The sequence below is a fragment of the Electrophorus electricus genome, chromosome 4 (assembly GCF_041902795.1).
Source record: "Electrophorus electricus isolate QZ-2024a chromosome 4, ASM4190279v1, whole genome shotgun sequence".
In the NCBI taxonomy this organism is placed as follows: Eukaryota; Metazoa; Chordata; class Actinopteri; order Gymnotiformes; family Gymnotidae; genus Electrophorus; species Electrophorus electricus.
The window spans coordinates 32,442,598-32,514,040 of NC_137500.1; the positions used below are offsets into that span (position 1 = coordinate 32,442,598).

Genomic DNA, 71,443 nt, shown 5'->3' on the forward strand with positions numbered 1-71,443 from the left:
CCTTAATCCCTTTCTCCAAATATGTAGGTGTTCAGTACAACATACAGGTAAGCCTAAGCAACAGGAAATGATGATGAACCCTTTGGTATCTTGCCAGTATTTTCCTTTGTCTTCTGCACAATTAGAAACCATCAGTCTGTGCATTTATCACTCTGGCCTAACTGTTAATTGCACAATTCAAACAGTTCAGTGTCATCAAATCCCGGGAATGACTGCATATGGTTGGTTGGTGAATGGGTTACCAAGCGGAGGGCTCTTAGTATTAGTTAGTAAAGGATCCTGGACAATAACAGACAGTTAGTTAGTTAGTAAAGGATCCCGGACAAAACCAGACTGTTAGTTAGTTAGTAAAGGTTCCCGGACAAAACCAGACTGTTAGTTAGTTAGTCCAGAATCCTGGACAATACCAGACTGCTAGTTAGATAGTCCAGGATCCTGGACAATACTAGGTTGTTAGTTAGTTAGTCCAGAGTTACCAGATTGCTGTGGTGTCCTTGTGTCAGGCACCTAGCTTGGTCAGCAAACTGACCAATTTCCATTGAAAAATAGTCAGATAAAATGCATCTTAGCCATTGCCAACCACCCAGATTAATCCCTGACACAACGTGACACACACAGCCATGTTTCAGTGTTCTCCTGGGACCAAACGTAATCAAAGTCCGGGTGGTGGAGGGGGATGGACTCCAGCTTACACACCTGGGTCTGGAAAATCTGTAAGATTTCTAAGATTGGTAGACATCCATCTTAATTTAATGCCTTAAAAACAGCATACGGAAGTTAGCGTAGCTACCTGAACTCCAGTCTGAACACTCCAGAAGCTCAGCAGTTATCGCTCTGGACTGCTGTAAACTGTCCTCCTTATTGAGAATGTCCCAAAACACGGTTACGCTCCACGACTGAAGATGCTATCCACATGCTACCTGCTGAAATATGCATGAGGCCCCATTGTTGTGATTGGTGTTCAACGCATTTAAACATGAAGTTGTTTTCATCGGTGTGGGTCTGCCCTGCTTGCTGTCAAGTGAAATGGAACTCGGGTCTTTTCTGAGCTGCCCCACCACCTCACACATAAGAGGAAGGAGAAGAGAAGGCCCCGGAGGCTCCGGACACTCAGACTGACAGGACGACAACATCTCTGTGTGACACACCGTGGCATTTTACCTACACACTCAGCCCCAGGGGGTAACAGCATGAGGTCCCCAGTTCAGCCAAACTGACTTCTGGGATTTCCCCAAGCCTCATGCAGTTCTTGCTGTGGCTCAGATGTGTGGAGTCGCCGGAGAGGGGGGACAGTTTCTTGCTGCACATCCCTGACATACCTGTAAAAGTAACATTGGCTTGTTTTCTGTCCTGACTCCATCACAACAATCCTTCCTTCTACCGGAAGTTCAAAACGTAATCTTAACTCTGAGCAGGCCATTGCGATTAGGCACTTCAACTGGGTCAAGGACATGGGCTGAAGTTACACAGTCATAATTACACTGTGTGTGGAGAATTGCCCCGCTGTGAGCAGAGAGCGAGAGCTGAATGATACCATCCTAGACTAAGGATTTGGAAACCCATTGTGTCGCATTCATCGTGAGTGAATCATTTTGCTGCTGTTCTGGAGCCCTTGAGAAGCAGAGTCTGTAATTAAGCCCCGGCTCTTATCCGTAACACACTCTTGTAGGGACGGGTCAGCCTGGCTGCCCTGTTGATGGATCTTTCAGACACATACACACTGATATCTTACAGAAAAACACAACAGACTTGCATTTCATTCGAGTGGGTAAAGTTCTGTAGACAGAAAAAATGGCAAGCTTAATTATTTGATGCAAATCATAATGATGGCATCATTCAAAAAACCAAACCAAACAAAAAAAAAACAAGAACCTATAATTGGGCTAGCCTACAGTTAATTACATACATTCAGCAAGGCGCCTTCCCCAAGGAAAGTTCTTGTCTTTATCAAATTACATTTGTAATGCTGAAATAAAATATATGAACTATACTGGCTAAAAAACGCCTTACGATCTACACAAATAAGAGTACAGGATAGGCGTGAAAGGTACTGCGGTTAATCAGCATGCGTTTGAGATTAGCGCTAGAGGAGCGAGGCAGTAAACGACCTCGCGCTGAGTGCGCGCGCACTGCGCCGAGACGCTTGCGCCTCGAGCTCTTTGAGTAGTGAACGCGAGGGTCACCCTCTCCGGCTTTACACGTTCACTCCGGCTGGGCTGTAGCGCGCCGCCATTTCACAGGCTGTTAAAGCATGCCCACCAATGCGGGGACAACGAGCGTGCGGCATGTGGGATGAAAAACCATGACATTTCTGAATTCCATATTTTGAAAATACCCCAGGCGTCCCGCGCAGGTTTACGACCCGCAGATTAGCGGATTTTTTCCGGCAGGATGTACAGCCGTCGGCTGTTTCTAGAGGAAAACGATTTTCATACTGATGCGCGATGTCGAGTCCTCTCCAGTCCGCATATTGGCTCATGCATCACCTGGCGTGCGGAGCTGACAAGCCTCGCTGATAGCAGGAAGCCGGGCTGGCTCCTCCGTTAATAAATAAACAAGTTAATCGCCAGCGTAGCATTTATCCAAGATCGAGACTCCTCGATGAACTGCGACACGTTTCATTATTACCATTAAGACAGCGGAACCCAGGCCGCAATCACCTTCATCACGGCCCCTACACAGCATAACTGTACCTCTAATACCGTAATTAAAATGAAATAGTTCCACGGCGTAATGTTTTATCATTACTCAGGAAAAACAATCAGCTATTCTAATGACCAGCAGCTTCTGAAATATGGCGTGTGTTTTAATTTCCCCATTTATTCTCAGCCTACCATTCAGACCAGATTAATGTTGACACAAACTAATTTGGTGCCATGCTTTGACCTCTTTTGTATGTATGTATGTGTGTGTGTGTGTGTGTGTGTGTGCGCGCGCGTTCAAAAACATACATCTAAACACCTTGTACAAGACTGAATAAGGCTGGATATGCATGTCAGGGTAACAACAGAACAATTAATTTTAGTGCCGATGATCTGTGTGACTGTGGAATAAATGTAAATGTTTGTAGCTTTATTCAAAAGCTTTAGCCAGTGGCAACATTAGCTACACCTGTCTGGCCCATTGGAATGAGTGTCTGTAGAGCTCCTGGTTAGTAGAGACAGAACAGCACTGAGACGGCATGAACAACCTGGCGTGTGAAAACTCTTCACTGAGCTGATGTGGGAGAGACGCAGATTACACGCACTTCACACTGCCATCACACACAGATGGGGAAAGAGAGAGGGAGAGGGGGACAAAGAGTGAGAGAGTAAGAGACAGAGGGAGAGGGAGTGAGAGCGAGAGAGAGAGGGAGAGAGATGAAGGGATCAAGAGAGGGAGTGAGAGTGAGAAAGAGAGGGAGTAAGAGGGTAAGAGACAAAGGGAGAGGGAGTGAGAGAGGGAGAGGGAGAGAGATGAAGGGCTCAAGAGAGGGAGTGAGAGTGAGAAAGAGAGAGAGAGAGGGAGTAAGAGGGTAAGAGACAGAGGGAGTGAGCGTGAGAGAGAGAGAGTGAGAGACAGAGGGGTGAGAGAGAGAGTTGTGCTGCAGTTGTGCTGCACAGCCTTGCTGCACAGTTGTGTTGTCTATGAGCTATGACCTGTGGAGAGAGAAAGCTCGTCGAAATTGTGTTTTATTGAACCAGAGCTTGTCAGCATTTTTGGGGAACTCGTCCAGCGAAATTGTGTCATCCTTTATAAAGCAACGTGAGGCTGACAGCAGGCAGGCACAAAGGCCTCATTACTCAGGGGTCTTATTGCGCTGTGGTTTTGTGATGAATAACATCTCTCTCAGGAGGAGCTAAGGTAAAACAAACAGCAGCATCTGGCTTTGCTGCACCTGCATGGATCATCTCAAACTGGATCAATTTTGCTGGGGTATTAGGTTTGGCCCCTCCAGCAGCCTGCAGCAGACACTCATCAAGACTAAAGTGGACTTGAATGGTCATGTGTGATGAACCAAACGCAGGAGGCTACAAGCCACTGTGTAACACAGAGCAGAGATACTGACCAGTGAAAAAACAGCTAAAATAATAGGGATTGGTTTGAGCAGCAATGACCAGTTGTCTGGACATCGGAAATTCCACATTGATTGACTGATCGGTTGATTGATTGACTAGAAAATAAATAAACAATCATGGCACCATGTAATCAGTGACCTGTATATATGCTAATCATCCCTATATATTTGGTCCTCCCTGTATATATGCTAATCATCCCTGTATATTTGATCCTCCCTGTATATATGCTAATCATCCCTATATATTTGGTCCTCCCTGTATATATGCTAATCATCCCTGTATATTTGATCCTCCCTGTATATATGCTAATCATCCCTGTATATGCCACTCACCATGTATATTTGCTCTTTCCTGTATATATGCTAATCATCCCTGTATATTTGATCCTCCCAGTATATATGCTAATCATCCCTGTATATTTGTTGCTCCCTGTATATATGCTAATCATCCCTGTATATATGCACCTCCCTATATATATGTTAATCATCCCTGTATATATGCTAATCATCCCTGTATATCTGCTCCTCCCTGTATATATGGTAATCATCCCTGTATATATGCTCCTCCCTGTATATATGCTAATCATCCCTGTATATGATACTCATCCATGTATATTTGCTCCTCCCTGTATATATGCTAATCATCCCTGTATATATGCGCCTCCCTATTATGTTAATCATCCCTGTATATATGCTAATCATCCCTGTATATTTGCTCCTCCCTGTATATATGCTAATCATCCCTGTATATATGCTAATCATCCCTGTATATTTGCTCCTCCCTGTATATATGCTAATCATCCCTGTATATATGCTAATCATCCCTGTATATTTGCTCCTCCCTGTATATATGCTAATCATCCCTGTATATATTTATATCCCTGTATATAACTGAAAATAGATGCTCTTTTCACACATGCTTGGTTGGTTCAGGAATATATAGCCACACCTCTTAACCTGACAGTGCTAATGCATTCTACAGTGTCTTCTACAGTAACTAGTCTATTTTCCTGGTTAAGGTATCATTCTGACACAAGTCTGTGATCACATTTGTGATAAAATTTCACTAATAACATCCACCTTTAATGGAAGACACAGGTCTATGCATATTGGTTTGCCTTAAGACTAATTAGACAGATAATTTAACTCTCAAGCTTTCTGTTCAGCATACACTAAATTAAATCTGCAACCAGTAAGACTTTATGAGGCACACGTTAACCTCGGGAGACTCTCCCCTTCAAACAGCACCTAATGCATTAAGTTTGAAACCTAATTTCTTATGCACAATTGTGATTCACGAGGGAGAATAGATTTAAGATTCACAGAACGGTTCATTGCTAGGAATTACTTTTTAATACAGTTAAAACAGCTTGATTAATACAGCGAAACGCCTCTCCATCCGTTCTGGGAGAAAGGAGAGCTTGATTATATGAAGATCTCTTTGAAACTGATACAGCCCACTGCAGAATAGAGTCAGGTTTTGATGAACCGATGACGTCCGCAACCTCTTGCCGTAGAATACGATTAAGCGCGGGCTATTGAAAAATATAATGACATAAGTTCGGTTGCAGCTGACAGTGAAAAGCTCGACGCTGAATATCTGTATAACAATGGCCCGACATTTCTGTAATGTGTGATGGGACAGCAGGGAACATGTGAATTGGTGCGGAAACAAAGCTTTTTTTAGTGCGCAGGAGTAATGGAGTGCAGAGTTAGGGCACCCTTTAGTGCCCTGTTGACTAACACAGCATCTGACACTGGGTCTTAATTAAGACAATGCATACCAGTTTGCCTTAAGAATCTGGCTCAAAGCCCTATGTTAATTAACTTCACCATCCCCGTGTCACGTAGCACTCAGGTGCACGAAAGTTCCTCCAGAGAGAGTCTTACCACACAGTCACATAGAACAAAAACACTCAGGAGCTCCAGAAATTATAAAAGAACATTGAATTTCATGATATCTATCAAGAGATGGATTTGGTCCATTAATATTATTTCTGCAATGATTCCATTTAAACTGGCACACTAAATGTGTCCCATGTAGTTTAATAAGAACACTGAGGCGTGAAATATCATTAACAAATCATAGATCACTGCTATCTATAGTTATCTCTCCATTCAACCCCACTCCCCTAAAAAGGAATGTTTCTCAATGACTTGTCTCTAGATTAATGAGTAAATCGAAGGTAATCTAGATTATGGCACCGCCAACCCCTTAATTCCATCCTCTTGTCTTCTGTTCTGCAGTTAGGGAGAATTGATTCCAGCTTGCCAAACACCTGCAGAATTTCAAAGTGTCTTCTCCACGAATCCAATGACTGAAACAACTCTGGAGAACTGCTCAGATCTCACCAGGGCCTGATTTAACCGACATCCGGCCACAGACAGCAGAAGAGCCCAGTGGCTCTGAGGGATCAGAGGCCTGCGGCTCTATGCACTCCTGGTGCAGTGACCCTGTGGCCACTAAACAGAACTGATTCCACCTGAAAGAAATGCACCTCGGTGCCAGCGGTCCTGCAGTGGCCATATTTCAAGGTCATGCATTGGGTTTTGCACATTAAATGCTTTGTGATGCATCGAGAGGGGCAGTGCACATCCTGCCCAAGACGTTCAGACATGACGGGTGATGTAGGGGCTGATGGATAAGGACAGAGACTGAAGAAAGATGAGCTGTGGTGAGGAGAGACTTCAGACTAAAAGATGTTTAGAGGGTGTGAAGTGTATGAATTATGGACTGAGAGGCTGACATGGTTAGAACAGCCTCGATAATCAGCTTGGGGTGGAAAGGGATTGACCCATATTTTGTTAAGATTTGGGACATTTTTTTAAGACCAGAAACTTAGTTTGTGTCCCACACATATGTATGACTGTTATCTAGGTTTCCTCTAAAACACACTCTTCTTATTTGGCCTTTATATAATTTTTCTTTTATGTTATTTTTAACCCTTTTCTTTAAATATTTAACATTTTCTTTAATTTTTAAAAATGTCTTTAGAATTTTAGAACTCCAACTAAAAACACTAAATTCCTGAATGTTCTCTAAAACATCTTATATAATAAAATGCTTATTAACAGTATTGTCCCAATATTATATAAATCAAAGTTAATATGCACAGATGAAGAAAATATTATTATTATTACTACATTTTAATTGGTTTGCTTAATTCAGTGATAAATTAGTCTATACAAATAATTTCCTTCACCTGTACATGTTGCTGCTTGTACATGTTGCTGCTTGTCACACACACACACACACACACACACACACACACACACACACACACACACACACAGGTAAAATGCTAAATTAAGCCTGCTTCAACTGAAAAAAAACAAAACGTGGACTTCTACTGTTTTGCATATATAATAAGCATGTAATGTATAATAAGCATGTAATTAGTTGAGGCAAATTGTGAAAGTGACACAACACAGCTTCTGCTTTCTAACCTCTGTGAAAAAAGTGCAGCCTCTGGCAGGTTACAGCGGCTCAGTCCGGTTTGGTTTCAGCTTCTGACAGGAAAGCTTCTCTTTGCCGCTTGTCCTGTCAACTGCTTCCAACCCCCCCCCCCCCCCACACTATTTACGTCTATTTAGTTACATAATTTCGCTTAATCTAAAACTGTTTTACCGTGTAGTATCAGGAAATCAATCAGACACCACCAAGTTTATATGATATAGGACTTGATAGGATATAATTAAATGCAGGACATTTACTTTATGTAAAGATGAAACCTATTGCTAAATTTCTAAGAATTTTCAGTAGGTGGTGTCCACTATGTTTTTTGGTACAAGATGAATCTCCTACCAACAGACTGATCCGGTGTGTGTTCTTCTACCAACAGACTAAACACTCTTTCTTTATGACAGGCATGCCGGAAAACGACCTGTTATCTTATATCGCCATCTACTGGTTGTGTTTGTGATTACAGCTTAAACTGAAAACCAATGATGAGGCAGTGTAAATTGGGGCAACTGTATGCATCCAGATTTAAGAACTCAAGGCGTCTAAACGGTTAACACCTCTTAACAAATCTGTATTGTTACAGCTGCTGTACTCACAGTAAGGCTATTATGTAATCACGTGGGACAGCTCAGTCACCTTTGAATATCTTTATTTAACCCAGTATTGCAGGCTGTTTCATCACTTTGTATTACATGTTTGAAAAGGATACTAACTGTAATTTTCTGTGGCATAATACTGTGCCTTTTTTGTAGTTTAAAAGTCACTAAATGATGAAATTAAAGGAAATGGGAGAAGTAATCTCTCTGGAGAGTACACAAACCAATGCTTTGTGTGAACCATTCTATTACTAACCTGGCCAGTTTCTACTCCAACCCACAGAGGACAGCGTCTCTGGCCGTTAGCCTGCTCATTCGCTCTTCTGCAGTCCGAGCCAGTGCCGCAGAGCTGTACAAATCGAGGCTTCTGCACTAATCCACTAGTCATGGTCACGTGGTCTGTGCACGATCAAAGACCTGCCTCTCTCTTAGAATGCCACACTGTTCCTGCTGAGTCATTCACACAAAAAAGAGGCTTTTAAACCAGTGTAGTAACACATTAATTATTTACTTATTTACATATGTACTGAATGCAGCGTGTCAGACAGAGGGCTGTGAGTAACACATTTATACTGCACCTACACCACCTGCATGAAGTACAAATGTTTTGACTTCCTTGTTGCACTGAACGCTTCTATTCTGTGCATGTGAAGTGTCTAAGGCTTCTTCTGCCAGTGCTGTGAAAGGATTCAGAGCAGCATTCACTGATTAGTCAGGTCTGTTTAAAACTCCTCCTGGTCTGATGTCATAATGGTAACACCTCCAGCTGTTGCTCTGTAACACCAGACTGCTGATCATTTCAGTGGAGTGTTACCAATATTACAGGATCTGCAAGAAGGAACATGGACTAACTGGACACTGGCTTTACATATTTGATCAGTTAGTGTACCACATAAAATAGTTACACAAAGCATTTAAATATTGATTTTCATAGAAATGTCATTTTAATGAATATTTAATATTCATGTTTCAGAAATTTTATTCAGCTGAACAGAAGGGAACAGCCAGTAGATGGAGACATGGTTTAAGGTATAAGAAAAAGCCCATCTCTCTCTCTCTCTCTCTCTCTCTCTCTCTCACACACACACACACACACAAACCCCTGCGCTGCTCTCACACACACACAAACCAACAATGTGGATCATTTGAACTAATTCAATATTATTTTATTTGTATCAAATTTGACAATTTGCTGTATTGATATGTATGTGACCACACTCTAGTGTGTGAGGATACTGTACCAACTCTATTCCCAAGTCCTCTACCTGTACATGGACTACCTTATAAGAGATTACAGGTGAGATATGTTAATACTCAGGCTGAGTCTGTGTGGTTGAGACGTATGTGAAAGACCAAGATGTGTCTGTCATGCAGTGGCTCCCTGGGTGTGTGAGAGATCTTGGGCATTGGAGCTGCGAGTGTTGTTTGGGCCTTTGGGAACTATGCCAGTTATGGACCAAGCAGTAGGGCTTCGAGGTTATTGCTAATTTTGATTCTGCCGTCCACCTCCTGGCTGCAGTCTGGGCCTCTGAGCAGATCCAGCACTCCTGCCCTCAGTTCTGGGGAGGCGTTCTTACTGAAGTTCTGCACTTCAGTCAGGTTATCCAACAACAACTCTCCTTTCTTGTCGCCAGGCGTGAAACAGTTGGTGATGTCTATGTAGGAGGGCAGGCAGAACGTCTGGTAGGGGATCCCTCTGGAGTCCAGGAAGGTCTTGATGTCTTTGGCTGTAAGATACTGGTTCATGCCATTTTTGCAAAACTGGTCCCCGTATGTATCCCACAGCTTTGTCCAAACACCTTCACCTGCAGGGGGTGCAGTAAGGTAGCAAGGTTCTTACCACATCAGCTGGTGACATCTACTCTTGCTACCTCTACTTTCTTTCCTAAAGCACATACTTTCCCAGATGCAGTCCTGTGGACACACTGCCAGGGACTCGGGATTTCTCTGCTCTGATTAATAACCAAGCAGTATTAATGAGGCTGATGTGTTCCCAGGACTGCAGGTGAGATGGACGCTACTCTACCCATTAACCCTGTCTGGGAGTAGTGCCCCTCCCAGTGCAAGCAAGGATCAGACAAACTCATATCATGGCAATGGCATCTTAGCAACATGGTGGCACATGACCAAAAACAGCAAGTGATGAAACGAATACAGATATTGAACATAGAGTAAAAATCTTTCAGCACCAACAAGCAAATGTAAGGAAATTGTATTCAGTTCTTCTTTAATAGTGAAAAAGCAAAATTTTTTGATTTGAATAATAATCCTATAAGAATGCAGTGGCATTGAGTCAATCATTTCCTGGTGGAGCTGCTTTAAACACGGCTGACTGCGTACCCGAGAGCACGATGAGGAGGAGTTTGCCGTTCTTCCTCAATAAACTTCTGAAGAACAAAAGTGTGGCCTCTGGATCCTCCACGTAGTACAACATCTGTGGGACACAGCAGATTAAGGGCTGTGATCTCATTGTAAACCAAATAATCTCAGTGGATTAAGAGAGTTAAGGTGACTGAAACATTAATGAACAGTGGCCATATTAAAACCACAGGGGGCATTACTCCACAGCTGATGTAAGAACCTGTATCATGTGGATGAAATCCATCTTCTTCTCAGGGTTCCTCTCTTTCCAGTCCTTCTCAAACTCAGACGTTTTCATGTTATTCCACGTAAAGGTAACGTGATCAAGGTCTGGAGTCTTCGCCACTAAATCTAAAATAGAATATAATAATTATTATTCTATTGAGATGTTGTAAGTCAGTACATTCCTAGTATCTTATGTGTCTGCTATATTCCAGTATAGTCCACTGATGTACTGTAGGAATAATCTTGCTGCCAATCTGGTTTTGAGTGTTCCATGTTACTCTCATTGTGCTTTTGATTAACTGATGTACACAATGCGCTTCACAGTAGTTTGTTGTAGGATGGATTTCATATTAATAATTGTTCAATTTTGTCTTCATTTTCACATTAATGCAAACAGAGAAGCTTTTTTTGTTACTGTAAACTTGTGAACATGATTATACAATATAATAAAAAATGCTTATTTGGTGAACTGAATGTCACATTAATTTGGTGGGAGCAAGAACAGAGTGAAGATGATCAAAAATGCTGCAGTGTGAGTCAGTACCCTTATATTTCTGAAGCATATCACTGCTGGGTTCCACCACCTCATTATCCACTTTTGCTCCTGGGTGCTGTAACTGGAGCTGGCGAAGGATCTCCAAGTCGAGCTCACCTGGAAATGATATGAGGTGTGTTACGTACCATCAGAATGTGCATAACACAGGTATAAGGGCTGTTATAATGCAGGTATGAAGAGTTGTACCTGAACCACTTCCCACTCCCATCACGTTGAGGGCAGTTTTCCCTTCTCTGATACTGCAGTAAGGGGGAGGGGGGGCAATAAAGAATTCACAAGCAAAATTATCAAAGGACTGTTAAATCCAGTAAGATAATAGTTTGCATTATGTGATTTTATAACAGAAATACCTGGACAGTACGTTTTGGAGAGGTGCCTGAATGAAAGCCGTCATACACTGGTGTTCAAAGGAGCTGTCCAGATACTGCTGAAATGACTTCATATACTCAGGATACTTGTCGGCCAAGCTGGGAAGTGAAGTTGCCATCTTTCTAAAACACAAGAACACACGAAGGTCTTGTGCATATGTATCTTTAATGCTCTCCTGCCAAATACACAGAGCGGGAAGCTTTTTGCAAGCAAGCTGGTAAAAAAAAGTAATTAATTAAAAAAAAAAAAAAAAAAGCCAGCATGCGCTTGCTCCTCAGATTTTTGAAGATCCGTTTTTCTTTTTAAAACCAGTTTGAGTCTGATAATTCAGTTGTGTAAGAACCATAATTGGGTAGATGATCTCCTTTATAGTCATGGGAACTCAGCAGGTGTTCCTTCCGTGTGCCAGTATCCGTACAAACCCAGGCGCCGTGCATTCTCGTTAAAGGCATTATAGTGGTCGCAATGCAACATTTCTGTCCCTCCCAGCCTCCATGGTCCGTGTTTTCCCTGTCTTGCGTATTGTAGTTCCATGCCGTAGTTTCGTTTTCTCCGCCCCTCGTTTGATTGCTCACACCTGTCCCTCGTTTCTACCTTGTTAAGTTCATATATTTAAACCGTGTCTGATGCCCAGTTTTTGCTGTTCACTGTGTTTGAATGTATTAGAAAGCCCGCCTGTTTTTCGAAGCGTGTTTGTTAGTGGTGTGTTATTTCCTAGTTTCTGTTGTAGCCTGCTTCCCGTTTGCCTTCGTGTACTTGTGTTTTTGGTTCATCATGTATCCCGTTATCTCCGTGTTGGTAAAGTGACACTGGACTACTCTAACGACTACGACTCTGGATTTGCCCCTAATATATCTCGCTCTTCTCGGCACCCACGTCCGCCTCCTTACCGCTCACCGTTAGTTAGTAACCCGAACCGGTATTACAAAAGTAAAGTTGTTAACCAGAAATCTTTAGCATGCGCTGAATTTCAACACTTTAATTTTTTTTTTAACCATTTTTTCTTACTCATTTAAAATTTCTATTTTTTTTAGTTTTATTTATCTGTGTAACAACTCTTACATGATTCACTTTGAATTACCACTGTTTGAAAAGCGCTATATCATTGCCTTTCCTTGCAATAGATAACATATTAAGCATATAAAAAAGACAAACATTATGCAATAATTTATTGCAGCACAACCCATGACCACTTGCATTCAGCTGACACTTTTATCCAAAGCAACTTACAATTCTGACTGACCACAACTTGAGTACTTGAGGGTGAAGGGTCTTCCTCAGGGCCCAACAGGGGTAAGCTGGCAGTGGCAGGACTTGAACTCGCAACATTCTGATTACTAGTCTGGTACCTTAACCACTGAGACACCACTGCTCATACTCACAATGATCCACGTTTTTATGTAATGACACCACTGTGTGAACACAGCGAGACTAGTGCAAGTACTAGATATTTACAGTGTGGCTATCGTGATTCAAAGTGATTTTCTAGGTGATGAGAGAGATAAAGTAGTAATAAAGTTATCAGAGTAATAAAGGTATCTGTGTGGAATAGAAAAACGCAAAAAGGGGTGTTTTTCATTCAGGAAAGAGTGCTCTGATTGCGTTCCCGGCTTATCCCTCAGCGGAGTCCCGAGTCCTGGCCAGCCTACCATTCCTTCCACAATGGTGCTTCTGGTTCCATCTTGTTAACTATTGTATAAAGTGTCCCCTTTCCCCTTTGTCAGTCATACCTTGTTGACCCAGTGTTCACTTGTGAGCGCGATCCTTCTCGTCTAGATGGATGTTGTTATTTTTCTGTTTATATTGTTTGTCTTACATTAGTTTTGATTAAGCATCTTTTGGTTTTCAAACTCGACTCGTCACAATCCCCCCCTCCCCTGCATCTGTTTGGTAGGTCACTCTCTTCTCTTTCTCGAGTGACATAGTCGGTTGCGTTGGCCTTTAATATGCCACCTTTGTGCGCCACATTCTGTGGGTAGAATCGATCGTTTTAGAAGAGAGCTGGGTTTCTCAAGCACCTTAACACAAATATCATCTTTAATTGGTGGGGCAAGTATCACACTGAACACACACACACACATTCTCATTCAAGATTATCTTAAATCTACTGTTTTTTTTGTTTTTTTTTAGAACTGCTCTGACTGAATGCAAAATGCCTCTTAAAATTTTAACAGCCTAACATAACTAGTAAAAACTTACCCTTGTCTCTTGTGTGGGATGAGTGGTTGCAGATTTAGAAACACCTGTCTTTATATCTTTGTCATATAGCGAAGGTTACTGCTGCAGGCCCCAGCAGGCTACGTGTCACAGGTCTATGCAAATCTTCAATGCTGGAATGTAGCTGCTTTTAAACATCTGAGCAGTGTACAGCTGGAGACTTCCTTACACACGCCCATAGTTAAAGAATTCCAACCACAAGGCAAATCTCTAAATGAAAGTGACTAGAGAACAATGCAACTGTGTCTAGCATGAACAAGTCCAGATCACCAGCAACCAAAGCTTGATTGATTAATGGGTTCAGAGTGCTGACAGTTATGTTATGGAATACAGACTCCACCACAACCCAGTCCTCAGGGCGTCTCAGGAGTTCACACTAAGAATGCGTCTCAGCTCTCAGCACACCTGAACCATTAAGAACACTGAATACCTGCTTCAGGTATGCTTTATGCTAGGACAGAGCACACATGCTGGAGGGCTCTGAAAAACTTACTTGAGTGCTGGTCAAAATAAAAGTAGAGGCAAAAGCACTCAATGATGGCTGGATGTGCTAAAACTGATCATCTACACGGTCACAAGCAGTGCATTTAACTCTGTACAGGAGTCAAAGGGTTAAGTACATATGCTTCAAACTAGTCTTTCACGGTTAGGTTTTATATGGCTTTATTCCATGTACAATTTACTAAGTCAATTTACTACATACACTGACAACTATATCAGATCCATTTAGCACAGAAGTACATCAGATCCACTTACCATATAGATAAATTATATCAGATCCACTTACAATTAATGCATTATTGCATCAGATGCACTTACCCTACATATCACCCCCCCCTCCCCCCCACCCCACCCGCCGGTTCATTCATTATTCATCTGATGTTGACCAGATCTTTTTTGGTGAACTATTCTGAAAATTCTAAAACTAAAAAAAGTTTAAAACGGTGTTTGATACACTCATTCCAGCACCACACCCAGTACTGATATGCCAGTGCTGAGAGTGGTCCACCAGCCAAATAATATCTTAACAGCACTCATGTAGAGGTGATCAAATTATGCAGAGAAACAGACACACTACAATCTGCTGGATGTGAGTGCATCAGTAGACGATTTTGAAACATTTCTTCCTTTAGAACATACATTAGCAACTTAAACTATCAGCTATTTAACCTTTTTTGTTGTCATGCATTGTTTCATTGTTTTACAGTCCATATCAGGAAAAAACAAAATTGCCACAGAAGTGTGCAGATGAATGCAAAACTTCCAAGAAAAAGATCTTAGGATTGTGATGTTTGTCTGTCTATCTGTTATCTTGATTCCTTGTTAGTCTGTTTATTATTTAAATGACACATGACAGTGTCACAATATCTCATTTATTTTGTGGTATTTATGGATTGAACACTTTATTTAAACAAACGTAGTAAAAATACAATTATAGTAAAAGTACAATAAGAATCAAATAGGAATTCTAATGGAAATATCAAAATTGACATCTATAAATCAAATAGAATTCTTAGAGTTTAAATAATTTTCGTATTGTATTGCCAAAATAATTCTTTTAATTCTTATAGGATATCAATAGGATTCATATAAGATGTCAAGTGAGATTCCTATAAGATATCCAACAGGAAGCCTATAAATTTGATTCCAATAAGATTCATTTAGACCTTCAAGTCAGTTTCAAGCGAAATTCAGTTCAAACAGACTGATATGAGAGTCCAAGGCTTCTCCTGCCAGTGCTGTGAAAGGATTCACTGATTAGTCAGGTCTGTTTAAAACTCCTCCTGGTCTGATGTCATAATGGTAACACCTCCAGCTGTTGCTCTGTAACACCAGACTGCTGACCATTTCAGTGGAGTGTTACCAATATTACAGGATCTGCAAGAAGGAACATGGACTAACTGGACACTGACTTTACATATTTGATCAGTTAGTGTAGCACATAAAATAGTTAAACAAAGCATTTAAATATTGATTTTCATAGACATGTCATTTGAATGAATATTTAATATTCATGTCTCAAGAATTTTATTCAGCTGAACAGAAGGGAACAGCCAGTAGATGGAGACATGGCATGAAGGTGAAGGAAGCGCTCTGTCTGTCTGTCTGTGTCTGTCTGTCTGTCTATATATATTTGTTTTCTTTTGTGATTTTTAAAAATTCTGCTTTATATGACATTTGTACTTCTATAATTTTCTGAATGTTTTTGTAACTCTTTGGTGCCATGGTGTCATCAAGGCCTCATCCACCCCTCTCCCCATCTATCCTCCTCCCTCCCTCACTGTTCAGCAAACACACCACAAATGCTAAAATCAGAAGCTGGCGGATCTCTGCCTTGTTTAGTCTTTGGTTAGATCAATGGTTTTCAATCAATAGATAACATCTATCCACTTATCATCTTGTTATATGTGTTTGCTCACCCTGCCCGACTGTTTGACTGTATGCTGGTTTGAGGTTCCTGTTTCTGTTGGCTAGATATTTGAGATGTTGTAGTTTGGTGAACCTTCGTTGGTGCCAGGATGTTTTCTTGGCATGATGTCTGTATGACTCATGCTAGTACTAGCACAGTCGCTTACAGTTTATGTCTATATTGTCTCATTTGAACAGCCAACAGGAAAACTCCCTGATTTGTGCAGAACACACTGCTCTGAGTACAGGCGATGGTACAGAACACACTGCTCTGAGTACAGGCGATGGTGCAGAACACACTGTTCTGACTACAGGCGATGGTGCAGAACACACCGCTCTGACTACAGGCGATGGTACAGAACACACCGCTCTGAGTACAGGCGATGGTACAGAACACACCGCTCTGAGTACAGGCGATGGTACAGAACACACCGCTCTGAGTACAGGTGATGGTGCAGAACACACTGCTCTGAGCATGGAAACCCTGGGCTGAGACAAAAGCATATAATTCAGTTTATTTAAACTGTTTTGTGCCAACACCACTGCTTCGGTGTACTAGCCCTTACTGCTCTATAGCTGTTTATAATTTTGTTCTTTGGACTTAACTACATTTAACCTGGAAACTAGCAACTTTCATTAGAGATTGAAAACTAATTTATCATCCTAAACTACATCCAAAGAACTACCAAAAATATAAGTAACATTTTGCTTTTCCATCATGGTTTCTGTTTTCCTTCAGTGCACTGAGTGCAACATGTTTGGTTATTCTTCCTCTGTTGCTAGCGATAGTTTTGTTTGTGAAAAGTGTCAATTAATTACTAGACTGACGGAGAAGATTTTAGCACTAGAAGTGCGCATCCAGACCTTACAAAGTGTTAGACCTATCGAGGAACTAGAAGTCCAAGCTCTGGATGCATTAGGGGAAGTTAGCAAGCCCTCAACTCCAGCACTACAGCCCTTGCAGTGAGGCGAATGGGCCACGTTACGGAAAACTAGACAAGCTTTGCCTCGCCCATGGGAGCACTACACATCCCCAATTCGTGTGTCAAACAGGTTTGTCCCACTCAGCGAGGTACCCTTTGAGAAGCCCACTGAAAGAGCTCTGGTTATAGGGGAGTCTATTTTGGGACACATGAAATTAGCTAGGCATTTAGGGATGCCAGCAGCAGTCGTTAGCTGTATACCAGGGGCCAGGGTGCCGGAAATTGCAGGTAATCTTAAGGTTTTAGGCAAGCATAGGTTCTCTAAAATAGTTATTCACATAGGAGCTAATGATATATGCCTTCGTCAGTCAGAGATTATTAAAAATAATATAAATGGGGTGTGTCAATTGAGGGCAAGCCTGGCCTTTTAGGGTGGGATGGTATCCATACTACTAGCGTAAAGGACGTCAGATGCTGGATGTTAAGGAACTTTCTCTCACAGAGGTGCTTCTATTAGACCCAGAGACAGCTAGGTCCTCACTCTCTAATTACTGAATGAACCCCAGTGGTATCACAGTCAAATCTTCCCCAACAGTTAAAGATCTTGGAGTTATTATGGATCCCAGTCTCTCGTTCGAAGCTCATGTAAATAATATTTCTAGGATCGCCTTTCTCTAGCTTAGGAACATTTCAAAGACCAGGTACATGCTCTCCTCACATGATGCAGAAATCTAGTCCATGCATTTATTACTTCAAGATTGGACTATTGTAATGCCTTACTATCAGCCTGTACTAATAAGTGCCTAAACAAGCTCTAGCTAGTCCAAAATTCAGCAGCCAGAGTGCTTACTAGAACAAGAAAATTTGATCATATCATTCCTATCTTAGCTACTTTACATTGGCTCCCAGTAAAATTTCATATTGATTATAAAATACTTATAATAACCCTCAAAGTACTGAAGGTTCTTGACCCAAAGTACCTTAGAGGACTCTTAGAACATTACGATCCACCTCAGATCTGCTTAGATCAAATAGTGCAGCTCTTTACTAGTACCAAGAATAAGAAAATCTAACGCAGGGGGCAGAACCTTTTCCTATAAAGCTCCCACACTATGGAATAACCTTCCTGTAAATGTTCGAGATTCAGACACAAAATATTTAAGGCTAGGCTGAAACCTATCTATAGTCAGGCATTTTATTAACTACTTCCCATCTTAGGTAAAGGTGTTGATCCGGGGGTACATGGGCATTGAGAGTTATGGTAAACTGGGATGTTATGATGCTGTCACTTCACCTCTCTTTTGTCACTCAAGTTTGTTGACTGAGAGTGGTGAAGTGCTGATGTGCCAGGTACCCCTCATGCCTGTCATAGTACCACAACCTGCACCCTTACCTGTGATGCACATAAGTAAAACACATAAACCTGTTCAACCAGTCAACATACCTGGCCCAACAAACATCCCAGCTGGAGTACCAATTCAAGTTTATGTACATACATGTAGAGGTTGATCGGGGGAGGGGGCAATATATAGCAGAGGAGGACCAGGACCAGGACTTCAGTGCTGGGGAAGTATGGCCATAAACAGGCAGACTGCCAAAGGCAAAGCTATAGACTTACCCAGCCATCACAACAGTCCTATGAACAGCAGCCAGCCCAACAACAACAATCCTACCCTCCACCCCAACAATGGCAAATGCCACTATGGAAAGGTATGCCTAGAAAATGTCACTAATTCACTACCAGCTGACATAAATACCTGCCAACAGCCAACTGTTACATGGGCATCAGTTGAACAAGAACCTACCATCTTGGTTGGGTTAGGACCTCATACCCTACATTTCATGGTAAACATAGGTGCTTAGTCTTAGTCTTGCACAAACAAGCTTACACCAACTGTGGCATTATCATCCAAATTCATACGAACCACCACCCCACCTGAAGACATCTTCAAACAGTTGCACTGAACCACAAGTACTGGTAGTAGAAGATCAAACAGTGATGGCACCTTTCTTGTATGCACCCCAGGGTATGGGCTATACCACATCTCTCCACTAACATTTTTCTGCATGTACCCTTTTTGCATAGCCCCTTGAAATGATGTCCTGCATGAAGACCTTGTAGTCATCTTGGAACTCCAGATTCTTAATAACTTTCCTTTCAAGGTTAATGGCTCTCTGTTCTGCTGGACTGCAAGAAGGCAGAACTGAACTGTTGTGTTATCAACTCCTTTATGCTTACCATAGATATCCTGTTTGCAGTGAAACTGCAATCCTTCCTCGGTGTACTCAAGTTCATCTTCTCTTATGATGGGATCATTAACAAGCCATCCAATCGCAGTTCTGATCATGTACAGTCCATCACCTTTGCTATTGACGATTTTCCATATGATCAATATCCTTATGAGCTTTGGCACCAATCAGCAGGCCAGTACCAGTCTAGATACAAGGAAGATGTAGCTGGTCTAGTTATGTCTTAATTCTGCAGAGCTCTCTGATGAGGAATATTTTCCTCCTTGACAGCAATTTGTGGCTGTGAAAATACTGAAGGGTGATCAATATAGTTTTCCCCTTTAAGTCCACTGACCTCCACATCTGCTAGGATGTGACTATGCACTGGCCTTTCCTGCCCTTAAGGTTCAGCATTCCCAGCACTTTCTCAGTAGAAAATAGCTCAGTAGCTACCAGGGTCAATGTAGACATATGTTTCCACTATGCGTGTACTTTTTGTCTTGTGGAAATCTGCTATTACGTTATGATTTAGATGACTTTATGTAGGGCTTAGAACAAGTGCCAACTGAACTGTGGGTCACTGGTTTAATTCTAGTTTTGTTTTTTACACAGATGGTATCTGAGTCTCATAAACCTAGAGCTTTTGGCTTTTTTAGCTACTTTGTAGCTTACGTTGTGCTAGATTTAGAAAATGCCAAACACAACTAACCTGTTTTGACATAAAGTTAGTAACAGGTGCAGTGTCAGAAACACGTATGCAGATATGTTTGGTATAAAGCTTGTTTTGTGCTAAGTCGTAACAGTCCCAGTTCTTTAGCATACTTATTGCTAACACTGTATGCTAGTGTTAGCAATAAGTATGCTATAGTCACGAAACGTGACTATAGATAACTTGGACTCAAAAGACGACTCACAAAATTGTTATCAAGATTGCTAAGATAAAAATATTTCAAACATCAGTTTTAAAAAGTTGAATAATAATCAAATCTTCAAAAATCGGATCCACGCGCGTATAACTACCGGTTTTACCAGCCTGCTTGTAATCACGCGCGTGTGCCGTGTATCCGTGAGGTGGTGCATATCCGAAGATATTTCGTTTTTATTTTTGCTCTGTAGGCCAAAGCATTTCAGGAATATTTGGACAGCTTCACCGATCATCAGAGCGTGAAGGCTTTCGTTAATGCTCCCCTCCCTGACATACTGACCAGGTACGCGCTTTTGTGTGATAATGTATGCACAGGTACATATGTCCTGTCATACAGTGTTAAAATGTGCAAACTGTTAACCTACTGGAGTTAGCAGTGTCATATAATAATGGTTGTTAAATTAATCTTAAACGTCTCTCTCGCGCGCGCCATATTGAAGACGGGAAAGCTGCTCTCAATGTGATGAGGGTTGGAAGGGCTTCCAGTATAACTCTTCATAACTGCATAATAACAGTCCTTATACCTGTGTTATTAAAATTCCGATAGCATGCTGCACACCTGACAACTCCGAAAATTAAAGTTAACTCCTAAAGTTAAAGTTAACTCTAAATGTACTGTTAGGTGCAGGCATACACAACCAAAAGGATCAGATTAGTCAGGTCTTCAGTATTAATCTATCTACAGTAGACCATCTGAGATGACTGGTTCTACCAGAACCAGTATAAAACTGACAAATTAGCACAAGGTATTTGCAAGATTATTGTTGAAATGTTTTGATTTCTTGCTATAAAAGATCAGCTGTCATCCAATCTAGTTTTATTGCAAAACATTATAAATTTTTTTTGGGTGATGCTGAAAACTAATTTGATCCTAATGTAATATTTGTTTTTGTTTCATCACTTTCTGTTTTATGCATCTTGGCCACCGGGTATTGCTGAGGTGAAGGTTATTCTACTGGGTGCCAAAAACAGATCACAGAATTTTAAAAGTATCTTGTTGCCTTATAATAGGGAGATTATGCCAGATGGTCCTAAGTGACCACATGGTGTCAGCTGCCATCAGCACTTAATGGGTCACTCACACTGTCTCTTTTGTCACAGTGCTTGCTATGATGATCTCTGTTCCTCAACGTAATGTTTTCATGATTTTTCTCAGGTAAAGGGACATCGTAAGCACTTTCATGTCCTGTGATGTGTTTAAAAAAATTATCTTGCAGCAAAACTAAAATTTGGAACTAATGCAATTAGTGAAATTTGTGAAAGTGAAATTTCCCTAATAGGATTTTAATGGGTTTATAACCTGTTATTCTAGTTGAATTAACATCACTATTTAGGAACCAGATAATTAACTCATTAATTTATTTAATTTATGCAAAGTATTAAAAACAAGTTGTAGCATTAAAATAATTTTGTATTTATTATTTATTTAAAATTTATTAGTGAGCAAAAATGTGTTTATATTGTGACCACATCGTCTCAGTGGAAAGCAGTAGAAACCTTTCCATATATAATTTGCCATACATTTGCCATCTAACAAATCTGCAATAGAACGTTCACAAATTCCTCTACATTTAAGGGTCATAACTACACTCAGCTCTTATAAGTTAACCTTTCCATGAAATATTCCACTTCAAGTACTTTGAATTCTTTAGAAACGTAAAACTCATCATTACGTTTAAAATTTTAAAAATAAAAATTATATCCTCATCAAAACATTCTTTTCTAAACATTGTTTTGTTCCTATGTCAAACATGCTGGTCATTCTATAGAATATAATAATTGGAGGAGAACTTAAATATCAGTTTCTAGCAATCCAGGTCTTGCTTATGAAAATTACCAATTTTCAAAGGTAGTTTGCGGTATTAAAAAATCACAGGAGAGTAAAAATCGTAACCCACTACATTACTGAAACTTACAAGCAAGCTGGTAAAACTGATATAAGCGGCATGCATGTGGCACCATGAATTTTTTATTTTTTTAATGTGATTTGAATTTTATCATCAATTTGACTCTGACAATTCAGTTGTGAAAACAAAACTGTGTGACTCATCTTTGAATTCAGTCAAATCTTATGAGCTCAGAAGGTGTTTAGTATCCATAGTAAATCAGCTGACAACAAAGCTAACATGCGACCATGTTTTTTCTTGTTATCAGGTTTCTCAGTTAAAAATGATTGCTCTTCAGGGAAGAGCACTGAACACTTCAGTAGCAGTAGACACGGCTTTGGACTTTTATAATGAAAGAAGTACCCTTTAGGAGTTGGGGGGGGGGGGGGGGTCGTCTGTGGGCAGTGTATTGAGTACAGCAGCTAAAACACAGCCTTGAATTAAGGCATGTGGCACTAACAACTGTTTTGGTCAAAAGAAGCTAGCCACAGGCCAAATTACATGCGGTTGACAAGACTAAGTTAGATTCAAATGATGTTTTGTGTAAATATACCACTGAGTACATTGGCTCGGTGCAGGCAAAAGATGAAGTGGTACCTCAGATTACGATCCAGCACAACGTGCAACTAGATGCAGGTGTCACAGGTGACAGAGCAAGCTGAGGCTTGCTCTCAAAGCTCCCTTACTTCAGAGCAACACTACGCTGAAGCTATATTTAGGTTAGCTTGTGCCCCTCCTCTGAGTGTGGACGGTGCACAAACTGGAGTTTGAGGTAGCCAAAACTAACTCTTGGGCCTTGCTGAGTTCACAGTCCTGGCTGGTTTGAATGCTTTGTCCCTTGCTACCACAGGTTCCAACACTGGCTCATCTCCCGTGGAGACGCTCCTGGCTATGTACTACAATGTTTTCTATCGGCCCCTGCAAAGCCAAATGCAATGTGCCCCTAGGAATCTGCCAGTGACCATGAAGACTGCAGTCAGAATGCAGTCTGATCATTATCAGGCCAAATACCAAAGGTGACATCCACTGACACTTCTGTTAAGAAACCAGACAAGCTGCAGAAATGCACTGATCTGAAACATCTCAATCACCTCTTTGTTTTCTTTGTGTCCAAATAGCCAGTCAGGTTCTTCGCCACTTGTGCAACATTATGCTACTTTTGATCATGTGCTGTTAATAATGTTCCCCAAGCCAAAGCCCTCACACTGGTAGATGCCAGGAATGCATCATACGATCACCTTCTGGATGCCTTGGGGTAGGATGAAGTGACTCAAGCACCCTTTAGGCACCTCCACCACCCCAGAGGGACACCAGAGGAAGCAGAATTAGCTACTCATGGGCCTCAGTGGTGTAGAGCCCACTGCAAATGACATCCTAGTGGTCAGGTGAGGCTATTCAGAGCTGGAAGTGAGCCTTGACTATGACACCAAACTTGCTCGCCTTCATAAACCACTGCAGAGAGCTCAAACTGAGGAGATTGACAGACAAATACATGAAGCTGAGGTATAAGTAATAAAGCACCTCGTTACCTTGCTCCCAGTCCTGCAGCACTATGATGGGGCCAAGCCTGTGGCAACACAGGGTGACGCTAGCAAACACGTTCTCGGATGTTGTCACGCAGGATGGTCAGCCCATCGTGAAACCAATAAGGGTCCTTTCTACATCAGAACAGGATTGTGAGCAAATTGAGTAATGCCAGCAGTTTCCCCATTCACCTGTATGGCCATGCAAAAGTCACAGAAACCGACTGCAAATGGCTGATTTGCTTTTTCAGGAATCCTCTTCTATTCGACAGCGCCCCCCAGAGCACACTCCTGACTCTACAGGAATAGAGCTGGAACAGACACCTGGCACAGAAAGAGGTATGTGGAGCAGGTCTGTGGCATAGCAGCCTTTATCAGCACACCGAGAGCACACTGTCTGTGCCATGGAACCAGAGCAGCACGGCGTGGGGTTTACCCTCTAGTCCCACTATCTCAGCGCCTGCTTAGCGCCAGTGCCCACATGCTACAGCACACACATATAGAACATCTTAAAGCTGATGCTCCAAGTCGCAAAGATGACAAGTCCACTAGCTTGGACATGAGGGAGTTTTGGACATGCAAAGATACGCTTAGTATTCAGAGTGGCATACATTTAAAAGGCCAGACAGTCATTATTCCAAAGTCTCTCAGCCCAGAGATGTTGAACCACATCCATTTCACACTGTAGGAATAAAATTCTTATTGTTAGTTTAAAATCACTGTGTTCGTCTAGAATAAAGTAGTTTTGTTTGTTTCACGTGTGGACTGTCCACAGTCCCCAAATCTGATGATTTCTGCACTCTGCTCTTTCTGCACAACTAACTGCCCTCTCTGATTTCAATCTGAACTTCGTGTCAGAAAATAAGATTCCCATTGTAACAGTAGAATTTGCGATAAGAGGTAGCAGTTCCAATTGCTCCCAACCAGCAGGTTTTTACCAGACCTCTGGCCTTTTCACCCCCCCCCCCCACACACACACACCCACCCACACATCCCCCCCCTCGCATAACTTTCTTTTCCATCACACACGCCTCAAATCCCTTGCCTCTGCTGCTTATCAACTAGAGCGTCTCTTACTATAATTCACTCCGCTGAGCTCACAGAGAGGACAGAAACTTACATAGGCAGACCGGCTAAACTTGTACATTTGAAATACCACACGATTTTTATACAAGGTAGTGACAACTGAGTCATATTGTTGTCTGAAATAACACAGGAAAGGACAAATCCACTATACCATTAGAACCGGTTAGCATTACAGCTATAAATATCATTATCTTATCATAGTATTAGTATCTTACTGCTTATCTTAAGAACTAATATAAAGAATCATAAATTCACGTCATGACTGTTTCAATTATGAACAGGTTAATACTAAATCAACTTTACATGGAAATACTCCTGGAAAAGATTAGCAAACTTTCAATACCAGCTCATGCATCATAGGTTAATAAACATTTAACTCTAGCGACATACACTGGTATTTCACTAGTATGTACTAACTAGACAAACACTGGGTACTCACTTTAGGTCATGTACGCACAACACAAGCGTTTGTAGATAACGGAGGTGTAGCTTGCGCGGGTCTCCTTTAAACTCCACTGCTGTTTACACAGACAGCAAACGCCTTCCTGCTCAGGGCAGAATCGATGGGTTCGGTTTGTCTTAAAGGGGCAGCGTCCCATTGTGCGCAGATTTCCTATAGATATCATGATAATATCGTTATCGTCAATCAATTTGGGCACGATAGTCGTGGAGTGAAAATCTGGTATCGTGACAGCCCTTCTGTGGAAGGGCACTGTGTTCAGTACAGTAGCTCTCTCAATCCACCATGATCCTGCATCGTTAGTTCACACTCTGTAACGGGACTGTTTTTAATTGTTGCCTTCTTAACTTGCGTGTATGCCTGTTTCTGATGCTCCAGCTTTGTCAAAATAGGTTATGTTTTGCTTTCTTTAAAAAAAAAAAATATCTATGATAAAGGCTACATCAAAAATATTCTGTTGTAAAATGTGCACTCTCAGATTTATTAACTATTTGCATAACTGTACAAAAAACGATACATGACACCCCTCATTGCTGGCACAACAGCTCTGTATGTTTATGAGACTATGGTACTAACTGTGCAATGGTATTAAATCCCAACTTTGTGAGCAGATTTCCACAAGGCAATAAAGAGAAGCTTTATTCTCCTATGGACTGAAGGTGAAATGCCACTTGAAAATTAATAACAGTGGGAACTACCCATTGTCAGACCACACGCACCTTTAAAGACGCAGCAAAAGGTGCACACGGCTGCAAGCAAACAGCCACGTTACAGGTTTATGAAGATGGGATGCAAAGTGTAATTCCTGAGAAGGGCTTGGCTGCAACCTTCTTACAACACGTGTAAGTTACTACAAAAATGCATACCACCGTAAGGCACATCTCTCCACTTACCCTGTTCACTGTGCTGCGTCTAAAATTCCCTGACACTGCACGGTTACATACTGTATTCAAGTTACCCGCTTACTGCATTGCCTATTTGATACTGTTGCTCAGTTGCGCTTGGCGTGTATTCTTTTTTCTTCTCACATTTAAACTCGCAAAATACTCCTGTAAAGTCACATAGTGGTGTTTGCTGCTACAGTAGTTTTCTTAACAAAGCTCTTCATTTGCTAAAAGGCTCCGTTTGCACTAGACCTCCCTTTACTGTCGCTGATCTCATATTTTAGTATACATTCCATGTATCTCTTTCGTTTCTGGTATATTTCATCATAAATTAAAACTCATTAATTTACTGCTATATTTAATACATATATAGCATACCAATCTGTCATAAATACAGCTGTGAAATATTGCAATACAAGTTGTAAACAATTTACACTACTGTTATTTATAGGATTGTGATCAACTGTTTACTATCGCGCTGCTAAAACGTGAATGGATTTGTCGTTTTCCTTGGCCAATTTACAATGGATAGATAAAACAAATACCAAGCAGCGTGAGGCGAAGAAAGGCGAGTCTAGACATTCACTTCAGTACCCAAACGATTAATACGGTTCAGGCGCTTCAGGGATCCCATGTGATTCGAGGTGATTTACGATACGCAGAATGTTTCACAGTCAACAATAAACTGTTTGGCAAAGTCTGTTAAGGGTGTGTTGAGCCTGAAATACCTGAAATTCCACCTCTCTTAGGAAAGTATAACCAGTGTCAACATTGACTGCAGTGTGCCTCAAAACATCCAACTGGTTTCAAATGTTGGCCTGCCAGTGTAATCCAGACTGGAAAAGATTAACAAAGGACAAAAACCCCAAAGCATACAAGAGTGCATTCTCAAACTAAAACAATGAAAACAAGCATATTTTACCAGGAGAAAAAAAAAACAATTAAACAAAGTGTGCAATTGAGGTCACTTAATAGCCGATATGCAGATGACCCTGAGTTTAGAGAAATGAAAACTAACAAAACAGACATAACTACTCTAAAAATATAAACTACACAGAAAAAAAAGAAACAAAACATTGTCATTAACTATGAAGTTATTAATACGCATTAAGACGTGCGTAGAAAAACAGAAAAACTGTCATTTTTCAATACAAGAACAGTGACCTCTAAGGCTCTTAAACTACCGGCCCACAGAACACATGTGTGAGACATCTTCACACGGCCCCTTATGTGTTACAAAATTAATGTTAAATCTGGCCCGCAAATTAATTTTATGATTTATTTTAAATTGTAATTCACTATATTTTGGTTCTAGTTCTAAGGAAATCACTTGTGACTTCTGCCAAACACTCCTGAAACTGGGCATCAAGCTGGCTGTAGCTAAGTAAGATAGTACACTTTTGCCAGTTAGCTCACCAGTCATTGCAAAAAAAGTTGATTTTGACAAAATGTCTCTTTTGAAACTCCCAGAACATAAAGGAAAGGTTGACTTGGAGTATAGACAGTTTCAAAGGATGTGAGCAATTGATTATTTCTTTTAGTTTGTTGAGTTTAACATGACTGACACTTGTTTAATATCCAAGGAGATATTAAGGAATGCAATCATATGTTATTACACCACTAAACATGCATATCAAGTATGCTTGGTATGAGGGAAAGACAAGTCGCTCAGCTTCGCAAAGATCTGTCCCTACAGCAGAACTGTTTTTCCAGGGCACAAAGTGATGCAGTAGCTATGTGGTGAACGGGCTCATTGTGAAAGCGTGGAAAGTGGTTACAGAGGCACAATTTCAAAAAAACTGTGCAACTTTATTCCAAAACATAAACCTGACCACAAAAACAGGGTCTGAACAGATTAACAACCCGTCTGATGAGATTTCTGATCAGCTGTGCATTAGAGTGCCTTTTCAATGCCACTTGATGACAGCACAGACATGAACAATAACGCTCAGCTGTTTTTGTCAGGTGAATAAATGACTGATCTGAGGTGACTGAATAACTGCAATCTTTATGCACAGACTACCGCTAATTATGTAATCCCATGTGCTGCATGTTGCCCTGCGATAAACCGGTTGGAATAATGATAAAAAAATGATCTAGTGGTCTAATAGAGACCTGGCACTTGACTGTTGACCCAGACTCCTTGTCCTGCTGGGATAACTGTGTCATGTGTGCCACTCCTTAAAGGTCCAAGGAGATGGGCGGTTTCCTACAGGTATTGCTACTGCATCAGAAAGGAGAGTAGTGAAAAATGGAATAACTTCTGCTGGTTGGCTCTGTATCAGTCCTTTCAGCGCGTTCAGTCCCAGTACTGCTGATGGGAAAAGCTACAGTAGAAGACTGACTAGATTGCTCGTTCCTGCTCAAGGTGACAGTGATGCGATCCCAGCCATTGAAGAGGAGTGTCTCCTCATTCACTGCATCGACTGCCAACTCTTGTTTGTCAACAAAGGGTTCACCAATTGACCTAACAGTGGTGTCTGGGAAGTATTTCAGTTTCCAGCCCCTATCACTTATGCCCACCCGAGCTCCTGTATCCAGCAAGGCATTTGCCGCTAAACCACTTCAATTACATTGTGCAAGTTCTTTTTCACCTATGAATTTGGCTAGACTTGCTCCTGTGGACAGTGAGGCATGGACAGTGAGGGTAGAGCACATACATGCCTTTGCTGGTCATATCACACTTAGCAGTACAGTGCGAGTGCAGTCATGTCATCTTACCCTCTAGCACAGCAGGTAGGACTTCGGGTTATTAATCAGAAGGTTGTGGGTTTGAATGCTTGCACAACTATGCAGACACCTTTCGGCCCTTAACCCTCTCAGCTCCAGGAATGCTGTACAATGGCTGACTCTGGATTCCAAAGGAAAAGCTGAGATAGGCAGACAGAAGTGTTTCATTGTGCTGTAGAGGTGTGTATGTTTATAAGACAAATGCATTCCATTTGACCTAGAATGTCTGTTCTGGCCACATCCTCTGCATTGTGTGTGGACTGCTATCTCTGTGTACTCAATCCTGCCTTATTATTTTTTTTCTGTATCTGCAGAATTTCCAGTCACTGCTTGTCCCCTGGCAGTGACCAGTCTTAGCTTACCTGACACGTAGGCTTCTTTGAGATGCCCCACTGTCTTGTGGGCCTCTTCACCACAGCAGAAACGGTGAGAAACAAAACAAAATCAGATTTGCTCGAGTCATTTGGCACAACTACAGGGTTTCCCTCCTTTTTGGTCTCACTTACCCAAATGGTGCTGGTGTGATGATTTAGTGTGTTTAGATCCTGAAGATTCCTGCAACAGTTCAACTTAGGTCATCTGCTCCTCTCACTCTGTTCTCTGTTGGGCTTTCAGTTCAAGCTTGAATTTCGATAATTCAATATTACTATTTAAATAATTTTTTCTTTAAAAATAGCAGTTTTATTTTATTAAGTAGAATTTATTCCCTATTGTTTGTAGTCTCTTTATAACTGTAAATAGTCCAATATGTCACAGTGTTTAATGTGTTGCGTGTGCACACACCGGGGCTAATTGCTCATATGAGTAACATACCTGGCAAATAAAACTTTTTTTTTAATCCTGATTCTAGTTTTATAGCATATTTAAAATAGTTCATATATTTGATTTTATTGACTGTTTTATAAAGAGAATACACAAAAAGTGAAATAGAAAAGTGATTTTTATTCATGTTATGACATCATTGGCGATGGAGCTATAACATCGGATATCACTAAGAGAAGGGTGTTTACTTCCAGAAATGTTAAACTGATGGATAAAATGATGGATGCAGTTTTCTTTTTTTCTGAATAAGCATGTGCTTTTGCTTTCAACGTCAGCTTTACCATGTGAAACTCCTTATTATGAACCCCAACCCATATTTTTAAACTTGCAGGAGATAAAAATATGATGGTTGCTGACTAAAAAACAAACAAAAACACGACTGCATTTTTGTTGGTGCACCTTTAAGTGTATCTGCTTAGTATATCTATGTTTTGGCGCTATGCGTCAAGCACTAAGGCCTCCATGCTGGAATTAAATAAGATTTTGCCCTCCACCTCCTGGCTACAGTTTGCGCCCCTGAGCTTGGCCATTACGCCTGCCTTCAGTTCTGGGCAGGCGACCTTACTGAATTCCCTCACTTCAGTCAGGAGGTCCAGTAGACGCTGGCCTTTCTCATCCCCTGGTGTGAAACACCTGGTGATGTCCACATAGGCTGGTATCTTGTACTTCTGGTAGGTAATCCCTCTGGCATCTAGGAATCTCTTCATGTCCTCCACTGAAATCCCCTGGTTAAGATGGCATTTGCCAAAATGGGTCCCATAGGCATCCCACAGGTTTATGAAGCCACTGTCTCCTGCAGGAGGTCCAGTACGGTAGAGAAATAATTATCATGCCTGCTCATGCTACTTCTATGATGGCTGGTATAGAAGGCACAGACGTTCCCAGCTCCAGTGCTCTGGACACACTGCCATGGTCTCAGGATTTCTCTGCTCTGATTAATATCCAAGCAGTATTAATGAGGGTAGGCTGATGTGTTCCCAGGACTGCAGGTGAGCTGGACGCTACTCTACCAGTTAACCCTGTCTGGGGGTAGTGCCCCCCTCCCAGTGCAAGCAAGAGTATGGATCACACAAACTTATATCATGGCAATGACAGCTTAGAGGGCATGGCTGCACAGGACCAAAACGTTTTGCCCTATTTTTTCTAATGCAATAGCCTTTAAAAATAGATCTTTTTTTCTGACTGACTAACCAGGGTGTGGCACCACAGATCATAAACTTGGCAGAGCTGGGTTCAACAATGTTATCAAAGCAAGCACTGTGATGAAAGAGAGAGTGTGAATGACCCATTAAGTGCAAATTGCAGCTGACACCATGTGGTCACCCAGGACCATCCGGCATAAACTCATTAAAAGGTTGAGGATACACAGACATACTGCAAGAAGATACTTAAAAAATTATGTGATCTATTTTTGGCACTCACTAGAATAACCTTCACCTCAGCAACACCCGCTGGTTAGGATATGTAAAACAGCAAGTGGTGAAACAAACCTAAATTTTACATTAGGATCAAATTAGGTACATTACTCAGCCTCACAAACAAATGTATGTTTAACCATAACAATGCGTTGAGTGACAGTTGGTTGTTTATAGTAACAATACCCAGTGTTAATTTGTCAGTTATTGCCTGTAACTCCCTAATAAAGCTATAGGTGTCAAAACTTAAATATGATGAATTCACCTTTGATTAATTTCATAATGGTTAACTGATTCATTCACCTGCGACCAGAACGATGAGGAGTTTGCCATTCTTCTGCAGTAAACTTCGGAAGAACAAAACTGCAGCCCCTGGATCCTCCAAATAGTACAACATCTGTGGAACAGGGTGAATGAGGCAGAGCTGGTGCTCTCTGGTAGAACCAGTCATCTCAGCTGGTCTAATGTAGATAGATTAACATTACACCAAACATTACTGAACAGTGGCCATTTGAAAACCACAGGGAGCATTACTCCACAGTTGATCTAAGAACCTGTATCATGTGGATGAAATCCAGCTTCTTCTCAGGGTTCCTCTCATTCCAGTCCTTCTCCAACTCAGACGTTTTCATGTTATTCCATGTGAAGGTAACGTGATCAAGGTCTGGTGTCTTCAACACTAAGTCTAAACAAGGAGAAAATGTCTTACTACAAGAGTTTGTAAACAGTGTCCCTAAAGTCCATTGATGTACTGTTGCTATGACCTTAGTACCAAACTGGTTTTCAGTGTTACTTGTTACTCTCACTTACTGTCACACACTGAAACATTGAGCATTGGGCCATAGTAATTCAACAAGAAACTAATTATGGTTAGGGTTAAAGTTACCCCGAGCACTCGGCTGGAGAACTGTGTCCTATCATTAGGGTAAGGCACTAATAACTCAGAGATATGTTTTGGTCTATCAGAATGCACTGCCTGGTATGTTAAGACCAAAATGTAACCTGGTATGTTAAGACCAAAGCCACATGGTAAGATAAGGACATAGTAAGATAAGGTGCTAGGGTTTAGGAGAGGATGGGGTAAGATAGGGTTTAGGAGAGGACGCGCTAAGACAGGGTTTAGAAGAGAACGTGGCATGTTAGGGTTCAGGAGAGGACGAGGTAAGCTAGGGTGCTAGGGTTTAGTACAGGACGGGGTAAGATAGTGTTTAGGAGAGGACGCATTAAGATAGGGTGCTAGGGTTTAGGAGAGGACATGGTAAGAAAAGGTGCTAGGGTTTAAGAGAGGACACCATAAGCTAAGGTGTTAGGGTTTAGGAGAGGACATGGTCAGATAGGGTGCTAGGCTTTAGGACACCATAAGATAACGTGCTAGGGTTTGGGAGAGGACACCATAAACTACGGTGCTAGGGTTTAGGAGAGGACACCATAAGCTAAGGTGCTAGGGTTTAGGAGAGGACACGGTAAACTAGGGTGCTAGGGTTTAGAAGAGGACATCGTAAGCTAGGGTGCTAGGGTTTAGGAGAGGACATCGTAAGCTAGGGTGCTAGGGTTTAGAAGAGGACATCGTAAGCTAGGGTGCTAGGGTTTAGGAGAGGACATCGTAAGCTAGGGTGCTAGGGTTTAGGAGAGGACATCGTAAGCTAGGGTGCTAGGGCTTAGGAGAGGACACCATAAGCTAGGGTGCTAGGGCTTAGGAGAGGACATCGTAAGCTAGGGTGCTAGGGTTTAGGAGAGGACATCGTAAGCTAGGGTGCTAGGGTTTAGAAGAGGACATTGTAAGCTAGGGTGCTAGGGCTTAGGAGAGGACATCGTAAGCTAGGGTGCTAGGGTTTAGAAGAGGACATCGTAAGCTAGGGTGCTAGGGTTTAGGAGAGGACATCGTAAGCTAGGGTGCTAGGGTTTAGAAGAGGACATCGTAAGCTAGGGTGCTAGGGCTTAGGATAAGACACTGTAACAGGGTGCTAGGGTTTAGAAGAGGACATCGTAAGCTAGGGTGCTAGGGTTTAGAAGAGGACATCGTAAGCTAGGGTGCTAGGGTTTAGGATAAGACACTGTAACATAGGGTGCTAGGGTTTAGAAGAGGACATCGTAAGCTAGGGTTTAGAAGAGGACATCGTAAGCTAGGGTGCTAGGGCTTAGGATAAGACACTAACATAGGGTGCTAGGGTTTAGAAGAGGACATCGTAAGCTAGGGTGCTAGGGTTTAGAAGAGGACATCGTAAGCTAGGGTGCTAGGGTTTAGAAGAGGACATCGTAAGCTAGGGTGCTAGGGCTTAGGATAAGACACTAACATAGGGTGCTAGGGTTTAGAAGAGGACATCGTAAGCTAGGGTGCTAGGGCTTAGGAGAGGACATTGTAAGCTAGGGTGCTAGGGCTTAGGAGAGGACATCGTAAGCTAGGGTGCTAGGGCTTAGGAGAGGACATCGTAAGCTAGGGTGCTAGGGCTTAGGATAAGACACTGTAACATAGGGTGCTAGGATTTTTTCAGATGAGGGAAGGGAGGTCCGCGGACCAAGGCTTAAGAGTCTCCTTTCACTACTGTTACTAATTGTCTTTATTGAACGTTTTACTAATAGGGATACTTGCTATACTGCACACTTATGTTAAAGGTTTTACTGTGTAATATAAAATAGGAAAATTGAAGTGGCCTGTTTGGTGAAATGAATGTTAAATTCTTCTGGCAGGTGTAAGAACAGTTGGCAGATAAACAAAAAATGATCCAGTGTGTAAGTCTGTACCTTTATATTTGTCAAGCATATCACTGCTGGGTTCCACCACCTCATTATCCACTTTTGCTCCTGGGTGCTGTAACTGGAGCTGGCGAAGGATCTCCAAGTCGAGCTCACCTGGAAATGATATGAGGTGTGTTACGTACCATCAGAATGTGCATAACACAGGTATAAGGGCTGTTATAATGCAGGTATGAAGAGTTGTACCTGTACCACTTCCCACTCCCATCATATTGAAAGTAGTTTTCCCTTCTCCGATACTGAGAGAGAGAGAGAGAGAGAGAGAGAGAGAGAGAGAGAGAGAGAGAGAGAGAGAGAGAGAGAGAGAGAGAGAGAGAGAGAGAGAGAGAGAGAGAGAGAGAGAGAGAGAGAGAGAGAGAGAGAGAGAGAGAGAGAGAGAGAGAGAGAGAGAGAGAGAGAGAAAGAGAGAGAGAGAGACGTTTAAGATTAATTTAACAATAAATAAAATTCCACTTGCTACTCCAGTGGGTTAATAGTTTGTAAACATTAAGATTTAACGACAGAACCTAAGTATCTGCGTATACACAGTCACACAAAAGCGCGTACCTGGCCAGTATGGCAGGGAGAGGACCATTAAGGAAAGCCTTCACGCTCTTGTGTTCTGTGGAGCTCTCCAAGAAAACCTGGAAGGCTTTCTTGTATTCGGAATCATTGTCCAACAGGCTGGCCAAAGTAGCTGCCATCTTTCTAAAACCAAAAACATCAAATCAGCAAATCAATCTATCAAAAACGTTCTTACGCATCGCCTGGGATCTAACACGAAACGAACAGCGAGTGACGCGCGATTACAAGCAGGCAGGTAAAACCGGCGTGAGCGTCACCCATGAAGTGTTTTGGAAACAGTAACGTTACGTTCAGGAAAAAATGGGTAATTCTTTTATGCTTGCTGTAGATCGCCATTTTTGAACGTGTGCTCGCGGCTTCCTTGTGGAGTCTCCACAAAAAAAATTAAAAGAAAATTAAATCTAAATTATATCTATCCACACATCCATACAGCTCTATTCAAACCCACTCTGCACACGATTTATGTTTTTACATTTCTTTCGTTAAGTCTTTAAGGTTTACAGCAGAGTTTAACTACATTCTTCCACAACTAGCAGCCACCACGAGGGACTGGGTGAAATACAATTTAATTCCTAACTTTGTGAGATCGGATTTCCACAAGACAATTAAAAACATTATTTTCCTGCAGATCGATAGTGAAATTCAGCTTGGCTTCTTTTTTTTAAAACAGCAGGACTTACCTCTCCCTCTAGTGAGTGATGAGTGCTAACAAATGCTACCACGCGCACCTTTAAAGACCCAGTAAAGCTGCGTCACAGGTTTATGCTGATACTAAAGCATGAGATGGTAACTGTCTTAAATTCCTGACACAGGGTTTGGCTGCAGCCTTCCTACAAGATAGACCCGTTTTTAGAAAAATGCCTACCACGGTAAGGTGGACCGGCTGGAGAACAACGCGACTGTTAGGCATGAACAAGTTAAAACATTATTAAAAATGAGTAACTTTTAAAATAAGTTTATCGTGCAAGATAGTTAGCAGTACTGTGGAAAAAAAAAAATATCGGCCAGCTACCAAAGTGACGTTGTGTTAATGGGGTGTCGGTGTTGGGCATCCTTGTAGTCTATGCACAACCTCATGTTAGTCATGCACGGTCAAGTGGGCAGAGACAGTTTACAAATCGATCTTGCAAATGCCGAGTCAGTTTCGGCAAAAGTATAAAACTGTCTATACCCGTTTTTTGTTGTTGTTCCTAATCATATAAACATTAAGGTCACAATATTTCGACATTGTTATTATCACTTGAAATGGCCACAGAGCAACGAATACCATGTTGTCACGCTGTTGTAGTTTGCAATCGGCGAATCTATTTTATTTACGTGCGGTTAAGTGAAAGCGAGCGCGCAATGACGGGCATGTCTGGAGCTCGCGCAATTACGGGTGGCGAAAACCTGTTCTTATTAGCTAATGGAATTTTAAAAGTTAGGTTATACATAGTTTTAATAGGTTTACCGTGGATTTTACTTGTTAATTCAGTTTAAAGAGACAAAAAGGCAACTATGATGTAAAGTTCATGAATAAACTGCTTCCATGCCAAAGCCGTTTTTAACAGTATGGAATCTATTAATATGGAATCTATTAGGTAATATGTAATTCATATGTAATAACTGTCAGTATAGCTATCATTGTGAAGGAAAGGACACAGGGTTAGGTTAATGTTAATGTAAAGTGCAGTGTTTGGGATCAACAGCTTAATGTTTATACCAAATATAAAGAGTCTGAAAGAGTCAGAATAAACGTATTTCTATTACAGGATGGCTGGATTGAAGAAAAGCATGCAGTTAAAAGAAGGAATTTAGAAGTGGAGTATTTAAGTGATAGCTGTGGATCTACGAGCCAATATGTACAAATATATTAATTTTTGTTGCTTCTTTGCTTAACTCATGAAGACAAGACTGCCAAAGGTGCATTGGGTGTTGTGTTGGTAACAGAAGAAAACTCTACCAGCCTTCTTCCTGGCAAAATCACAGATGTGTTGTTGATTGTGGAGGAGCAAGTTGGCCCTTATGTAGCCCATATGTTTATCTTTCTTATGGGTCTTTCCTGTGCCTTAAACATCAGTCATCCCAAGGACCTAAGGTGCATATTTGAGATCATACAAAATGTGATCATAAAATTGATGAACCCACAGTCAGCCAGACTGCACTGGCTCTGTGACAATCTGTTGCAGAAAACCTCCTGTAGCCTAATGACAGCATATTACTCCTGTCAGGTTTGTCATGACACCATGGTTGCTAAATCCCTCCATATTCTGGTGTTATAATTCCTAATACATTAATGATAAATATACATTAAGAGAATAAAAATGCAGACTCAAGAATTGTTTGAAGAGAAAATCTGATCCCACTCCTTTATTCCAGGTTTGGGGTTAGGGTTAGATATTTTAATTTTAAAGAACATAAAAAGTTAAAACAAGTAGGTTACTTATTAAATCAAATCACAATGACGAGGAAACAAAAGAGTGGGTCAAAGTGTGAGTGACCTCTAGGCAGGCTGCCTGAACTGTGAGAAATGTAAGGTGCTGGAAGACAATTCCTGTGGGCTTCAGTAAAGACTGAAATTAGGGTGAATTCGAAACAGGTGTGAGTGGTAAGACAAGTAATGTTCTGGTGGTTGGGCTGGGCGGAGGAGGAGCTGTGAGATAAGGCGTGGTGTGAGTGTGCGCCTGGGTTTGTCCTATTGGCTGGATGCCAACTGAACCATGTCACAGAAACAATGCATGCTATAAATACTCTAACTGTACACCAACAAGGAGTTTCTTATGATGTTCCCAGTTAATATCGTCCTGCTGAAAAGTGTTTTAATGATGTACTATTAAATGTTACAACATATATGTATATCCTGTAAAAAACGGTCTGTGTTGTCTTGCCTTTTGGATTTTTTAAAAATAGGCCTTTATAGGTGTTATAGCCAGAGTGCTGCATGGCGCTGAGCAGGACGCACAGACTCCTTGAACGCAGACAGACGTTTATTTACATAGAACGCAGAAAACGGTGGCACTCACACATAACGCAATCAGTGAACACGGATACATATAACTATCTCGAACAATGTGGATGTTAACAAGACGGCACGAACATACACGTTTAACATGGAGACACATAGATACGAACAATGACCAACGACGAGGAGCACACTGTCAGCGGTTTAAATAGACATACAAACACTTAACGTCTAAACACTGCGGTTTAAATAGACATACAAACACTTAACGTCTAAACCCTGTACAGGTGTGTGCCCTCACGGAGGGTGTGGCTACAAACAAATGAACTGCCTGCACGCGGCAGCTCGTACCACGTAACTGGGGGGGGGGGGCGTTCCGTGACAATAGGCTTGAGGTTTGTCACACAAACTCAGTTCTTTTTAATTGATAAAAACACTTGGTGAGAATTTAAATAAATGGCCTTATTGCTTTCCTTTTTTTGTAGATGACATATTTGTGTTCCAAGTCTGTAACGAGGGAGGCGTAATGTGCGAACCCACTTGCGAAGTGCCGACGCGCTGGATGGTACGTGAAACGGAACTAATGAGTGATACCATAAGGAACGTGACTAAGAACATAATTAACTATAGATTTAATAACAAAAACGTGCAAACAAAAGCAGAACAAATGACAGAACAACAGGCTAACAAGGCGAGTAAGGGAACCGGAAAAAAAAGGGGCGTACACTTAGGGAAGACTAACGCAGAACAATGATAAATATAACGATGAGCATAAAGACTTAGACCAGCGGGAATAACACAGAACCGCACTACGTAAGATAAACAATATTTACGACGAAGATACAGGTAACAGAACTAAACAGAGAACAAACGCGCTCTAACTAGAAACCATGAAAACCAGGGTATGACCCCCCCCCCCCAAAAAAAAAAGCCCGACGAAGAAGACACGTTGGGACGGGGATTTTATAAGACTACAATCAGGGATAAACTCAGAACAGCTGGAGACTAAGGGGAGGAGTCAGGGAGCCATAGAGACGAACGTAAACCCGGAAGTAACTAGGTTGCCGGGAAACGGGGAACGATCCGGTCTGTGGACGTGACAGTACCCCCCCCCCCCCCCCCCCCCCCCGCCTGACCAAAGAGGGACAAGCAAAACCAGAAACCTAAAGTACAAATGAAGGACTAGGCTCAGGACGGGCGGCGTTTTCTTTGCAGTTAAATGTGGTTGCGGGTCATTTTTGACCCTTAAGACAACACAAGGGTTGATATCATGATTTAAGTCGTTTTTTGTATCTGCATTAGCAATAGCATCTCCGGCTAAACAAGGCTATACTCAAAATTATTTAACGACTTAAGGAGACTGTAAAGAACTGTATTCAGGCACCGGTTTTCAAAATAAATGTATCAGGATCAAAGGAATCAGTTCAAATGAGAATATCACTTTTTCGAAACAGATGAACGTCTAAACCCTTGCAAATGACTGTAACACCAGTAAAAACAATAATAACAAGTGAAGTGCAGTAAGCAAAGTAACAGAACAGAGGCATGAGATGAAAAAATGAATATTGTTTTGTGTAAGAAACACCAGAAGAACACCTTCACATTGACCAGTACCCAAAAACACTCACACTAGCTAAGTGTTAGTATGAATGCTGACATACCTGTTGGACATAAAAACACAATCAAAAGACTCCCTAACTACACACTATACTATGTTACTATACACAAACATCATAAAAAAGGGATGTATATAAAGGTTGGGTTGATTGAAGACTATTACCAATGTACACAGACCAAGCTGAGGTGCCAAAAGGGCAAACCAATCTCAGAATGTGAACACAAAGCAAAGCAGAATCACAATGATGAAGAAACACAAGAGTGGGTGAAACAAAGAATGAGCGACCTCTAGGCAGTCTGCCTGAACTGTGCCTCCAGACGACCTCCAGAGCCACACGACAGCACATCCGGACGGGCCAATGGCTCAAACCCATGGCAGAGCAACCAAAACACGGAAACAGTAAATAAGGGCTCAAAGCCGCACAACCTGGAGAAACGGACAGGTACAGACAGAAGAAAACACACCACAGCCAGACTACACACAGCTAGACTACACACAGTCATACTGCGCAATAGCAAGATTAAGCGGGACAAAACTTTAATCTACTCCAACCTTCAGTCAGGATTAAATGGCATTTTGGGGTCTTTCAAAACCCAGAGCTAAAATCTAGGTTTAATACAAAAAAAAGAAAATTATGTTTATACTACAAGGCAAGGTGGATTTGGGGCAGATGAAAGGCAACTTTCTTGCAGAAATTACTTAAAAGCCACATTCGAGTAATAAGTAATAGTAACTTATATAATAACTAGAAAGGCAAAGTTCTTGAACAAACTAATACTAACATAAGTATTAGTATATAATACTATACTATAAGATCTTATAGTTGCAAGTTGATGTAGATTTGTAAGTATCTGTATGGTAACACTGTAGTAGAGAAATAACTTATTTGGTAGTAATATGGAGGAGGACTTTGAAAATTCTATAACTCCAAGACCTTGTGTGGTCTTAATCCAGGCCTGAGCACAGTGTGTAGCTCTGGCAGCAACTACTAGGCAAGCGCTAACATAGGCTAATCTATTCGAATTATGACAAATCTACACTGTGCTGTTTAAGAACAGTGACCCTACTGACCTGCTTGTGCCATAACATAGCCACATCTCATTTGCTCATTAGTTCCCAAACAAAATATGGATGAGAGCTGTGTACTTCAGCAAATAAAGATCAGAAAAACTATTTGCTTTTGGTTATGTTGCCTAAGCCTTGTTAAGAGACATTAAGAAACACAGGTGATGTAGGCAGAATGCAAAAAGTGGAAAAAAAAGTGGAACAAATACAACGCAGAATACCACAAAGTATGAAACATAATCAACAACCAGCCCTCTGTCCTTAGTAACTCCCAACAATAAGAAGAAACATGTATGACAAACGGCAAAGATGAGCATTATAGCATATGCTCGAACACCTTATGCGTATAACAATTTAGAATACAACTTCAGGTGCATAAAAATAAATAGATCTTAACTTTTAGTTCTAAATTACCTGTTGATAGTTAATTTACATGGTAATGTTTGTTTTTCATTGACACACTTTTTCAGCTGGCCAAGGGCATGCCGCCCCAGGTTACGGCCGCTGTTGAGCTGCATTCTCATCTAAGGTGAGATTTTCCATGAATCATAGATCGTTTGCCTTCAAGAACCCACTACGTTTAGCAGTTTTCCAGAGCATTTCTCTGCAGGGAGACACTAAATGATACATGATGCATGAATTATGAACAAAAACTGAAATCTAAATGTAAGCAGGAAATAAATGTTTTATAAAGAATACAGAACTTTGTTTTTTCTTTGTAACAGAAATAGAAAGATGAGAGAAAAGAATGCGTGACATGGCAGGGACCAGCCAAAGCGAGAGTTACACTTGAAGCGTCCAGTTCACGGGGTGTCTACTTCACAGGGCCTCCAGTTCATGGGGTGTCTATTTCATGCCGTTCCTGATCCTGGTGCTTAAATAAGAGAGAGAAACAAAAAGGCAAACAAAGGACAGGTGAAGGCAATCAGTAATCAGGGGTTGGAAGGAGGCGGGTGCAGCGTGTGTGTGCTGGATGCCTGGTGGACAGTGACACAGAGTATAAGAATAAAATCTGATTTGTAGGTTTGTGTGTGCATTTCGGAGAACAAGCCTTGGAAAATGAGAATGAACATTAGAAAGCCCATAATCTTATAAAAAGTAGCTACTTGCACAAGAAAGGATTCAGAACATATACAATAAATATCGCAAATTCAAATGACCATACACCAATGTCTCTTTCTCCCCATGAGTCTAAATTCATGCTCACAGGCCTTTCTCTTGAACTGTTATCACCGGATCTTCCAAGGTTGTGACCCAGAAGCAATGTTCAGCATTGGAGCTACGGAAGGACACACTCCAACCTTGGGTTTAATGTCTTCCTTATGTTGTTCTGCCAAGCCAGACAGCTGTAGGTTCCCTGGCTTCCTCTAACATTCATTTGCAAGCTTTTCTTCAACAGCTGCAGCTTCTTGCTTATAGGTTTCACATTTCTGCCTTAATTCACCAATTTCAACATGGATGACAGCAGCATCATTGCGAATGTAATCCAGTTTCTCCCTGAAGGCTTCAGTGCTGTATTGCATGATACCTTGGATTGGATTTGAGCAGACATTTCATTTATCAGCTCGTACATGATTAACATAGAAGCGTCTTAGTTCTTCTTTCCATAAAGACTCTGTGGAACCTTGTCTGTGCTCTTGTTACAAACAGCACCCTTAGCATGTGATTGAAGCTTGTGAGCATTTCTCTCCTTCACCAGCTTTAGAGGCTCCGAGTCTGATTAACAGTTAGCATTGTTAGATTCCATGTTTTTTCCTGATCTAGTCCCATTCAGCCAGGATGTCTTGTCTATAGTAATTCCACCCTTTGGAAAGAAGAGACATTACCATTTTTCTGATGAATCAACATCAACATCAACTACAGTGTCTGGGGCCACATTTCACACCTATGCATAATTCTCCAGCTTCAAACTGGATAATGAGTCAGGCCGTCTCACAGACCATTAGAGAATGCCACAGTCTTTCCTCATATGCTGCTGTTCCTTCAGTTGGCCAATTGAACCAGCAAATAAACGCTTTTTCTTGATTATTCTACATGTTGCCTGAGGTAACCGCTTGGTCAACTGAGGCATGGAAGCAGGATACAGTACTGAGAGGTTTGTATTGATGTCTATCTTGTAAACACATAGGAGCAACAAAACAACCATGGCAACAGAAGATCAAACAGACCAAACAACGACAGATGCGACACTACAAAACACTGGGACTCACAAAACAAAGAAACAAAAGGCACAACAAACATGGGAAGAAGTAAAACAGGGAATAGTGCCTTCACAGACACATATGTAGGAAAATATATGCTGGGGAAGGTGAAGCCAACCAAGGAACATCTAAGGATGGGTATTATCACTGGTGCTGTAGATAAGAGGTGGAGAGAGGGAGGAGCACAGAAACCAAAACACAAATACATGGCACAACGGCACTCTGCTGTACGTGAAGATTTGTTTCCATGAGGAAAACCACTCATGTGCTAGAGGACAACCACTTTCACGTGTGTGAAGAGCTACTTGCACACGCGAGTGGGTTTCTTCACAAACAAGCAGAGAATTACTGGAGAAAAATCAGACCAACGCTCTTATTTCTGTTGCCTTGTTTTAACACTGATTCCTTCTGTGTGTAATCCATCAGATCTTATTGTCAAATTAAAATAACGATGGTGAAATAAATATAACGAAAATAAATAAATAAAAGTTTAAAAATAGTTCAAAACACACACAAGGACTAACTCAATAACCCCAAGGTGCATCTGTGTCTGGCAAAAGCCAACTGTTGACTCAAAACACGTCACCTTTGTTTACATTGGAACTTAGCACAGGGGTGTGTCGAGAATCCTTCAGTCACAGACAGGCATCTGTGATAGTGATACTTTTAAATGTCACCAGCATTTACCAACGCTGAGGCCAAACCTACACCCTTGTAGAATGATTTGGACATGCAATGAGACAGAGATACGGATACAACAGAGTCTGAATGAGTTCTACAGGAATAAAAACACAAAGGCAACAGTGAGACATGAAACAGGAATTACGTAAACGACTCGGGCAAAAGTAAGAATAAACTTAAGACTATGAAAACAGCAAAAATACAAAACAAACTAGAAACTCAAATGAACATACAGAACTCGCAGAAATGATTAACATGAGAAGCGACACACGAAACACAGGCAGAACCAGTCCGAGCTACAAAAATTAGAAACAAGGACTAGAGACACGAAGCAGACCACCAACAATAATCAACAAAGTAACTAGCAATACACAGGGTGTAATAACTACACACGCAATAGAAGGACAGAGTACTAAACGAGGCGGAACAGAACAAAACCCAAAACAAAACAAAGAATCACAAGGAAGGGGGTTGCAGTTCACATGGCGGTGCCCTTCCATGTGATTCTTTATTTTGTTTTTTTCCTGTTCTGCTTCGTTTAGTTCTCCGTCCTTCTGTTGCTGCCACCAGGGGAGGAGAAACGTGACCCACTGGCCACAGCAGAGGACTTTCCATACTCATTAAAACATCCAGTGACCACCTGTGCCATGTGAACTGGGGCACTGTCAGACCAGAAGAGAGATGAAAATGTTAATCAAAGCTTTGGCAGTACAAATGTAAATATTTGTAATGCTGATGAAGCACCATTGAATTGAACTGAACTGAATTGAACTGAATTGAAATGAATTGAAATGAAATCCCAAACTAGAAATACTCACAGAAATGTTATCATAAGATAAAGTTGATCAGCTACAATAACCTTTGCAATAACCCTTCTTTCTGAGGGGAGAGATGGGTCCCCAACATACACTCTTAAAAGGTTGAACTTTCAGCCTTGTCCAAAGTCTTGTAGTTTCCTTCTCTTTTAATTTTGCACTAGTGCATATCACAGGCAGCGACTGCCTGTCTGACCACAAATTCCAGCGTTTTTCTCTCATGTCTTTGCAGTGCATCTAAACGCAGATTTCATCTGAGTCACTGTTCAGTTTAGAGGCTTGGTGACCATGTTTCAAAATAAATTAGTTCCTTCCATCTGGATGCAAAGTCAAGTTCAACTGCATCAGGTGAATATTTTGTAATGTTTTGCCAAAAGTGTTTTCTAATACCTTGAACACTGAAGAAATTGTATTAGAGTTTGTGTTAGTGATTAAAAAGTCCATAGTTGTAATTAGTGAACATTCACCAAGGCAGAATTAAATATATAAAGGTAGCGTTTTTAGCCAACTGGATTGTACTGCTGCTCTGTGAATATCTTCCAGGATGAAATTCATATTCTGTGTTTAATGCAGCAAGAGACTTCACATTGCACACTTCCACACAGCCAGTCAAAACTGAGTTCCCGAGAACATCCTTGGGTCTTGCCCATCACTGTCAAAAGTGTATTAAACTGTTGCACGAGTAGAAAGAACAGTTGAGCATTGGCCAAATTCTTAACATGTGGGTGAGGGTGTTTTTTTCTCACACAAGCAGTTCTCCTCATGTGTGAGGATTCTCTTACCTCGTTTGTGGTTTTTGCCACGTTTTTATATCATAAAATTTCTGAAATGACAGTGGATATAACACCATGGAGTAATCTGGGATTCTCTAATGTTTTATCTACTTTGAACTATAAAAACTCAAGCCACCTGGTAACATTCGAGCCATGTGAGTAACACTAAGTGCCACCCCCACTTATGCAGATAGAAGACTTTTTGCCCCACTGAACTGAATAGGCACGCACTCTCTTGTTGTATCCTATAATCTTGGCACAGACATTTTTATGCCTTTCTTTAATGCCTTGCATAACAAGTGTAACAGCAATTCACCCCAGGCTCAACCTCTTCAATAGAGATACCTGTTTGTGCAAACACCAACTCACCAATTAAGTTGACAGTAGAATAGGTACCAGAGACATTAAATACAGACCAAATATATATCTGCAATTAACAATCACTTGACAACCACCGACTCTCCCACTCTTACACTATTAAACATGAACCATTACCCTTTCTTACCATTTTTTACCCTTTAATATCCGTTCTTACCCTTTTACCTCTTTTACCCCTTTACTAATGCCACAACAGCTCTGCTATGGACAACAATTCTTAGCTCTCATCTTAAACTCCTAAAGGTTGCTCCAGCAGCAGTCTGGCAGAACAGTCGCTTGTTTGAAATGCACACCAGTTCAGAAGAAAACCACACCCTAAAGTCATGTAACCGTGATACCCAGTCATTGTCCTGATAATAACATCAACTTAGACACTAATGCCACTAATGATTTAGAGGATCATAATCGTGGTTCTAACTACTGAATTTTGAAACTAAATCAGAAATCACAAAAATTACCACAATAATTATGTTACTTTAATCAGCAAAAAAAGATGAGCATTCAGTCATCTCTGTTTACAGCAGGGGAGGCCGTGGTACTTCCTTTGCCTGCACCAGACACTATGACAGTTCATTTTCAGTTAACTTGAAGTCCAAAACCTCCCTTACATCCGAGTGTGGTTCAGTGAGTCGAGGTTCTTGTTAGATCACCAAGGCCTAATTCCATGTCTTTAGAGAGCGTGGTGTCATAACTTGCTAAGGTGCTGGTCTTTTCTAATGGAGAGATAATTTGGCAAGAACATTGGAAAGGTCAAGCCTTGTTCATGTACAAAAGCTGTATACCCAACAGATCTTTTTGTGTTATCATCAACTTCATCTACTAGGACTTTGTAACCTCCCGAAAAAGGAAAGGCATCTATGTCCATATTGTCTTTGTGGCCTGTCCTGGGTATCACAGTCGAGCTACGTCAGCCCGGTGTCACCATTTCCTGGAATTAGTAAAGAGTCCCAGATTTTAATAGTGTAATACCAGAAGGCTGCTTCTGCTTCACCAAGGTTTTTGTGCTTCATCCTGGGAACATTAAATGAAGCAACTCTTGATCTCAAAGCACAATTTGGAATCCCCTATCCTTGGAATCCTCTCTCCTAGGAATCCCCTAGGCTTGGAATCCTCTATCCTAGGAATCCTGTAGCCTTGTAATTCCCTTTACCTGGAAACCTCTATCCTAGGAATCCTGTAACCTTGTAATTCCTTATACTTGGAATCCTCTATCCTCTGCTGAACTGAATTTACTTTCTAATGTGGCTTCATCCCAAAGAAACACTGCTTGTTCCATCGCTTTATATAATCTAAAATATGGGCATATAAACTACCCCTTATAAATGCCATTATACCTCTACTAGACACAATAACACACACCTTAAAATCATGAAAAGTTATGAAAGTGATAGCTAGACATAGTGACAGATAGATTGGTTGCTAGAAACTGTATTTAAATTTTTTATTAGTTTATTATAGATTTATACTTTAGGGCAAGCATTTTATAGTCAATGCAGAATTGAACTGTCAGCCAGTGCAAAGATGAGATAATAGGAGTAATACAATTAGGTTCTCTGATTCTAATGAACACACTAGCTACAGCCTGCTAAACCAGCTGGAACATGTATAGTGACTTAGAGCATCCAACCAGAAAGGCATCACATCAGTCAGGTCTGTTACTCTGCGCTGCTGATGCCAATGCTAAGCACGTGGACTACGATAAAAAGCCCCATTCATGTCACATGGCCACAGTCCAGGCAATCAGGACCACATACACAAGTGATTCAAACCTGATTTGAAAAGATCAGATTTGCATGTCCACATAGCCATAAAAAAATCAGATCTGTGTCACATTTAAGGCAAAACATTGGATTTGAGTTACTTGAGCCTGACAACTCATTTGCTGCACACAAACCCCAACCTCTTTTTCCAACATGGATGCCCTTTTATTCAAATGCAAATAATTTTGCTGCCTAAACAAATAAAGACACAAATACAAACACTGAGTTTCTGCACATCTCTAGACCATAAAAAATAAACAAATTAATATTGTACCGGGCCACAGTGAATCACTGGATTCAATGTCTATAGCTTCAAGTTTCATTTTTCTGTTTACTCAAACTTTTGTAAGTCGTTTTGGATAAGAGCGCCTGCCAAATGCTGTAAATGTAAATGTAGGTCTAAATGTAACTCAAAATTATTTACAAGCTTTTTCTCCAAATAGATGGTTGTCAAGGTGATGGTGTCATACATGCTAAGTAGCAGTACCACAGGCAGATGTATGTTCTAGTTCAATTGTATCTCAGTTTTTACACCTAGATTATGGTATTAGTACATATTTTAATGTGCTTGAAATATCAGTTTTAGATATCAGGTTTCAGCTTAATGATTCTATATTTTCTTATGATATGAACAGTGATGACATATAATGTGAGCATAAGCAGCACATGAGGTCACAGTTCCTGTGACATTTGGGGGAATGAAGTGTCTTCATTCTCCATTACAAAAAGTAACAAAAGACTGCAGCAAGCAGAAACAAAACAAAACAAAAAATAAAGACAGTCCATAATCAGGTGATTGGGAGCAGGCAGGTGTGTGTGTGTGTGTGTGTGTGTGTGTGTGTGTGTGTGTGTGTGTGTGTGTGTGTGTGTGTGTGTGTGTGTGTGTGTGTGTGTGTGACAGTGGGCCTGTGGTGCCTGGTGCACCGTAACAGTTCACCATGGAAATGCAAAATACAAATATCCTTAAAAAACACACACACATGAACGTTGTGCCCATAGGCACTACAAAGCAATTTTTATAGTAGTAGTAATAATAATAATTATAGATAGATAGATAGATAGATAGATAGATAGATAGATAGATAGATAGATAGATAGATAGATAGATAGATAGATAGATAGATAGATAGATAGATAGATAGATAGATAGATAGATAGATAGATAGATAGATAGATATAGATATGTAAACAAATATAGCCAGGTAAAACATTGTGGGAGTGCTGAATGAACCTTGACCTCTGCTTTCTCACCAAACCTGTGTGGAACCCGTAGGAAAACAAAAGCAAGTTTAAGCAGGTTTGGCGCCAAATGTCCTGGCACTTGACAAAATCTGCTTAGTACTGACTGAGTTATTTCCTTCCAACATGCGAGGTCTGTCTCTAAGTTCTCCTCTTGGGCTGTTAGAAGACTGGATGACAGAAGACTGAACAACAGTGCTACACATGTTCCTTAAGCTTTCAGGGCGAATCAAGTTAATAATTGTAATTAGTTGGATGAGGTGATTAAATCCTGCATAGCTGTATTACAGGGAACACACCCAGGGGACTCTGAGGTCAAAGATAAAGAGAATCACAGACAAATTTCAGACAAAATGTTTCCTCTATTATGACCATGGCACACCTGAAATACCACCACAGGTACACCTGAAATACCACCACAGGTACACCTTAAATACTGACTCAGACACACACTCCTACAGCCAAGGCCAACACATCCACCTCTGCTTAAATCTAATTTTTTTCTCGCTTGTAGAGTGTATAAGTATACTTGGGTTTATGAAAGATGCTATATAAATTTATTATTATTATTATTAGTAGTAGTAGTAATAGTAGGAGTATTATTATTATTATTATTATTATTATTATTATTAGTAGTAGTAATAGTATTATTATTATTATTATTATTATTAGTATTATTATTATTATTATTATTTCCCATATCCGGGTATATTACAAAGAAGTCAAACTAACCCTTTCCACCCTTCTCCATCTTAGCCAGGCCTGGAATTGAGGGCTCACCCTCAACAACCGTGAAACAGCTGGCCTCATTACACAACTTTAACATGTTTTCTGGCTATCCTTATTTCTATATATCTTTATTTGTCTATATCTTTATTTTTCTATATTTTTATTTTCCTACAACGCGCATGCTCACGGGGTTAGTTGTTCCTTCGTCTACAATAGCTCCTACCCCGTGCTCTGACTTGCTCAACTCTAGGGTACACACTGCCACCCTGTGGTTAACTAACAAAATGGCATTAATAAAAGAGCCGTTCACCTCGGGGCCTGTGTTTCTCTAGTCACCCACGACAAGCCCTCTCCCCCTGGCCGCTACACAACTATTTCCATGTCTGTAATGACAACAAACTAAACACTGACAGGTTTAAGAGGACGGTTGCGTGTATACAATATATAGCTTCGGTGTCAACCGTATGTTTGTAGTTAAGAAACATCATTAAAATAACATTTGGAAGCAGAAATATTTTTCTTAATCTTAAGGTTTAATAATTTATTCTAGTCATTCACACCTTCATTTTTGTTCTGCATGTTGGCTGTTACAAAACCGGTGATTTCAAGATGTTTTGTCTGTACTGTGTGTTTCGTCTGTACTGTGTATTTCGCCTGTACTGTGTGTTTCATCTGTACTGTGCTCTGTACGTTTTGTCTGTTCTGCACGTTTCGTCTGTACTGTGCTCTGTATCTCAAGCCTGGGCCTTTAACATCCTAAAGCCCACAAACAACTATTAGCAGGTCCCACTTAAGGCTACCTGCCACACCGCCATCGAAATGATACATCTGTGTGAAATATTTTTTAAAATTTTGATATGGGCTACTTTTACCTACTGTATGAACGTAGCCTAAAACTATGGTGTTAGATTTAAATTAAAACGTGTCGTATTCGTGAATTGTCAATCAAAGACGTATATGCTATCCTGAAGGTAAATGAGTTAAAGGCAAAAAACAAAACGTTACGTACGTAATGTTCCGTTTTTAGATCCGCAAGCATGCACTTCGTTGTGTACTTTTTACTCATTCTGGTAAACTTGTACATGTTTGCATCTCGATTTGCTGCATGAAAAAATATAAAGTCAAAAACCTAGAGAACTGTGTGATGCCGGCGACTATGGTAACACGAGCAAAGTCGGTTCATGGTCGGTATTGCTTGACCCGATAAAAGATCCTGGCTTTATTTGCGCTTAAACTTTAAAGGCCATCAGAGCATTCAGTCCGAGTTCGCTAAGGATGGCTAATGATTAGCTCGCCATTATTCACTGTACTCTGGTAAGTTAATGATATTTTATGGTAAACTCACCAACCACTAGGTTCATTATTCACTGTACTGACTAATTCTGATAATTGTTCCATTGATATATAGTCTATTAATAGATTTTTTTTGTTTTAATAATACGAATAGATTAATAGAGCCAGTGGGTAATACTAATGTTATTGTTTGCTTTCCAATTCATAAGTATGTTTCCTTGGGGGTGTCAATTATTAATACTATATATAGTATCCTGTTTTGTTTTGTTTTTTTTTTAAATTGTCGTATTGGTTGATTATGTCTAAAGACGATGTTGTATAGATAGAATTATTTAAAGCATGGGATATGTGGGTGAGGATGTCTTGCCAAACTGGTTGATAGGTGTGCACTGTTGTGTTTTCAGTAAAGTATGTACAGGTTACTGAGTCCCATTTTAAGCATCTTTTGTGTAGTGTAATGTACTCTGTATTATTTTGTACTGAATGCATTGTAGGTTAGTATTGCTGGTCATGTGGTAATTATTATGACACACTTTAATCCAAAACTCGGCATCCAGGGGCTAGTAATAAATTTTCCTCATAGTCTCTTAATGGGAGTGTAACTGTGTGGTTACTACATTTCACTATTTTTTAATATCTTAGATAATAAGTTTTTTAGGCATTAGGAATGGTTCTAAATTATGATATGTATGTAGATAAGTCTGGCATATTTGAATTGATTTTTGAACACATAATTGATTTTAGCTGACGGTATTGGCTGTGGAAGTGATGTTAAAGTAACGTTATGATAAATTTGTTTAAGCTGTGTCATGCCTTTTTCTATCTAATGTAAAGTTTAATATTTATTTGTTGATGGTAAAGTCCAGGTTGTCAAGTACCTTGGCCATTGATCCAAGATCACTTCCAGCCTGCTTGAAGGCTTGTTTAAGTGAATGATGGGAGAATTGAAGAGGAGACTTTGTTTTTAAGATGAGTGAAATAGATGATAAAACTCCCTCACATGGAGTCTCAAGTTAAACCTGAGATCCAAATCAGATCCAAGAGTTGGCTCTTATTGGTGAGCTGAGCCAACTGACATGACTCACTAAAGAGTTGACACACCTGTCACTGTATGAGCATTAGTGCTGGAATTACATAATCTGCAGTTAGTGTGGCAGCACCAATGTCCCGAATGAAAAACACTAGTGTTTATAAAGTCACTCTGAAGGGCATTAGCTACACTGTGGTTCTAAAATTACTCTGAAGGGCGTTACCTACACTGTGGTTACAAAGTCACTCTGAAGGACGTTACCTACACTGTGGTTACAGAGTCACTCTGAAGGACGTTACCTACACTGTGGTTACAGAGTCACTCTGAAGGGCTTTACCTATACTGTGGTTACAGAGTCACTCTGAAGGGCTTTACCTACACTGTGGTTACAAAGTCACTCTGAAGGACGTTACCTACACTGTAGCCATCGCTGGTCTGCCTACTTGCACGCATCTGCATTCACATTATGTACCAGGTGTGGTGTGGAAATAAGATTACTGAAGACAATTGCTACAATAGCAGATAGCAGGCATGTTTTAAAATACATTCATATACATTTAAGCATGCACTATTTAACATCAACACATAAATCTCATTTGTATTGGTCCTATGGCTCATGGGAACTTTATTGACTGGGCACCCTGAGAAACTGCTGACATTTGCAAAAACTGTCCCTGTCTGCCAGTAATGAATATGCACTGAATTTGCAATGTTTGTGAAATACAAAGAAATAGTTTTATGATTTTATTGACAATCATATTTAAGAACTCATAATGCCAAAGACACTGAAGCCATACTGACAAACATCTGATAATTACCGATGTCAAGCTAGCAACAGATTTAGGTGAACTGATGAAATTACCTAAAAAACTATCTCACTAGGTGCACCTTTAAGTCTCTCTGCTGAGTAAATTGAATTCTCTGGGCTATGGACCAAGCAGTAGGGCTTCTAGGTTATTGTTGAATATGATTCTGCCGTCCACCTCCTGGGTGCAGTCTGGGCCTCTGAGCAGGTCCAGCACTCCTGCCCTCAGTTCTGGGGAGGCGTTCTTACTGAAGTCCGGCACTTCAGTCAGGAAGTCCAGCAGCAACTCTCCTTTCTCATCACCAGAAGTGAAACAGCTGGTGATGTCCATTTTGGATGGCAGCTCATGTTTCTGGTAGGGGATCCTTCTGGAGTCCAGCAAGCTCCTGATGTCTCCCATCGTGACACTCTGGCTTATGTCGGTTTTGCCAAACTGGAGCCCGTAAGTCTTCCACAGTTTTGCCCAACTACCTTCTCCTGCAGGGAGCGCAGTGTGGTAGAGAAATTATTATCATGCCTGCTCATGCTACTTCTATGATGGCTTGTCTCCTAAAGCACAGACGTTCCCAGCTCCAGTCCTCTGGACCCACTCTCACGGTCTCAGGATGCTCCAAGGCTTGAGTTTGAAGCCGAGATAATTAGATATTTACCAAGTACTTTGGCCATGTGAGAAATCTGGTATTTCTGCCACCAGGGACATCACTAGAAATCTAAGAATGCAGGGCAAAGCCACCAGGAGAATTCAAAAACTGAAAAAGAACTGTCCATTAACACCTGCCCTAAATGCTGCAGTCGTTTTTAATAACATTACAGGGTTGTTGTATGACAGTAGCACTTCTCCCAGGTGTTGTGCTGATCTTTATCCTGATTGAATTTTAACCAGGATATTGTATACAAAAAAGACAAAGTTCCACTTAGTATATTGTGTATATTGTATATTGTGAATTAGGACCATTAGAATGGCACGGTTGAAAAAGATAGAATGAACGAGAACTATCCACAATTTAAACTAATAATGCATGTCTGTACATCACCAAAATATTACTCATTTCAAATGTCCCATTTTTGCCCCATGCAATATCTGACTCACTAACCAGGGTGTGGCAACACAATTATGAACTTGGTGTGGGAGATCTGGGTTCAACCTTGCAATCAAAGCAAACACTGCCCTCATGTGGTCACGCCAGGAACGTCCATCATAAACTCACTCTTACGACACTGAATGGTAGTTTAAAAAACTACTGCAATCTGTTTTTGGCTCCCACTAGAGTAACCTTCACCTTAACAAGATCAGTTGGCCGGGATACAAACTCCAAGTGATGAAATAAACACAAATTGTACATTAGGATCAAATTAATTCTGTATTGGGTGGCAGCTGGTGGATTACAGCAACAAACCAAAACAGTTCAATTTGAACAATAATCCTGTAAATAATTTGTGTCAATTTTGGATCAAATTATGTGAATTATTCAGTGTAAATAAGCAAATGTATTACATTTTCCCAAAACACTGGGCTGGTGATAGTAGTTTTTTTTATAACAAAAAACCCAAACATTTTAATTGGAAATATAATCCTATACATGCCCAGTGGTAATTTGTCAGTTATTTCCCCTAAATTTCCCTAATAAAGCTACAGGTATCAAAACATAAATATGATTCATTCATCTTTGATTAACTTCATAATGATTAACGGATTCATTCACCTGAGACCAGAATGAGGAGGAGTTTGCCGTTCTTCTCCAACAAGCTCTGGAAGAACAAGATCGCAGCTTCTGTGTCCTCCACATAGTACAACGCCTGGAGCCCACCAAGCACAAAACAGGAAGTGATGAAACCAACAAATATTACATCAGGATCAGATTGCCAACATTTCTCAGGGCTGACTAGAGTAGAAGAGAGTGACTGATGCAGGGCTGGTGCTCTCTGGTTGAGCCAATCATCCCAGTTAGTCGTCGATAGAATTAAATGAACCCAGTGGTGTAAGGTTTCATTACCACTTGGAGGGTGGGGAGGTGCGGCCACTGCTCACACCACCCAACCTAACACATTATACATGAGTAATGCGAGAGCAGGAATTATTGGGGGGGGGGGGGCACATCTCTCGCCCCCCAACTACGCCTATGAAGGAAATAATACTGAACAGTGGCCATATGAACACCACAGTGCACCACAGGGAGCATTACTCCACAGCTGATGTAAGAACCTGTATCATGTGGATGAAATCCATCTTCTTCTCAGGGTTCCTTTCTTTCCAGTCCTTCTCCAACTCAGACGTTTTCATGTTGTTCCATGTGAAGGTAACGTGATCAAGGTCTGGAGTCTTCGCCACTAAATCTAAACAAAATGAATATAACAGAATTGATCTGTCTAAGTAAATACAGTCCTACCCTTTGACTGGTCCCCATGCACATGACTTTGCTCTTGCTATTCTACTACTACTACTACTGATCTGGGTACCAATACTGATTGTACTAATAATATACTTCTTTGTTATACTTGTGTACATAACTGTACAATAAAAACAGCATTTTAATCAGCTCATCTGGTGTACTGAATGTCACATTAATTTGGTGGGAGCAAGAACAGAGTGAAGATGATCAAAAATGCTGCAGTGTGAGTCAGTACCCTTATATTTCTGAAGCATATCACTGCTGGGTTCCACCACCTCATTATCCACTTTTGCTCCTGGGTGCTGTAACTGGAGCTGGCGAAGGATCTCCAAGTCGATCTCACCTGGAAATGATATGAGGTGTGTTACGTACCATCAGAATGTGCATAACACAGGTATAAGGGCTGTTATAATGCAGGTATGAAGAGTTGTACCTGAACCACTTCCCACCCCCATCACGTTGAGGGCAGTTTTCCCTTTTACGATACTGCAGTGAGATAGAGAGGGAAGATTAATAGAACAATAATTGTTACGCCACTGTTAACACCAGCAAGTCAACAGTTCACACATTTTATGTTTTTATTACAGGACTCATGTACCTGTCCATTTTCTGTGACACAAGAGCAAGTACCTGGCCAATATTTCCGCGAGAGGTCCATTGATAAATGCCTTAATGCTCTGGTGTTCCGATGAACTATCCAAAAAAACCTGGAATGATTTCATGTATCTGGGATTATCGTCTACCAAACTGGGAAGCGGAGCTGCCATCTTTCTGTAACGCAGTAACACAGGCATGCGCGTGCCCTCTGTAATCACGCGGAACCCACCGCGAGCGCAGCGACTTACGCGCTGGTGCATGCACGCTTGTCAAAGTGGACTAGCTGATGGCGATGTGTGGTCCAGTCATTATTCCTTTTGCAAGGACACACAGGTCAAAGCCTAACTTTGTCTGCTACATAAGAAAGCGCAGAATTCACAAGCTATTGAGTACAAAACAGCATTTATCAACACGTTGGTAAGCGCGCGTCGAGGTCATTCAAGACAAAAGACGAAGCTATGGGTATTGAGATATTTCTCATGTGCACAGGTTAGGTATCTTACTAATTCACTGAAACCAGGAGACTTCGCCATTCTTTATTCAATAGCACAAAATGAAAGCACTGGTCTTCGACGTGAGATTCAGCTAAACGCACATTTAAATTTACGACATCTTTGATTTATCGATTTGATTTTACGACATAACACAAGGAATTAGGACTTACGTCTGCCTGTCGTGAGTGATCAAAGTGAACGGTAAGCAGAGTGGTGGAAAACAAGGTCTCTATAAGACCTACCCCTCCCAACCCTTAAAGTCCCAGTCCCCACGCAAACAGAGGGTCTAAATAAGACCTACCCCTCCCAACCCTTAAAAGACCCAGTCCCCATGCAAACAGAAGGTCTATATAAGACCTACCCCTCCCAACCCTTAAAAGTCCCAGTCCCCATGCAAACAGAAGGTCTATATAAGACCTACCCCTCACAACCATTAAAAGTCCCAGTCCCCATGCAAACAGTTTGATCCATTCTGCTGATTTAGAACAGAATTTGTGTTAACCTCCCCGAATACTCACTTTGCACAAAGTTTCAGTCTGTAACCTAACATGTTAGCTCATAGGTGTATGTAATCTATAACTTGCGTCTTTAAACATATCGTAATATCCCTTTGCGCTATCAAACGACAACCACTCTGCACCCCCCACCAATCTGTATTTTTTAATGTAAAGAACCTTCCAGACACGTTTCAGTGCTGTTTTGAACCATAATAGCCCTGCACATACAGCTAAACAAATGTGCATTCTTATTTGATTCTTTGTCTAGAATTGCAATTACAATCAAGAAGGTTTTAGGAACTTTTGTGTGTGTGTGAACTGCACAGAACCGTACACAACTGTGCACTCTGATATGATTTTATAAACGACCCACAATATATGCTGCTCGTTCATACAGATTCATACTAAAAGTGTTCAGGTGCCCAGGTAGAGCCCAAAGACAAATCAGACATTAATACAGAGACAACAATCTGATAACAACGTGAGAATGTGTTTAAACAATCTGACAACATGACAACAATGTGTTAAAATGTTTATTTTGTGATAAAGGAGGATTTTATAATAATAACTGCTACTACTACTACTACTACTACTACTACTACTACTACTACTACTACTAATGTTCATTAATGTAGCACATAAAGCTTACATATGGTTTAATCTTGATAATATTTAAGTCAGAATTTAGAATAGACCTTTAGAAAGGAGAATGAACATTTTTGTTGTTAATTTGTTTCATGACATTTGTGTTTATCACTAAGTGACTGGTGTGAATGAGAGTGGTCCTGTCTCACCACATGTGCAGGAATGTTTTCTTCCAGAGAGCAAAGTGCAGCGTTGACTTGGCTTTTTGTTTAACACGTGAGGTAGATGGAAGCTTCTTGTTCACCTGAATCCAGGACATGGTGATTCTGTCCTGAAGAACCATGCACCATCCTGCAGAACCGCGTCAGTACGCCAATTTCAATCGCTATCGAAAAGGCAAGAATGATAAGATACGGCTTGATGTATAAGGGGGAGTTCACGAGTACTACTAGGGCTTACAGTAACTAAAGGTCAAGGGTCAGACAGAGCTTATCTTTCTGTAAATCATCACATGCACAGGACATTTCAGAGATAAATGATCAACTGGCAAACCTGTAGGCCAGACTAACAAACCTCAGAAATGTTTGGTAATGCACAACCAAATCTCCATAGCTTCACTGAAGGCTATACCTATGTCTACAGTTTCCATATGTCTAAAGTTTAGAGTGCTCCAAAAATAGCTGCAGTAGGCTATTGTAGATGCAGGTTTCCTTATTTAAACATTCAGTCTGAGTTTATAAACATTTTTTAAGTAACCATAGTAGATTTTTAATTAAAACTTGAATGGGTGAATGGATTTATGTGATCCTCAGTCAGTGTGAATCTACTCAGTTGAGACACATTTGCCACAGGCTATGTCAGTCCGAACGGGAAAAAACCTCTTTGAGTACTGGAGCTTTGATATGAAATTCTAGTCCTCACTTCCTCTATTTAAACAATGAAACAGAAGCCTTTAGGAATTCCACACACCTGCCTTTGACCTGCTGCTGTTTCCCTGAAGGTCTGCTAAATACTCACACAGCAGTATTCACAGCCAGTCCGGCAATACCACACTTTCTATAAATCAGTTGGCCAGTAAGAAGTGATAAATCAGGATTAGAGGAAGAGTGGGGATTTGGCAGGCTGCGTGTGGAAGGACGTGTGAAACCCAGTCCATGTGTGGAGGAGCTTAAACAGCCAAACAGGCCGTGATGAGATCGCTCCATTCACACCCGGCTCATCTGGGTCTTGGTGACAAAATGTCTTAAATTCTCACCATGTTCAAAGGAACATGAAATGCTTAATAAAAAGGATCTGATTAAATAAAAGAGCGCAGAGGTTCCCCTTTGCTGAAGAACCAGTGGGCGTTAGAAAAGCTGAATGCACTGGGCATGCGCGGATTACAGCAGCACCTACAGAAAAACAGACAAGAAAAGAGACAAGTTATAAAGAGCATTCAGTCTTTCCATACCCACATCCTTTTAACAAGTAGATTTTTGAGTGTCCATCGAAGGTTACGACTTTGGGTAGTTATTAAGGCCATAACAAGCGTGTGTGATGAATGGCTAACCAAACGTATGTGGAAGACGCAAGAAACCACAGGCGACACCACAGTATTTAAAAAAGGGCAGTTTATGCACAGTTCATAAATATTTGGACAGTGTTGTGATTTTTAAAATTCCTTTAGCTCTGTTCTCTATTTGAAGTGCATTTGAAGTGAAATGGTAAATGATTTGTTAAAGTGCAAATTCTCTATAACTCCAGATCATTCCTTCCCATATTAGGTGAACTAATGCAGGAATTACAGTCTTTTTTATACATAGTCCCAATTTATGAGAGCAGTGGTAATTGGACAGTCATTGGCTACACAGTTATCTCTCGGTCAGCTGTATGTTGTCACATCATTTGTTCAAACAAAAGAGCTAGGGCTAAAAAAATTCTAGAGTCAATTCTAGATGTTGCATTTGCCTCTGGTGTTTGCTGCTGTTTTCTCTCCAGCTGAAAATCAAGATGTCTTGACCTCTGGTCAAAGCTCTTTACACAAATATGTCAACCTAATTGAACAAGGTAATTCCAGTTTACTCTTCCTGATTTAGGCGCATAAGATTAAGAATACGCACCTGCTGGGTTTGGTCAGGCATCCCCAGTTTCCCTGCAGCGAGACAAGAGCCATCACGTGTTATTCTCCAAAAGCTTTAGTAGCTCACCTGGTAGTGCAGGTAGATGAAGGTGCTAAGGGAACCACACCAACCCTCCCCACACACACACACACACCCCGTCACACTGACAAAGATGCACGTTGCTCTGGTGAAGAGCGAAGAGCGTCTCAAACACTCGCAGTGTAAAAAGGAGTAGTAAGAAGACTTGAAACGAGTGTGACAGTTTTGTTAAAAGTTCATTCACCTCACACTTGACACAGACAACATTCAGCCTGCCAAAAAAGCAGGACATCACAAGGCCGAAGAGAGAAACCCGAAACAGAGACAAAACATTTATGTGAAAATTGGCTAGTTAGATTAGCTGCAAGACAGGTCAGTTTATGAACTGGAAAGTCAAGGTCCCCAGAAGCAGGCGACTGAGGATTAGTCTAAACCCTGTTTCATTTGATTTCAAAAAGTGCATCACTGTGCAAATCAGGGTGGAGTCTAGACCCAGTTTAATGGAGCATGTTCCCCAGTAAAATGTTTCCATGCAGGGGGTGGGGGGTGGTTCAAATGTCAATATGAAGGGTTTTATGTTTTAACCTGGATTTTTGAGCAGAACTACATGACACAAACATTAGTATCACTCAAATACAGATACTGCTTTTCCCTTGGTTCTCTGTTCACTATACAGAGCTAGCGTTAGAAATTGACCTATGCTAGAATTTCAAAGCAAGTCAGCCAAACAGGAGATAAGGTAATGATAACGCATGTGAAGGTTAGCCCTTATAACCATTTAACCTGCCATAAACACATATTAGACCACTAAAGCAAAGGCATTACCTACTTAAGTTAACAAATGCATCGGTTATGTTAGCAAAAGGTGGCACTGCTAATTCAATAGCATTAGAAATGTAATCAGTAACCTGCTTCTTTTGCAAGCTTGTGACAAGCATGAACTAATGATGCAAAAGCAAACCAGACCACTCACATGTAGTTTTACGTCTCAAAAGAATCACTTCACATGTACATGTCACAACATTATTCAAATGAAACGTAACTATGACACAAAACTTTTCTGGTGACAGAAGTGAGAGCAGTTAACAAATGATCAGAGAGCAGGAGTGTGAAGAACAGAGAGAAAGTGTGAAAACATGCACAAGGAGCGAGAGAGAGAAAGAGAGAGAGAGAGGGATGGAGAGAGTGAGAGAGAGAGAGAGAGAAGGTGTTGAGATAGATAGATAGATAGATAGATAGATAGATAGATAGATAGATAGATAGATAGATAGATAGATAGATAGATAGATAGATAGAGAGAGGGTGTTGAGATAGATAGATAGATAGATAGATAGATAGATAGATAGATAGATAGATAGATAGATAGATAGATAGATAGATAGATAGATAGAGGGTGTTGAGATAGATAGATAGATAGATAGATAGATAGATAGATAGATAGATAGATAGATAGATAGATAGATAGATAGAGAGAGGGTGTTGAGATAGATAGATAGATAGATAGAGAGAGAGAGGGTGTTGAGATAGATAGATAGATAGAGAGAGAGAGAGGGTGTTGAGATAGATAGATAGATAGATAGATAGAGAGAGAGAGAGAGAGAGAGAGAGGGTGTTGAGATAGAGAGAGAGAGAGAGAGAGAGAGAGAGAGAGAGAGAGAGTAAAACACAGAAAGAAGTGAATGAACTGAACAGGGAGAAGGAGTGGTGCTTTATTTAAAAATAAAGTTAAACACAATTCTGCCCCTTTGACTGACTGGCAAGATAAAGGGGACAAACTGTGACCTCCTAATTCTGTGTTTGACCCTGTACAACAGGAAGGCTAGAAACACCCCTGGTGCAAATACTTTCTTTGTGATTCTTGCCACACCCAAATAACGGCAAGGTCCAGCTTTAACTCACAGAGTATCACAATTTATTAATACTTTTGTTCCACTCATCAAGTACACATAGAACAGAAACTACAATGTAAACAGAAAAATCCAGTGTTTTCCAGGTGACTGTATATTTTGCAGATAATCTAAACTCTACAGAAGAGGCCACAAAAACAGTTTTATTCAGTGTGACGTTCAAACGTCCATTAAAACACTGAAGGATCAGTTGAAGGATAAAAACGGCAAGGCCACTTTAGGAATAATCCAAGATATTTTTTGACCAAAATGAATCAAGCATGCACACCTACAACTGGGTCCCAATAAAGATACTGCCATTTCCCCAAGGTTTGTGCTGTGGTTTAAAAACAAACCCCAAAACAAATGTCTTTACATCGATCAAAGGCTGTACAATGTCTGAGGTACTTTTAGCGGTGAATTAATTCACAAATGGGCCCAAAGTCTGAACTAACTGTAACAGCAGTTAAACTAAAAAGACTTTATTCAGATGAAGGTTGTATTTAAATGTTTTCACATCTTGCTTGCTTGAGGCTATATCAGTGCCTCGATCATGTGATGTGTCACATGTCTGGTCAGAGTAGACAAAGTAAACAAAGAATGGTAGCGGGAATCATCAAAAACTAATATACCGGGATTTCCAGCTATGTGCTTAGTCTCTGAAGTCCTACTGAACTGAGAGGATTCATGGATGGATATCCATGAGCTGCCTCAGGTGGGATTCAGGGAGGAGCTCTGTGCTCATTTGGTCTGCGTTATTTTCAAGTCCAGTTCAACACCTACCACCTCTGTGATGTACTCACCTGTATCGAATACTCCACCAACATGACTGAAACAAATATATACACCATGAAGGACAAGCGATAATGCTGTGCCATAGAGGTGTGTGTGTGTGTACATAAACATGGCCATACCGATGCTTCTTGGAGGCAAAGAGTTCGTGAAGCAAGACTGCCCTCTACTGGCCATGCGTTTGGTCATTTTTTCTGGAGTAGGGCGTTGTATTTTTCTATATTTAATAAACACAGGATGTAAATGTTTAAGGAAGCATGGGGCACATCTAGAGCACATGCGACGCTCAGGGGACGGGAGCATTTCAGCTGTCTGTTCGGAACAATCAGTCATGAGCAAATTAAAATGCTAGAACTATCTTCTGCTTTGCACTCCTGATCTACAGCTGCGTAACACATGGACACAAACATGCTGGCTGTTAGGGTTTATGAGAGAACTGTCTCCTAGGTTGCAGGGAGTATAGACAAACATAACTGGTACATCAGTGTAATAAAAAGTGTGAACATTAGGGCTGAAAACATGGCCCAAAAGGCAAGTGTTACTATACTGGGCAAAGGGATTTGAGAACCATTTTAAAATATGGACAGATGGGAAATGAGTCAGTTAAACCTCATTAATTGAAATGAGGTAGTCCAGGTGTTTGTGGACAGCTCCCCTTCCATTAAAAACCCCAATCAAACACATACGCCAAGCCCTACAGAGACTTCCAGACTGTGCTCTGTGCTAAGCCGAATGGTCCATGTGCTGTCAGATCCACTCAGTACGTCAGATCCAATCAGACTCATGCAGACACCTCTTCCTTAGTGTCATTCTCTTTAACCGCGCCATTACTGTACAGAGGCACCAAACAGTGGGCCTGGGGCAGACAGGAACAGCACCTGTGGGTCAAAGGTTAAAAGTCAAACAAAGACTTGCAGACTGATACCACGGGCTCATCCCCGGTGAGACCAGTCACCCGGTCAGAGTTTGTGACAACAGTCAGACCTGCATGTACACACATTCATGTGGCATTACCCATGACAACAGTTCACAAACAGTTTGAAAATAAATAAATAAATAAAAGAATGGTAAAGCACTAATATAGTGCATAACATCTGTGGATTTATTCTCAACTTTCATGAAAAAAGTCAGTTTGGTCTTTTGTGCAATGTACACAGAGAGGAGTCACTCTGAATGTCCTTCCTGTGTCTTCCTTTTACCTGTCCTGTGTCTCATTTGTAGAAAATTCAACACAGAAAGTGTCAGAGAGCCTTGGCCCATGGAATGTCATTTGCCATGTCTCGGAACGTCTTTGAATATCATGGAATAACACAAAGATATTGGTTCCACACACTTCACTCTGGTGGTAATGTAAACCAAACTGTCCAAACAAGTTCCAAAAGGTTAGCGCTTCCTGTCGACATCCGTGTGAGCTGGCTAAGCTGTGGCTTCTCTTTGGATCCTTCCAACTCTTTTCAGTTCCTCCACACTCTCCCCAGATCCTCCCAACTCTCTCCGGATCCTCGACACACTCTTTAGATCCTCCCAACTCTCTCCGGATCCTCCACACTCTCTCTGGATCCTCCCAACTCTCTCCGGATCCTCCACACTCTCTCTGGATCCTCCCAACTCTCTCCGGATCCACCATACTCTCTCCGGATGTTCCTGACAGTTTTGTGGGAATGCAAAGGTGTGCTGGGATGGTATGAAAGCTCTCTCTAGTTCAGTGGGTGTCTGGGTGGCCCACTTTCCGGGGGTTCTGTTCCTTAAAATGCAAATCACATATCCACATCTCCATCATAGGCCAGCGCCAGAGCCTTCTGAGGAGGAGATAGTTTTTTATTCTGCTTTGCTGGCCTGCTGCTGGAAAACAACATGAGTAAACCAGGGAATGAAAACGGACACAGACGCTTTTCGGCACATCTTCACCATTTACCACTTCTGAGAACTAGAGAACTGATCTGGAATCAGTTTCCCAGTCCATGCCCCAATGCTTAATGACATGGAGTGGATCCCAGCTGAGCTCTCTTAATCTCAGACACACAATAAATGTGGATCTCTTAGATTCCATCTGCGGACTCTGTTGTGCCACTGGGTGGCAGTAATGTGCTGTGTTTCAAACTAAGCTGAGCCTGCCACTTCACAGCCAAAACCACTGGCGCATGCAGCTAGCAGGGTAATTTTGGACATACCCCCTAACCACCCCCACCCGCCAACTACATCATCAAATCAGACATGAGTGCTGTTAGCATCCTTACTAGCCTTTGCGTTTATACTTGTCTTCAGTTCAGAGCAAAGCCACACGGGCAGGTATCAAACACTGGCAGGCGTGCTGTGTTTTCCACATTATGACACATTTACAGGAGGATGTTATACATACCACAACAGGAAGGACATGGCGATGATGAAGAGGATGAGGAGGAAGCCTCCAGCTGTGGCCCCATACACCCACATCTTTATCCTCCCATCTGTGCCAACACAAACCATAGGGCCCCCGTAAGGCTGGCACGTAGTAACCATAAGGCTCAAATTCTTTTTCTGACTTTAATTTGCAGACTGCACCATTTTAGTTTAAAGCTAAAGGCAGTTTCATTGAAAACCTGCCTGTGACTCAAAATTGATCTTTCTGAATTCAAAGTGAATGGGATGGTTTCTTTTTTGATGTGACGGTGGGTGAAGGAAGAGCTCTGATCATGTCCGATCGCAGTAATATCCTGCACTGTATTTCAAGGGTGATACATATTAATTCAGTGCAGTTCTATTAAAAGGCAGATAAATTAAACAAAATTCATTTAGTGTTTTATTTATTTATTTTACAGCAGATAGAAACCCAAGTCTACCAGTGTTGTGGAGGGCACTGTGAGAGGGTCTAAGGACAAACGTTTGTGAGGAGTGTGATGGTGGGGCCCCTGGATGAGGCCGACCGAGGCCAACTCTCAGTTCAACTCACCTTTCAACACAAAGTCACAGCTCTGACAGAGCAGGACCGGGGCTCTTCCGGGCCTCGCTCTGAGTCACAGCTCTGACAGAACAGGACCGGAGCTCTTTTGGGCGTCGCTCTGGGCCCCTCCCTCCGCTCTGAACTCGGACTAATGTTTGCTCGACACCGCCAGTGTTTTGGAAAGGATTACATGCTTCCAGCTCAGAGAGTTGAACAAACGTGAGAAAGGTGGTGTGCTGTAGCTAGAGCGCTGAACAGTAAATTTGGATGTAATCAGGACTGGCCTGAAGCTGTGGCCGAAACAGCTCATAGAAATCACAGCGTAATTAACCTGCGGCAGAGAGACGCCTCTCACCTTTCCTACTCGTTTCTTGCGGCACGTCCGCTAGGCCTAAACGTCGGCTCCTAATTAAACCGTGTGATGTATCAGCACCTCCTCTGGACCCCCATAAAGGCTGTGAGCTCATCTGCTGTAACTCAAAGGCCCCAGCCAATGGCACGCAGCCAACACAGCGAATCCCCACGACAACGGCACTACTCCTCATTTGCATGTCAAATACCTGGGCTAAGGGCCTGCAGGGACCACTCGCCAAAGAAGTCCTGGATCTGCGAGGGGCCTGGCTTCTGCCTCCCTGTGCTGGTCTTCACATCCGCCTTCCTGTGATCGCCACCGGGGGTCTTGGTGCAGTAGTCCAGGAAGCCGTGCGTGGTCATCACCTCTGTGTATCCCCTCTCACAGCCACACACACCGCTCTGCAAAGGACACGGGTGTCGAAGGCAAGTCAGCACCCGTGAGGGACTCTCCGCAGGGCTGAACACACACACACGTATACCAGATATCGCCTGCATGTTCACACTTATCACTCATGTGTTTGTGTAGAACAGACTGTAAGAAGTCCATGAATTTAGCTATCGTCCTTAAAACGCACTGTATTTGTGGTTATTAAAATCTGACGCACAGGTGCTTACACACACACACACATACACACAGCGCTGTAGGATTCACATAGAAGGATATAACAGCTTGCATATATAATGATATTAATATGGTTGAAACTGAAGAACAGATACGCAAAGTCCATGTAGACTGCCTGACAGGGATCAGTACTCCAACCTTACTCTTTGGTTTAAATACAACCATTACCCATCACTTCATAAGACTTGTTTCAGAAGATCCATTTCTCATTTCCAGAAAAAGGGCTCTCCGTCTACAATTTTTATTTATTTAATTTTATTCTATTCTGCTGGACTGAACCAAAATTCCACAATATGAACCAGTGGAAATGTTAGATTGATAAACTCAGTGTCTGACAAATTCCACAGTGTCTGATAAACTCCACAGTCTCTCCCTGATAAACTCCACAGTGTCTGATAAACTTCACAGTGTCTGATAATGGAGGCCAGAAGCACACGCCTGACCTGTAATAACCTCTGAATGCACACATGCTCTCTCTTTCTCTGGAGTTTTGGCTCCTTTGCACAATAATGCAAATTCATCCACCCCTAAATCATCCCCTTAATCATAATAATAATACATTTTGATCTGATACTTCAGACACACGGTATTATTATACAAAGGGAATTCAATTAAAACAATAAAAAAACAAAACAAAACAACAACAATGAAAATAAATAAAGAAACCCCACACACACTCTAAAGGAGGGTTAATCATTTTGTTTCTTTGAGCCTCCTGGTGTGAAATGCATGTGGTTGTATTTACAGATGTGGTGGTGAGGCAGGAACCCTCACCTGCTTGCACTGGGAGAAGGGTTTGGTGCAGGGCGGATGGCAGTGCCGCACGCCTGCAGGCCTGTTGATCTCGAAGCATCCTCCTGTCAGCAGGACACAACAACAAAAACAACAATAACCGCTGCCATAGTTACGGCCGTTTGGCACAGAGATTGAAGCATTCTACAAGCAATGATAAAAGTGCGGGAAACGTGAAACGTCATTTGCTACGTCTAAACGTTTCCCTTTCCCTGGCCCTGAGATTCCTTGCTTCTAATCCACAAGCCCCTGCTCTCTCCATGCCCCTGGTCACTTTGTGGAGGTGCTAGTGGCTCTTTTTTTTTTTTAATAACATTTGTATGGCTCATGGAGGTAAAACGCCATGTTTTATGGATGACGGCAGCAGTGTGAGAAGGGAGTCTCAGAACTCTGATTGGACTCCTTTAACACTCTGCCTTGATCTGAAGTCATCAGAGGAGCTCAAACAGAAAACAAACCATGGAACTGCAAAAAAAAACCAAACACGTGACCCACATAAAAAAAAAAACCATGTGAACCACATAAAAACCCATGCGAACTTTATAAAAAACAAACACACGTGAGCTGCATAGAAAACCATGTGAGTTGCGTAAAAAAACATGTTAACTACATGTAAAACCACGAGAACCACATAAAAACCCACGTGACCTGCATATGAAGCAACGTGAGCTGTCTTAAAAAGGAGTGAACTGCACCAGAAAGCACGTGACCTGCATGAAACCCTGGTTTTTAGATTGAGAGGCTCTGCCTGACGCTGTAGGTACTCGAGCAGTAGTTGCAACAGCCCACAGAGCCTTACGTCATACTACCACTTAACCAAAGATTACTGCAACGCCGCACAGGTGGTGCTGAACCGCCGCTCCCTCGATGAACGTTCCACTCAGTCGTGTACGGAAATCATCTCTGTGATGGCTTTAAAGTTCCTTCCTCCCTCTGAACTGAAGGGTTGGTGATTGAAAGCGGAGAGTCTTTCTTTATTATTCTTTCTTTCTTTATTCGTGTCTTTGGATGCAGCGCCCCTGGACAGGTGTCAGTGGTGGAAGTAACGCGAGATAAATGTTCAATAAGCAAAGGAGACAGAAGGTGAACCACTATGGTGTCAGTGTGCTCTGGTCTTCTCAGGGGTGCATGTGACACAGGTCATAGCTTCACTGATCAGGACCAAGCCTCCCAGCAGACAGGTCAGGGGAGGCAATGAAAGGGTTAATGAACCACGCCAAGCATTTGTAGTCATGCAGTGCCATTCAGACTACAGCAGGGCAGCAGGCGAGAAGTCTCCTCCCACGCCCACGTGAGCAGTCAGTGATGAAGCGCACGTGAGCATGAGCAACGGCCCAGCCCATGCCCTTCATGTGCGCACAGCTGGAGGACGCGTGTCCCGCGTGTCAGCATGGGGATGGTACCTGTGACGTTGACCCCGTCTGAGCGCTGACACCACACGCTCCTCTCATTGTTGTTCCATGTGCTGGTCCGCCACTCATAGCTGTGACACTTCCCTCCTACAGCAAGCAGAGAGGTACAAACTTAACAGCTCTATTAGCTTATAGCACTGCACATACACTTTGACACAGATGTCTGAGCTCCACTTCAACACACACACACACACACCCCCACACACAACAAACATACAACATTGATAATTTTTTCAAATTGTTATTTTACAAGCATCACCCAGACTCCAATAGCAGAAGAATTCTGATGTGCAACGGACATTGTGGAACTGACTGGGATCACATACTGTGGCACAGATTTTCTAGAGGTTTGGCTCACCAGGTATGCGTGTGTGTGTGTTTGTACGTGTCAAGTGTGTGTATACATATGTGTATGTGTTGTGTATGTTTTCATGTGTGTGTATTCGTTTGCACGCTTGTGTGTCTTCGCGCGCGTGCGTGTGTGTGTGTGTATAGGCATGTGTGCATGTGTTTGTGTGTGCACACATGTGTGCATGTGTGTGTGCTCGTGTGTGTGTGCACACGTGTGTGTGTGCACGTGTGCACGCAAATGTGTGTATAGGCATGCGTCTGTGTGTGTATGTGCGTGCGCATGTGTGTGTGAGTGTGCATGTGTATGTAGGCATGTGTGTGTGTGTGTGTGCGCATGCGCATGTGTGTGTGCGTTTGTGTGCGCATGTGTGTGTGCGCGTTTGTGTGTATGTATGTATCGGTGTGTGTGTGTGTGTGTGTGTGTGTGTGTGCGTGTGCATGTATGTGTTAGTGCGCATGTGTATATAGGCATGCGTGTGTGTGTGTGCATGTGCATGTGTGTGTGTGCGTGTGCGTGCATGTGTGTATAGGCATGCAGGTGTGTGTGCGTGTGCGTGCGCGTGCATGTGTGTATAGGCATGCCTCTGTGTGGGTGCGTGTGTGTGTGCGTGTATGTGTGAGTGTGCATGTGTATATAGGCGTGTGTGTGTGTGTGTGTGTGTGTGTGCGTGTGTGTGTGTGCGCACATGTGTGCACGCGAATGTGTGTATAGGCATGCGTGTGTGTGTGTGCGCATGTGTGTCTGTGTGTGCCTGTGTGCGCGTGTGTGTGTGTGCCCGCATGTGTGTATAGGTATGTGTGTGTGTGTGTGCGCGCGCGCGTGTGTGTGTGTGCGCGCGTGTGTGCATGCGAATGTGTGTATAGGCATGCGTGTGTGTGTGCGTGCGTGCGTGCGTGCGCGCGTGTGTGCGCGCATGTGTGTATAGCCATGTGTGTGTGTGTGTGTGTGTGTGTGTGTGTGTGTGTGTGCGCGCATGTGTGTATAGGCATGTGTGTGTGTGTGTATTACCTTTACAGGGCCGTGTTTCAAACACCTGCTGTGGGCAGCTCTCCTGGTTCTCCACTGTCTGGATGATGACCGCCTGAGACCGAGCCTGATGTCCCTCAGCCTCAAAGCTCCGCCCCTCCAGACACGTCAGCTGACACGAGCTCCATGACGACCACTCGGTCAGGTGACAGTCGCCTGCAATAGAAGTATCATCATATAATAACACTAAAGCACAGAATCAGAATGTTACAGTTACAGTAAGTAGCATCAACTAACACTCTAATAGTGCCTCAAAAATGTTTCATCAACCCCAAATTAACCTTCTAATAACAATAATATTTCTTCGAAACCGAGAGATCTTGAATGATAAGGGTCTTAAAGCAGCACCCTCCCTGCCCACGCACACACGTACGCACCCTGTCAATCTTCCACTCCAATTCTCCAGCTTTTCATTCTTTCTCTCTCTCTCTCTCTCTCTCTCTCTCTCTCTCTCTCTCTCTCTCTCTCTCTCTCTCTTTCTCTCTTACACTTGATCATGTTCTCACTCACTCTCTGTTTCACATGTCCTGTGAACATCCCTGCTCCAGCTGAGATAACCTCAGCTCCACATGTGGAAGACCTTGTGTTGGGCAGTGAGAGGACCAGAACAGGCCCAGTTAAGGCTTCCAAACGAGAGCAGTGTGTGTACAACGCACGCTCACACTAACAAAGCACTGCAGTACGGAACAGTGAAAGCCATGACACTCTGTGCTGTTTATAACAAAAAGAACCACATCTTTGTATTTTCTGAAGTGCAAAATGCTGCTTCTATTGACATTCTTCAGGATATGGTTAATCTCTCAAAGCTTTTACTTACACCACAATACAAAAACAACATAAATCAATCTTACTCTCTGACTTTTGATGTGAGCTAAAATCCTGGTGGTGTTTGTGCTTTAGTGTATGTGAACAGGTGTTGGTGCAGGGTTAGTGTATCTGGGCAGGTTTTGTTACTGCAGGGTTAGTGTACCTGGGCAGGTGTTGTAGGGTTAGTGTACCTGGGCAGGTGTTGTTGGTGCAGGGTTAGTGTACATGAGCAGGAGTTGTAGGTTTAGTGTACCTGGGCAGGTGTTGTTGCTGCAGTGTTAGTGTATCTGGGCAGGTGTTGTTGGTGCAGGGCTAGTGTACCTGGGCAGGTGTTGTTGGTGCAGGGTTAGTGTACCTGGGCAGGTGTTGTTGGTGAAGGGTTAGTATACATGGGCAGGTGTTGTAGGGTTAGTGTACCTGGGCAGGTGTTGTTTCTGCAGGGTTAGTGTACCTGGGCAGGTGTTGTTGGTGCAGGGTTAGTGTACATGGGCAGGTGTTGTAGGTTTAGTGTACCTGGGCAGGTGTTGTTGCTGCAGAGTTAGTGTATCTGGGCAGGTGTTGTTGGTGCAGGGTTAGTGTACCTGGGCAGGTGTTGTTGGTGCAGGGTTAGTGTACCTGGGCAGGTGTTGTTGGTGCAGGGTTAGTGTACATGGGCAGGTGTTGTAGGGTTAGTGTACCTGGGCAGGTGTTGTTTCTGCAGGGTTAGTGTACCTGGGCAGGTGTTGTTTCTGCAGGGTTAGTGTACCTGGGCAGGTGTTGTTGGTGCAGGGTTAGTATACATGGGCAGGTGTTGTAGGGTTAGTGTACCTGGGCAGGTGTTGTTTCTGCAGGGTTAGTGTACCTGGGCAGGTGTTGTAGGGTTAGTGTACCTGGGCAGGTGTTGTTTCTGCAGGGTTAGTGTACCTGGGCAGGGAAGGAAGCACAGCTGTTGTAGCTCCTGCTCACTCTCTCTCTGGAGCCGCTCACCACATCGCTCCTCCTCCACTGTGAGGGGCGGGCCGGGGGCATCTGGCCTCGGGCCTGGTGACTCGGGCCAGTGGCCCCAGTGCACAATGCATGACAGGTTCCTCTCTCTCACCCCCTCACCACATTCAGCACCCTGTACACAGGGGGCCGGGAATTACAGTCCAGCAGAAAAAACAGCATTAACAACATGCTGTGGAACACAGGCCAGGAAGCAGCCCATGGGAATTCTACAGATTTTCCACTCTACAGAGCATGAAACAGGAAGAGCCATGAAGAGCCATAGCATACAACATGCCACATCTGTGCCCAGTGAATGGACACTCATCCATCTTTTTGTTTTAGTATGCTAAAGGAAATAATAAATCACACTGTTTTGTTTTAGTATGTTAAACACACTGATAAATCACACTGTTTTGTTTTAGCATGTTAAACACAGTGATAAATCACAGTTTTGTTTTAGTATGTTAAAGGCAATGATAAATCACACTGTTTTGTTTTAGTATGTTAAAACACTGATAAATCACACTGTTTTGTTTTAGTATGTTAAACACAGTGATAAATCACAGTTTTGTTTTAGTATGTTAAAGGAAATGATAAATCACACTGTTTTGTTTTAGTATGTTAAAACACTGATAAATCACAGTTTTGTTTTAGTATTTTAAACACGGTGATAAATCACACTGTTTTGTTTTAGTATGATAAGGAAATGATAAATCACAGTTTTGTTTTAGTATGTTAAACACACTGATAAATCACAGTGTTTTGTTTTGGTATGTTAAACACAGTGATAAATCACACTTGTCTTAGTATGATAAGGAAATGATAAATCACACTGTTTTGTTTTAGTATGTTAAACACAGTGATAAATCACAGTTTTGTTTTAGTATGTTAAAGGAAATGATAAATCACACTGTTTTGTTTTAGTATGTTAAAACACTGATAAATCACAGTTTTGTTTTAGTATTTTAAACACGGTGATAAATCACACTGTTTTGTTTTAGTATGATAAGGAAATGATAAATCACAGTTTT

General features: G+C 41.6%; 4 protein-coding genes across 14 annotated transcripts in view; all 4 read right to left on the bottom strand.

Annotated features, from left to right (window-relative positions):
• Positions 1-8,183: 8,183 nt before the first annotated feature.
• On the bottom strand, positions 8,184-29,028 carry LOC145657566 (histamine N-methyltransferase-like). 3 transcript variants are annotated; one of them, XM_081713342.1, is made up of 7 exons: positions 28,891-29,028; positions 11,609-11,749; positions 11,445-11,497; positions 11,247-11,354; positions 10,698-10,828; positions 10,457-10,550; positions 8,184-9,921 (listed from the first exon to the last, which is right to left on the bottom strand). In XM_081713342.1, the coding sequence occupies exons 2-7, from the start codon at positions 11,743-11,745 to the stop codon at positions 9,566-9,568; spliced, it is 879 nt and encodes a 292-aa protein (XP_081569468.1). In that variant the 5' UTR covers positions 11,746-11,749; positions 28,891-29,028; the 3' UTR covers positions 8,184-9,565. The 3 variants fall into 3 exon arrangements, with proteins under 3 accessions (XP_081569468.1, XP_081569467.1, XP_081569469.1); XM_081713341.1 differs by lacking the exon at positions 28,891-29,028 and adding an exon at positions 25,265-25,404; XM_081713343.1 differs by lacking the exon at positions 28,891-29,028 and adding an exon at positions 23,746-23,874.
• A 793-nt stretch (positions 29,029-29,821) lies between these two features.
• On the bottom strand, positions 29,822-35,284 carry LOC113584942 (histamine N-methyltransferase-like). Its single transcript, XM_081713339.1, has 7 exons — positions 35,135-35,284; positions 34,437-34,577; positions 34,077-34,129; positions 33,879-33,986; positions 31,691-31,821; positions 31,440-31,533; positions 29,822-30,514 (listed from the first exon to the last, which is right to left on the bottom strand). The coding sequence occupies exons 2-7, from the start codon at positions 34,571-34,573 to the stop codon at positions 30,159-30,161; spliced, it is 879 nt and encodes a 292-aa protein (XP_081569465.1). The 5' UTR covers positions 34,574-34,577; positions 35,135-35,284; the 3' UTR covers positions 29,822-30,158.
• A 16,204-nt stretch (positions 35,285-51,488) lies between these two features.
• Positions 51,489-56,766, bottom strand: LOC113585227 (histamine N-methyltransferase). Of its 3 annotated transcripts, none has more exons than XM_027022619.3 (7): positions 56,555-56,763; positions 54,803-54,943; positions 54,606-54,658; positions 54,408-54,515; positions 53,986-54,116; positions 53,486-53,579; positions 51,489-52,259 (listed from the first exon to the last, which is right to left on the bottom strand). In XM_027022619.3, exons 2-7 carry the CDS (start codon positions 54,937-54,939, stop codon positions 51,904-51,906), a joined length of 879 nt encoding a protein of 292 aa, XP_026878420.2. In that variant the 5' UTR covers positions 54,940-54,943; positions 56,555-56,763; the 3' UTR covers positions 51,489-51,903. The 3 variants fall into 3 exon arrangements, with proteins under 3 accessions (XP_026878420.2, XP_026878411.2, XP_026878429.2); XM_027022610.3 differs by lacking the exon at positions 56,555-56,763 and adding an exon at positions 55,434-55,522; XM_027022628.3 differs by lacking the exon at positions 54,803-54,943 and having other exon boundaries at positions 56,555-56,766.
• A 3,523-nt stretch (positions 56,767-60,289) lies between these two features.
• The window catches only part of thsd7ba (thrombospondin, type I, domain containing 7Ba), a 154,022-nt gene continuing 142,868 nt past the window's right edge, over positions 60,290-71,443 (bottom strand). For 5 of the 7 annotated variants that reach the window (XM_081713346.1, XM_081713349.1, XM_081713344.1 and 2 more), the window contains 7 exons: positions 70,350-70,545; positions 68,622-68,795; positions 67,253-67,348; positions 65,832-65,914; positions 64,642-64,834; positions 63,521-63,608; positions 60,290-62,039 (listed from right to left, as the gene is read on the bottom strand). In XM_081713346.1, the coding sequence (XP_081569472.1) occupies positions 61,943-62,039; positions 63,521-63,608; positions 64,642-64,834; positions 65,832-65,914; positions 67,253-67,348; positions 68,622-68,795; positions 70,350-70,545 (927 nt within the window). In that variant the 3' untranslated portion in view covers positions 60,290-61,942. Of the gene's footprint in view, positions 63,004-63,520; positions 63,609-64,641; positions 64,835-65,831; positions 65,915-67,252; positions 67,349-68,621; positions 68,796-70,349; positions 70,546-71,443 lie in introns of all 7 variants that reach the window. The other 2 variants (XM_081713348.1, XM_081713347.1) reach the window with 2 other exon arrangements.

What these genes read in the sequence shown, in the direction of transcription:
- LOC145657566 (XM_081713342.1), bottom strand. Translation starts at nt 11,745, where the DNA reads ATGGCAACTTCACTTCCCAGCTTGGCCGACAAGTATCCTGAGTATATG. An exon ending in GGGAGTGGGAAGTGGTTCAG is followed by an intron (nt 11,355 to 11,444) that starts GTACAACTCTTC and finishes TATCATTTCCAG; the next exon opens with GTGAGCTCGACTTGGAGATC. An exon ending in CCTCCTCATCGTGCTCTCGG is followed by an intron (nt 9,922 to 10,456) that starts GTACGCAGTCAG and finishes CACCCCCTGCAG; the next exon opens with GTGAAGGTGTTTGGACAAAG.
- LOC113584942 (XM_081713339.1), bottom strand. Translation starts at nt 34,573, where the DNA reads ATGGCAGCTACTTTGGCCAGCCTGTTGGACAATGATTCCGAATACAAG. An exon ending in GGGAGTGGGAAGTGGTACAG is followed by an intron (nt 33,987 to 34,076) that starts GTACAACTCTTC and finishes TATCATTTCCAG; the next exon opens with GTGAGCTCGACTTGGAGATC. An exon ending in ATTTCATCCACATGATACAG is followed by an intron (nt 31,534 to 31,690) that starts GTTCTTAGATCA and finishes CCTGTTCCACAG; the next exon opens with ATGTTGTACTATTTGGAGGA.
- LOC113585227 (XM_027022619.3), bottom strand. Translation starts at nt 54,939, where the DNA reads ATGGCAGCTCCGCTTCCCAGTTTGGTAGACGATAATCCCAGATACATG. An exon ending in ATTTCATCCACATGATACAG is followed by an intron (nt 53,580 to 53,985) that starts GTTCTTACATCA and finishes GGTGGGCTCCAG; the next exon opens with GCGTTGTACTATGTGGAGGA. An exon ending in CCTCCTCATTCTGGTCTCAG is followed by an intron (nt 52,260 to 53,485) that starts GTGAATGAATCC and finishes CGCTCCCTGCAG; the next exon opens with GAGAAGGTAGTTGGGCAAAA.